General features: G+C 41.7%; 1 protein-coding gene across 6 annotated transcripts; it reads right to left on the reverse strand.

The window, feature by feature from the left end:
- Positions 1 to 4,625: 4,625 nt before the first annotated feature.
- LOC147461308 (uncharacterized) lies at positions 4,626 to 37,901 on the reverse strand. 6 transcript variants are annotated; one of them, XM_086500579.1, is made up of 16 exons: positions 37,403 to 37,898; positions 37,129 to 37,184; positions 9,609 to 9,700; positions 9,099 to 9,222; positions 8,930 to 9,001; positions 8,609 to 8,665; positions 8,459 to 8,521; positions 8,249 to 8,323; positions 7,410 to 7,499; positions 7,223 to 7,309; positions 6,829 to 6,966; positions 6,519 to 6,596; positions 5,727 to 5,786; positions 5,579 to 5,627; positions 5,104 to 5,225; positions 4,626 to 5,010 (listed from the first exon to the last, which is right to left on the reverse strand). In XM_086500579.1, exons 3-16 carry the CDS (start codon positions 9,695 to 9,697, stop codon positions 4,993 to 4,995), a joined length of 1,122 nt encoding a protein of 373 aa, XP_086356705.1. In that variant the 5' UTR covers positions 9,698 to 9,700; positions 37,129 to 37,184; positions 37,403 to 37,898; the 3' UTR covers positions 4,626 to 4,992. The 6 variants fall into 6 exon arrangements, with proteins under 6 accessions (XP_086356705.1, XP_086356697.1, XP_086356723.1 ...); XM_086500571.1 differs by having other exon boundaries at positions 8,459 to 8,665; positions 37,403 to 37,900; XM_086500597.1 differs by lacking the exon at positions 8,459 to 8,521 and having other exon boundaries at positions 37,403 to 37,899.
- Between the last annotated feature and the right edge of the window lie 34,188 nt (positions 37,902 to 72,089).

Raw genomic sequence — 72,089 nt, forward strand, 5'->3', positions numbered from 1 at the left:
AGGATTTAGTGCAAAATTGGTGCACATCGTTTGATCAACTCTGAACCTACAACAAGCTACACTTGAAGGATAACAAAGTTCTACGGCTTTCGATTGGTATCACTTGACACAAACTTGTGTTAAAGTCTCAAAGTAAGTATACATGTGTAATTTCTTCCGTATTATACAATTAAAATGAACATGTGGATTTATCAAATAGTGTTTAAATTTATTCCATGAAAGTTACCCTTGAAGTTATGGAGAGGCCTAGTGATTTTATCACTCATGTTGTATTTAAAAGCAAAGTTATGTTGTCAAGAGCTGAAATCAATGCACAAAATCCTTCCCTCGCAATGCCTTGATTAGAAACGGGCGAGTGCAAAACAACGCTTGGGAGGTTGAGACTATCATGGGCATTGGGCTTACACATGGAGATCGAGACTGTTACACAATAAGTTTTGGACAAATTCTCACAATAATTCCCACATTGTGACTTACCTCAACATCTTGAACTTATCTGAGGGAGGCACCACATACCTAGCTAGGTACAATTGGGGGCAGCCCTTGCCCCCAATCGTACCTAGCTAGGTATGCGGTGCCTCTCGAGCAGAAGCTCATGATGTTATGAATTGTGTGAAAAACATTGGAAAAGACTTTGTTTTCCTACACGAGAAAATTTCTAAATCTTCTTGTGAATTAGCTGACTAACGATGGCGCTGCCCATGGCAAGTGCAAGGCTCATGATCATCTCTAAAGACCAATATGGGTTGTGTTGCTATGTGTGTTTTGAGTGTATCAAACGATGATGGATGGTGGCAATGCAACAACCGTAATTAGTGCTAATGGACCATGGCGGAAGCAATGACTACTAGTGGCAAAGTTTGGTCAGAATTGCAAAAGACTGCAGGTAATTGGTGCAAATTTTGAGGGAAACAACGTGCACAAGCAGTCAATGCTATCATCAAAGGTTCACAATGGCTTGATCTCTCTCTCCTCTTCTCTCTTTGTCTCTATTGTGGTGTTGAGATTCGGCGTGTGTACTTCGTCAAAAGTTGCTCACCAACATTCATGTTGTTCTTCCCTGTAAAAGCAAGACTGCAGACAAGGAGAAACATTGGCTTTCTGTTTTGATTACTTGGTAAGCCTAATGTGCTTCCTTGGCTTCTTGAGCCCAGACTTGGCTGCTTGGCATGATCTAGGCCATTACCTTGGATCCAAATCGACGGCTACGAGCCTCGCTAAAACAACTTGCACTGCGATTAATAATAGCATATTGCTACTTTTTTGTTGAGCATGCCTGCATTGAAAAAGCGCTCTTGCTGTGCGACGATAAAAAGCTGTTATGAGGACTTTGTCTAAAGTTTGTGCACCTAAAGCATGTCTACTCCGATCTCCATCATCTCTTTTGCAATCCCTAGTGTCAACTGTCACGCTCGTTGCAAGCGCATGTAGCATGAGGGTGAGGTTGATGGCAAATGGCAGGTGAAAGCCCTATGCTAGTGCTAATGAAACAGTCCAGCTTTGCTTTGCTTTGCTTTGCAAATGATGGAAACCTAAGAGAGTTTTTAAGAGAGTTTTAAAAAAAGCTTGCATGTTCAACCTACCCAAGTGGCAACCAAGGACTGGCGTTAGATATACATTATCTAAAAATAAGGTGGAAAAATTCTCTTATTTTGTAGACATTAGCAAAGATAAAAAAAAGAACCAATTTTTGGGGCTATATATAATTTATTTTTCTTTCTAGATCATGTAGAGAATTCTAAAAATGTTAATACAATTGTCCCACGAATAAATAGTATAGAGATTAACTAATAGACATGGATATCAATTAGCGGGTATGTCGACACAATAAACTAGTGCTTTTCTTGTTAAAATGGCTACACTAACCTCTCAATATTTCTTAAGTATACCATGAAATTAGGGTTTGAACACAAAACCAAGAGATTAAACGGTGATGATTTAACCCACTACATAGAGTTTTTGTTTTACCAATCTTCAAGCTTGTAGGTAGTTCATCAAATTTGCACTCTAGATCATGTTTAAATCAATTGGCAACACATCTCCCAATTCCAACCATTCCTCTTTCAAATGGGAGCTTTTACCTTACCACAATGAAGCAATAGAAAAGTTAGCTTCTCTTAACGAGCTCCGAAGTCGTATATATACTTAAATCATACTTTCATACTCGTATGCGTTTGCTATATGTTAGTCGTATGGAAAAACTATGTTTCTTAGGTGTGTAAGTTGGAGATCCTTGGTTCTTGTATGAGTGCACTCTGTACAAACCTAAACAACCGCATCATAAGTATTTTGTGAAAAATCCAAAACACCCTTGAAATGCTGAAAATTCTCAAAAGCAAAAACAAAATTTAGGGGTATTTTGATAATTTCTCTCATGTAGCTAGTTCTTGTAGGTACAAAACAAAATAAGTGCATTACAAAAAAAGTGGTTTCTCTTTTATTGTTAGTTTCGATTTGAGTCTCACCGTTCTTTGCACATGGCATGACACTCTCTCTCTCTCTCTCTCTCTCTCTCTCTCTCTCTCTCTTTCAAAGATAAGCATAACAAGGACAATTTGTAAACCCTAACACTCTCTCTCTCTCTCTCTCTCTCTCTCTCTCTCTCTCTCTCTCTCTCTCAAAGATAAGCATAACAAGGACAATTTGTAAACCCTAAATTATTAATTATAATGTTTTGAAACGAATGTTTCTCCACCAAAAAGAAAAAGGAAATTTGAGAAGATGTAGTTTCCTTATGTTGACTCTTGTTTTATCATACACTTACCATCTTTAGAAAAAAAAAAACAATTCTCCCAAGACACAAACCGTTACAACAAACCACCTCATACCAACTTAGAAAAGAGATGAGTGGCTGTTCCCTTCTTCGACGGCCCCCCTTTGATCTCGGGCTTGTATTTTTGGATCAAAGGAGCGCCCTGCATTCCGATCGCCCATGGAATGAGCATGAAGTATTGTTTAGGGAAAATTACCAAAATACCCTTCAAATTTCCAAAATGCCCTTCAAATTTTCCTAAATTCGCAAAATACCCATGATTGTGAGATTAAATCTCTCCAAAGATAAAATAATTTGTAGCTTCTGATAAGAAGACTGGTTGTCTATCAATACAAGATACTAAAACTAGAATTTGAGTTGGTTATGTAGGCTTTGGAGATTAATTGCTTCATTATTTTTAGATATAACTACCCTTTTTGCGAGGTAATTTGTGACAAATTACATGCTAAGCACTCAAAAACGGATCTCAAAAGGAATAAGGAGTAAAACATCTCAACAATCCAACCAAAATAGATACAAGGGGATTTTTAAATTTTTTGAAATTTGAGGGGTATTTTGGGAATTTTCATAAATTAGAGGGGTATTTTCTAAGTTTCCTATTTCGTTGTTGCGGCTATGCTTGGGAAGGGGCTATGATAATTTAGGTTTTATTATTGGTTTGTAAAATGCCTAGTCTATGAACTCTTATGGGCTTGGTTGTCTCTTATGTTACTCTGTGTCATCCCTGGCTCATTTAAGGCAGGGAGGTGTTGTATTATTCTTTTTGTTATTATGTTAATCTATCTACCCTCTCATATTTGTGAGTATGGCTAAAAAAGAAAAGAAAAGAGGCAAGTGAAATGTTAAAGCTCTTTGCAAGAATGTGCAATCCCGGGGCAGTCACTTATCAAAAGACCCGTATATCACGTGCGTTCAAGAGGTAATTAATAATACCCCAATATATATACTATACTTACACTGTGAGCCTATTTAAAAAACCCCCACCCCCCTCTGTATGTATACATTTTTATACATTTTGACCTTTTAATAATCCTCTCCGGTTAACTCACGTGATATCATACACATTCTAAAAAGTGACCGCCCCAGGTGTGCAATAACTTGAAATTGGATTTAAATGTGAAAGAGAAATGTGGCTCACCTTTCTATTTGTTGTTGTCCTCTCAAGAAGGTTAACACAGTAGAAGAGATACACTAGTTGAGAGCATAGACGTTTAGGGTTTAGGGTTTAGGGTTTATAGGACTAAATGACATGGAGTCTTGAATGAAGGCCCAGCCATGGGATCCACAAAGGAGAACTCCATGCACAAGACCCTGTGCCATTTAGTCATGAGGTCCCAACTCCTTCGAAGGTGCTCTAGCACAAGCTAGGCCATTTAGCAGAACGATAGGGTCTTTGAGCATAGGGACACAAAGGATTCTAGAGAGGCTTTTTCACTCCTGATCACATCCTCACACTCAAGGTGATTATAGAGGAGGGTAGAGTACACAAAAAATGGATACATTGTTGCTTTGTGGACTTCAACAAAACCTTCGACACAGTTTCGAGAGCTAGGCTCATGTGTCAACTACATGACATGGATTCCCGTATGGAGCTTATATGGAGGATTAAGAAACTTTGAGAGAAAATGGTGGGTAAATCACACACATCAAAGGGTCTCTCAGGACATGTTTTCTCCACATTAGGGTGAAACATTGATGACCGATCTTCGCAACATTTGTCCCTTACGTTGATGACATTTTTGATTATTGCGAGAAAAGGAGACAGAGAACCCTTGGATACCCCTTCTATGTATGCAGATGATATTGTGCTTATTGCAAACTTGTCGCAAGGGCTATGCACATGACACTGGTCTTGCAATGAACCTTGGTAAAACCAAATCATGGTGTTTAATACTACAACTCAATGGGTGCAAGGGCATGAAGAGAGAGAGAGAGAGAGAGAGAGAGAGAGAGCGAGAGAGAACACAATAGCTTTATAAGGCTTTGTAAGGGAAGATACACTTTGTGATTTTGGTAAAGGTGTAGGTGGGCTAATCACATAACCTCAAGTGAGGCCTTTTTGAGGATGTAAAGACCATATCCAAACTAATAATCATGTGCATTATGGATCCTCGTTTGTTGATTCGACATCCGGAAGTCCTCAACCATGGTTCACACTCTTCAAACAAACTATGTATGGTTCTTCTTATCCATTGTCCAAATATGGAAATCCCATCTACTCATGGTCCATAAAGAAGCTACATCATCAAAACATAAGTAAGAAACTAATTAGCTTTGTCACTTAATTTAAAAATAGGAGTAAATCACTCTATTAATATAGGAATGCTTGCCTCTCTTGTTTGATTACACCGAGCTTTGATGTTGGAAATCAACTCCCTTGTGCTGATTTGCTCTGGGTTACTATGCAATAGATTGGTTCTAGATGGATTGATGACATGGGGGTTGTAAATATCTGCAATTTGTGCAAATAATTAGCTAAAGCATTAACAATAGTCACATTTGAAGCAAGCTAGTATTCTAATTAAGTACATGCACAATCACTGCATCGAATTCAATCACTATGTTCTTACTTTGTTCGATGCTATCAATGTCTTCTATTGTATGAGTAAATGGTATTTGTAAAGTATTCTCATTTAACCTTTTCAAAGGGTAGCTTCTTTCATCTAGCAACATGCAAGCCACAAGTAAGAGTAACTTAAGAAGTGTTTTAATACATCTAATAGTATTTTGGAGAGCTTTTTTCTCTATTCTAGAGTGTGACTTTTAAGATTTGTTTAGAGGAGACAAGCAATTATGAGTAGTCACATGGTTGTAGGCTAGAATAATCTGTTGGTCTCTTCCTTTCAATAAGACTCTGCACACAAAGCAAGCTCAAATCATGAAGTGCATTTTGAGGGAAGTAGTTTGTGTCTGTAGGTTTATGTTCCTAAAAAAATTGTTACTTTAGAGTTACCTTCAAGGGAATAGCTTGTTCGAGATATCGAGCTTGACTTTCAAGAGAGGTGAGCCTTATCTGCAAAGAAAGTAGTTATGAGGAGGAAAACAAATAAGTAGAAGTATGTCACAATGGATGTCCACTAATTGCAAAATTTGTGCACCTCGAATTTGTGCTTTTGTAAGTGAGGAGGGTGCACATACTATACTAGATTTGTCACCCTTCACTTTCCACCTTTCCAAGGCATGCATATCGCTACTTTTAAATCTTTCCAAATGAATAAAACACAACAATCTCACTGTAGTTTAATCAAATGGAAAGGCTTGTGCTTAAAAACTTGAAAGTACTGAGAGCAAATTCCCTTAGGCTATGGTCACTCAAGGCGAACTTATCCCCCATTTTAGCTATGTGATGTAAGCATTTTTGTCTTTTGCTTTTATGTGTGACTAGACACAATGTCAAAAGTCTTAGTTTTGTGCATAGTTTTGCGACTATGCCAAAAGAGGCTTAGTTACAAAAAGGAAGGCTTAGTTATTTGGTGAGCTTTATGCTCTCTTGTATTTATGTTATCAAGGCCCTTGCCTATTAACTAATTAATCTTTCCATTTCGGGTAAGCCTTTTGAAAGATATCATTTTCAACCCCTCCATTGTTTTGGCAACTCTTCCATTGCAATAGTGACCGTGGAGGCCCGATATGAAAAGACATGAATAAAAACAAACGAGTTTAGATAATGATGCATATGAATGTTTTTATGGAACTTGAAAGAAATTTAATCTCTTTGATGAGTTGAAATATGTGATAAATCAACCTGCATTCCACTAGCCATGTTTTCCACATCTTCCTTCAAGGTGAAAATCAATTTCTCCAATTTCTCTGCCACCTCCACCTGCAAACAACATCGTTAACATCAATTTTATGAATATGGTATGATGGATTTAATTCCTATCTCGACCATTTTTTCTAGATCCTTTAAGTAGCAAGCTGGCATGGAAGAACCGATGCAAGCTGTGATCTTATTGAACATGCTTCAAAAAGTCTAAAAAGGAGGCATAAATGTAATTGGGTAGTACTAGAGAATACAGATGAAATTAACAAAAAGAAGAATATAGGATGCTCACAATCTGTGTCCTGAGCTTATCATAGCAATGGCTCAAGGAGGGGTCTACATTGGAGGTATCAATATTCTTATGCGTGTGCCTCCTGGTGTTGCTCATCGGTAATTCGACACTCCTTGGAGGCGTATCTTCATCACTTGACTAAGCAAAAAAGGAAGCAAGTTGAGAAACCAGTACTTTTGTTTACTTATCTATCTTGTGAGAAAGTTTGCTGGTTTTGGTTTATTCCTAGATGAACATGCACGCCCATGAACGTGTGTGTGTGTGTGTGTGTGTGTGTGTGTGTGTGTGTGTGTGTGTGAGGTTTCCCACAAAAGTGTGTGTGAGAGAGATGATGTTTAGCCAAGGAGCTTTGTCTCCCTTTAACCCCAATGGGTAAAACTTTTCAATGTTGTACCTTGCTGTTCATCTTCACTTGAGTATTTGCATTGTCTTTCTGACTTTCCTCAATCTCGCTCACTTCTTCCGTCTGTTTTGCAAAATCCTGCAGAGGATGTCATCATCATGTAAAAAAGGAAAAAATTTGGTGCTATAAAAGTCTTCACATGTGCAATGCAGTTGGGTATTAGCTCGTCCAAACTCACCGGACCATGCTCCAATTCAGTTGTAATCTTATCAGAAGCTTGCCTATGGGCATGCAAAACCTTCTCTAAAGCCAATGATAAGGCCTCGTCCTGAGTAATAATTAAGATTGATTTAACAAGGGTGGCCTTTCATGCTTTAATTAAGTGCTTAGAAGATATGCATGTGGTAGTTGTTATTTTCAAAAAAATTCCAACAGAAATGTGCTTGAGTTGTGAATGCTTCATGAATGCATTAACATACATACATGTGCATGCATGCAAACATACATAAATATAACAGCCCACATATGGATACATGCCTACTTGGAACCATATGCTATCCATAATCTGTCCTTAACTAATCTTTATCTCTCTCTCTCGAACACACACACACAGGTAGAGCGGTAGAAATTTGACCTTTTTTTACACACATAATCCAAACATGGTTGAAAAGGCTCATAAGAGGGATTGTGTAAGTCTGTTTAAGCTGTGCTTCTTCTGGGATGGTTTTCTAAATAGAATGTGTAACTCATGAAGAGAACAAGCATAGTAGTGATGTTCATTTATGTTGGCAGCTTGTGAACTCTATACGAGAGCTTTTCACACGGCAGACAAGTACGGTTGCAACAAACTGCTCTCATTAAACTAGTAAGGTGCACCTCAAGGCGGTCACTTTTCAAAACGTGTACTAGATCAAAAGGGTTAACTGGGGAGCATTATATGTGTTTCAAAAATGTATACATTAGAGGGCGGTGAGTGTTTTTAAAAAGAGATCTTGGTGAGTGACAGCCCAGAGTCCTCAACTCAATAATAGAAAATTCAAATGCTAACATTAACACTATTAACCATCATCTCCTCACCACATGCAAAGTGTCCATGGTAGTAGCATCCACATTCTTGACAATGTTGCACATGGTTGCATCTCGCCGTACAATCTGCATAAAGCTCACTTGATATTAATTTTTGGACGTTATTTTAATAATTTTAGTTGCTGTATAGCTTCTTTTACTTTATTATTTTTAGTTACTATTTAATATTTTGCCTCAATGTAAACTACGGTGATTTTCAACCTTTCTTGCTTGCTGAGCTTGGCGGGCTTGCTTCACCAACTCACTGTGCTTTCTCTTGCAAACCTTGCATTTGAGCAAATTGGGTTCATGTTTATTTTTACCTTCTGTCCTTTGCTGTTTAAAGCAATGCAGCTTAAATTTATACTCAACCTGTATGACATCGTACACCAGTAAAATCTTCCTTTCTGCAAAGCCTCGGGAGAATATCTGTTTCAACATTTTAAAACAGTGAATCATCAGTTGAAACATGTGGCGTTTTCCTTGCACCAATCAAAAGCCGATGTACATGCATGCACACATTTTTTTGATTTTTTTTTGGTAAAAATATACACACATACATAATGGTTCTTTTTAAATAATTGTGTATATGTTACATGTGTATATACAAAAATCTTCTTTTCTTGGGTAACCCTACTAATATACAGATAACTACCATCACATTTACTTCTTCTGTGATTAAATTTAATAAACCTGTGCCACGGTGAGGGGGCATCGATAAGCGTACTCCTCCCTGAGGTATTTCAATGTGTACTCCACAAACCGCTACATTTTAAAAGAACAATTTCTGGTTAGCTTGAATTAAATGAAATCTTGCTTGCAGATTACTGAGATTGCAAAGTAAATAGGGAGCTTTGCATACAGAGTCACTTTTTGCAAATAATGCATAACCATTCTCTGATAAATATCGGGACACATGTCGTGAGTAGCCCAGTAACGCATAATGCAGAAGCGGCAAGATTGATGCGGTGTTTCCTTCCCTCAATCTAGCAACCGATCACAAAAACATAAAAATCATGAGTATTGTAGCTCATTTGAACTAAGGGTTCAATTTACCCGACATATTAAAGAAATGTTAAGTCAATACATGCTACCTCAATCAGACATTATTAGAAATAGGTTCAATCATCAAAACCTACTAAATCTTAAACAGTCAAGTGTGATCATCTTTTAACTCGTGCTATGTCATCGATCATAGCCAGCTAAGTTTTCACAAGAGAAGGTATAAGCCTATGGGATGTGGGTGCAAACAACATTACCAGACCCTATGTAAACCACCAAGAACATAATCATAGAGATATGTGCACCCTACATCCACAAATATAACCACACCTAATAGTAGATTCACAGCCCAGAGTTGTCACAGAATTACCCATTCATATCAACCGGATGAGGGTATCCAATTGTACGCAATTGAACACGGAGGCGCTCAAGATTGCCTTCCAAATCTCCTGTAGCCATAGCCTGAGCTCAAAATAAACAGCCACTTCCAAAGTTATTACAGGTTACAATTAATTTGCATGAATGTCCTCCCTCTAAAATGGAAAACAACTTCATAAATACACACCTCAAGGGCACAAGCACTACTCTCTCTCTCTCTCTCTCTCTCTCTCTCTCTCTCTCTCTCTCTCTCTCTCTCTCTCTCTCTCTCTCTCTGTGGCACAAAAAGTGGCTGTATACTGTGCACAAAGAGACCTCTGGAGATGCTCAAAGGCCTATCACCTAGAGGATGTACCAGATGGAGAGTGCTTACCCATCAAGGTGGCCTATATGAAGAATGCAAAACGAACCACTGTGGAGGTGTGTAATGCCATGTGATATGACCTTAGTCCAGACTGAAGAACTGAAGATCTCGCCCATGTCCAAAGAAAAGAGTATCGACACCTCTCCACTGCCCTGGAGGAGCCTGATGAAGTATCCCACTGGCTGCGAAGAGAATGCAGCAGCTCATTCCAAATAGCTGTGAAAGTGGTGGACGTAGGGGAAGAATGTGAGCACAACGAGCCTTCCACACGGTCCAGAGAGGGATGCTGCAGATTGTGGTAAAAACTCCATCCCTCTGGGAGAGGTCCAACTGATAACATACATATTCCTGGAATCATCTGTAGAGTGCCCCGTCTATATCCCAATGAAGCAAGCATGAAGACCAAATCTGTCGGAGAGCCCTGAAAAAAGGTGTGCCCCCCCCAGAAATCGCAAAAGCCATGCAACTACCCCCCACATCACAAACCCAACATGAATCATGAATCTCCACTTTGATCAGTTAACAACAAACTGCCCTCCACATGGACAAACCTAGAAACAGTGCCTCAAGGACTTATGCTGCAAAGTACATCTTTGGCAAGTGGGATCATGCAGTGAGCGCCTCCCATAAGAGCCCACCGCTGATAAAGAGCCACCTCACCCTCAGAAACCAATCAGATGTTATAGCCATGATGGCCAGTCTTTGCAATGCCAAACATGTGTCCCAAGCTGCACAATAATCGGGTCTCGCTTCTCAGAAAGAGGATGAAAAAACGGCCATCAACCCTGATGAGAAGGTAAAACAGTCTGTCCACCAATATAGCCACGCCCATTAGGAGGAATAGCCGCATCAATCTCTCTCATACGTGCACCAATCCCTTTGCGGATCCCATAGGTAGCACCAATGAACTCTGCAGCAACCAACAAACCATCCGACCAACAACGTAAAGATGCTGCCGGACGATCATCCCATCTACCCCAATCCACGTGCGTCCTCTCACCTATCTGACCGCCCTCTGAATCTGTTACATATGCATTCCAAATAAGTGGCTGCCTCTCTACCTTCTCCACACAAGGTTGGTGCCGAATCAAAGCAAAGTGCTAATCCATCCAAATGCTCAACAAGTAGGACATAAAGGGTGACAACTGAGACATAAGACAGGAGCATCTGTAATGCATTTGATGGTCGAGTGCCAAGCGCCATTGCGTTGTCACCACTATCCTTAGACCCAAAACGAAGAGAGGCTTGTGACAAAGCATGATATAGAAATAACTTCCAAGGCTCACCCCCAGGAAACAACCCACGTACTATAATCTTGGCAAGCAATTCCTTGCTCTGCATCTTTGGATCAATAATCTTCCTCTCTAGGCAAGATAACCGTGTCCCAATGACCTCATGGCCAAGTGTCAGTAGACCCATTTTGTACCACTCCATAGAAAGTTGTGCACTAGGCGGCGCAAACGTCAAAGTGAAGAGTCACGCAGGATGTAGTAAACCAGGCCATTGAGTAGGGTTACTGAGAGATAGAAGCTCACACACCAGGGGCCACACCCAAAGACAAATCACAATGTTCTTCCATCCAGAGATTGAGCAAAGACAAGACCCGCCAGAGAGGAGGGATATAGGGCACATCACTGGCAAAGGTATATCGAGTAATCAAGCAGCAGAGGTGGGGAGATCCAGGACGCCCAGGATGAGGGGATGCTCCCATCGATAGAGGAGGTTGCAGCAAAGGATCAGATCTATATTGGCGAGACATGGGACACACCCTGTGCAGACTCTGTATTTGTTCTCTGAGATACACACCCACTTTTTGTACATATACCTCTCAAGCTCTTGATATAATAGAGGATTCGAGCCGTACTCTCTCGACATCCAGAGTGCAGATGAGGATGGATTCTAGTAGTAGTATCTTTGTTCTAGTTCTTTTGTACCCAGACATGGTATTAGATTCACCATTTTGTAACAGATTTTTCTCATAGGTCATTTTGGCCTTTTGAAGACGTTAATATAACAATTCATTTCATTTCATTTCTCTCTCTCTCTCTCTCTCTCTCTCTCTCTCTCTCTCTCTCACACACACACACACACACACACACACACACACACACACACACACACACACACACACAAAGGCAAGTCTGTATTTTTGAGTACTGTGGGTTTTGACGATGCTTAGGTGAGCCTGTCCTCAAGGAGCCGTTGTCACAAAGTGATGACGTGGCTGCCCGCTCTGCAGAAACCCTAACCCTAACCCTTAAAAAAATCTGAAACCCTAACCCTAAAATCAGAAAACCCTAACTCTGTCCTAACCCTAACCCTTAACCTAACCCTAAATCTTGCTAACGTGGCAGTTGACGCGTGGCAGCTGTACGGATCTCTGTGATTTGCAGTGGATTTTCCAAGAAAAAGCACCAGCGGCGGCAGTTTCTGCTTTTGTTCTGCACAATGGGAAGAGAGAAAAACTTTATGCTTTATTTATTAAGCAATAGAGAGAGAGAGAGAGAGAGAGAGAGAGACTCTTTTGCTTTTTATTTTCAAAGGCTCAAGAGGGAGCTTGAGAGAGAAAGAGAGAGATTGAAATTGCTTTACTTTTGAAAAGCTTTGAGCTTTTGATTTTCAGCTTTTGGGGCTCTGCTTTTGGCATCCCTTGTACCTTTAAATTTGTGGGTAGGCCACTCACAACTCAAGGCATCTGGACGCAGAGTCTGAGTGTGAACGCCTGCCCGCACTCTTGTACTTTGAACTCAGATTAATACAAAAAGAAATACCGAAAGGGGCGCCAGTCTTTGGGGCCAATATCTCTAGGCACGGAACTCCGCCGGGCCAGTGTCGAATAAATTGTGAACTGTGAATTGTTTTGAAGTGGTTATTTGGTGCTGTCGTGGTAGATTCTTGACTTGGAGTGTCTAAGTCTGTTACAGTGGTATCAGAGCATGGCCGATTTCTCCTTACGGGAAATCCAATCCCAATTTTTTTTTCCGCGGCACCTATGGCTTCACGCAAGGATCAGTCGACTCCCTCTGCATCGGGAGATGCAGCAAGGGATCACAACGAAGATTAGAGGAGTATGGCCCGCCTCGGCCTACTCAGGCGGAGCGTCGAGAGATGGAGCGTCGTCAATTGATCGGCGATGCAACGAAGATGATGCTCAATTTTACGAACGACCCAAAATTTGCAAAATATATGAGCGAGACTTCTTTTCAGGAAGTGCATGCGCAGTGGCAGAAAACTACAACACCACCCCCAAAACCCACTCTCAAGAAACCTTCTGCTCACAAGAAATATTCAAAGAAGGAATTAGAAGAGGTGGTTGATGCACGGATTGCTCAGCTTTTTGACGTGCAAAACAAAGCTAAAAGGCATGGCAAAAAGCAGAAGAAAGGCAGTGACTTTCCGGGTTATTTGGGTTGTCAGTCGACATTTGAAAAGGCAAAGAAACAGAAGAAGCGTGTTCAATTTGAAGAAGTACCCAGTTCTTCTTCTTCTTCTTCTTCTAGCTCATTTGACTCGAGCGAAGAAGACCGCAAAGGCAAAAAGCGAAGCAAGAAACAACGCTTGGGAAAGGGCAAGAAAAAGGCAAAGAAGTCTAAATCTCACCCAGTGAGTGACAATTCTACAGAGGACTCGTCTACAGACAGTTCATACTCTGACGACAACAACTTTTATGCAAAGAAGAAGAATTTTTATAAAGCCAACCAATATGACTTTCTAGAAGATAAAAGCAAGAAGATCCGAAGTCTAAGGAAGGTGGACAGTCAATTAAATTTGACACGTTTTCGGGGTATAGAGATGCTTCGAAGGCTTTGTCTTTTGTACAACAGTTTGACATCGCTTTCGCAGGAGGACGCTCCTCAGAGCACTCTAAGATTCGGAGAGCTGCCTCTTTTAAGGGGAATTCTCGAACTTGGTGGTCCACGCTTCTTTTGAACAACACTGCACCAGTTAAATGGCTGAAATTTAAGAAGCTTTTTATTTCTTCTTGGCTGACTCAAGAGTATGAACGCGATATACGAGCGGCTTGGAACCATCTTCGGATGACCAAGAAAGATACACTGAACGCTTATTGCGAGAGATTCTGGAGCTCTTTTCTACCCGCCTCTTCATTCAAGAAGATCTCGTTCAGAGAACAGATTGACGGTTTACCTTGGGTCTACCTACAGAGATCTGAGATTGCCAATTCAGTGGTTTTAGATTTATTAAAGTCTTATATCTCGGATCAAAAGACTCAATGAAAAAAGTATCTACCTTTGGTGGAATTTGCCTACAATAACACCATACACTCTTCGACGGGGAAGGCGCCATTTGAGATTGTTGAAGGTGCTGCCACCCTTCCTAAGCACGAAAGATAAGATTTTTGAAGTGGATGAGTATACGCAGGACTTAGACACGGCTTTTGCCAAGGTCCGCGAGGCTTTGCAGAAATCTCAAGAATGACAAAAAAAGGCAGCGGATCGCCATCATCGCGATTTGAAATTGAAGGAGGATGATTGGATGCTCTTACCTTTTGAGAAGGCACGCCTGAGAAAGAAGAAGAGAAAGGAGAGGCTTTTTCCAAAGCATAGTATGCAATACTACAGACCTTTCCAGATCTCTGAAAAGATCAATGATGCATCCTTCCCACTGAAACTACCTGACTCTTGGAGGATGCACAATGCAATCCATGTGAGTCTCTTGAAACCTTTTAAAGGTGCTGTGCCTGATGATGGGAGCTTGATGAGCAACCCGAAGTGGAAGAAAACGAGGAGATCCTTGTTCTTGAACAGATTTGGCACATAAGGACACAAAGAATAAAGGTAAAATCCGAAGGCGGTTCTTGGTTAAATTCAAGAACTATCCTGCATTGGATGTGAAGTGGATGGAAGAGGAGGACCTAGCAGATACTCCTCAGATTGTGAAACTTTACCTTGAAGCTTTTGGTTTAGCATAGTCTACTCCAAATAGAACCCAGAATTCAGCTTGGCCGGAGATCTGGTGCAGTAGGATGCACAAGAGGGGAGTTACTCCGCTCCTTTGTCAACAGATGCCTTGATTTTTGTATACTAAAGTCCCTGATGTCTCTTTGAGCTTCAGGGATACTGAGAGCTGACAGTATTCTGTTGTATGACTTCATGAAATGGAATTCATGAATATGAAACTGATTTGTTCTTGACTTGTTTGTAATTGCAGGAATTGATAGACGAAATGACTGCAACATTTTGGTCCAATTGATCTCGAATAGACATGGTTGCAATAGGGGTTAGTCAATCGGCCATCTATGAGGTCCCAACTGGATCTAGATGCGATTGCTAGCTACATTGCCGATAAATCATGGTCTAAGATCCGAATGAATGTTGAATGTCATGTGATGTCCTGTGATGTGACTGTCGATTGGTACATGTGCTAGATGTGTGTTCCTAGTACATAGGTACTAACAGTCAGTGTTTGCTAAGACGGTTTATGGCCTCTATCTGTTTTGCAGGCGTAGTCGAGGGCGATTACAATGCTTTCAAGAGGGGGGTATGTCACAAAGTGATGACGTGGCTGCCCAAGAGGAAAGCCTGACTGCTGCTGGAAACCCTAACCCTAAAACCTGCAAACCCTAATTTTTGCCAAAAACCCTAACCCTAAAATCTGCCCTAACCCTAACCCTAACCCCAAAAAGCACCAAGACTGAAATCCCGTGAAATGCGTTGGCATGCTGACGTGGCATCGTATGGCAGGGCCCGAAATTTGCGCTGGCTGAATTTGCGGCAGCTTTTCAGTTGCTTTTGCTCTATGCAATTTCATGAGAAAGAGAGAGAGAATACTTTGCTTTTATTTTTATTCGAGCTCTAGAGAGAGCTTGTGTGAGAGGGATAAAATTTGCTTTTGATCTGAAGCTTTTGGGGCTCTGCTTTTGGTATCCCTTGTTATTTAAATACGTGGTGAGGTCTCACACTCTGCAGAGCATATGGACGCAGAGTCTGAGAGTGAAACCCTAACCACTCTCTTGTACTTTGAACTGATTAATACATAAAGAAATACCGAAAGGGGCGCCAGTCTTTGGGGCAATATCTCTAGGCCGGGACTCCGCCGGGCCAGTGCAAATCTATTGTGAACTGTGAACTGTTTGAAGTGGTTATTTGGTGCTGTTGTGATTGATTCTTGACTTGGAGTGTCCAAGTCTCTTACACCTAGGCATGGACAATCCCCGCGGGAAAGACCTTCTGCAGAATGATAACGTGGCAGGCCTGTCCAGAAAATACGGCAGAATTTGCGAAATGCTGACGTGGCAACAACTGTACGGAAATGCGCCATTTACGGTAGATTCTAGCTGCTTTTGGGGCTACGCAATTCTGGCTTTATTCTACGCAAGTAGTTGAGAGAGAGGGAGAAAGCAAGTTGCTTTATTTTTTCACTAAGCCTATGAGAGGGAAAATTAAAGTTGCTTTATTTTGAAAGCTTTTAAACTTAGAAGCTTTTGGGGCTTTTGATTTTTCAGCTTTTGGGCTTTGCTTTTGGCATCCCTTGCACTCTTTAAATATGTGGGTAGGCCTCTCACAACTCAGAGCATCTGGACGCAGAGTCTGAGTGTGAACGCCTGCCCGCTCTCTTGTACTTTGAACTCAAATTAATACAAACCCAAAGGGGCGCCAATCTTTGGGGCCAATATCTCTAGGCACGGAACTCCGCCGGGCCAGTGTCGAATCAATTGTGAACTGTGAACTGTTTTGAAGTATTTATTTGTGCTGTCGCGGTAGATTCTTGACTTGGAGTGTCCAAGTCCGTTACAGTGTATGATTTCTCAGATGATTAGGGCCAAGGCCTCAATACCACATGACATTTATAGGGCGGAGCTTGCTGCTCCTCCATTGGTAGTGGAGGCACTCACTCGATCTGTTTCATTTATGCATAGCACTTGGGCTCTCCCTAGAGACAAATATGCTCGATTAGCACTAGAGTCTTCGCGACAGCTGGCATTGCAAGGAGATAGATCATGTTGGTATGCAGAGATGGCATCTTGGTTTCAGTTACATGGCTTTAGTATGGATCGGCTACCCCCATTTCAGTACTCTCTAGATGCACTCTCCATCTCCCTCACTAGGGCAAAGATTACCAGGCTCATCAGACAGGACTTGATTTAGGTGGATACGAAGGGGACATGGATACAACCTACACATGAGCTAGGTACGAGTGGATACGAAGAGGACATGGATACAACCTACACATGAGCTAGGTACGAAGATGACTTTCTATAGAAAGCATTTTCTCCAACTCACGAAGGATGGTTTTGTGATCAGACCAGGATACATGGACACTCATCTATCCCACGGAATACGATATGCTATTGGTTAGATACGCACATCCTCACATCAGCTAGAGATTGAGACAGGCAGATTTAGAGGAGTACCCGCTAAGTCCACTGTCTATTCAGAGAGGGTTTTGGACCACTTTCTAGAGTCATGAGATACCAGGATCAGAGCTGCCTCGGATTATACTTACTGGAGATTCGCAAACACAGAGAGGAGGACCTCTTGAAGAGGGGCACAACGAGGAGATCCAGCAACAGCGGAAGATTACAGATTTCTTTCAGTCACAAACAGAGGAGTCTAAGCAACCCCAACAGCATAACAACACCAGAGGCACCAGAGGCATACTGCTTGATCGAGCAATAGAGTTGGGGCGGTCCCGTCGCCCACGGATGAGGGGGCCCTCTCGACATCGACACAGACTAAGACAGAGGATCCATACCATACTGGCGCGACTTAGGAGCCGTCTCGACAGAGTGCCTACCTTGGAGGACATTGAATCTCTATAGCCTTTTGGATACTGATGTATATGTATATGATGCCTCGACTGTCAAAGAGCTCCATTGTACCAGCTCATCCTTTGTATTCCCCTTGTATCAGCTTTCACCCCATCCCCCTACCCACTATTTTCTTTTCAGTTCTTTGTACTTTTTGTACCCAGACCTGGTATTAGATTCACCACATGTAACCTTTTGGTCTCATAGGTCATTTTGTCCATTTGAAGACGTTAATATAACATTTCATCTCTCTCTCTCTCTCTCTCTCTCTCTCTCTCTCTCTCTCTCTCTCTCTCTCTCTCTCTCTCTCTCTGTGTGTAACAGACTTGGACACTCCAAGTCAAGAATCAATCGCGACAGCACCAAATAACCACTTCAAAACAATTCACAGATCACAATAGATTTGCACTGGCCCGGCGGAGTTCCGTGCCTAGAGATATTGGCCCCAAGGACTGGCGCCCCTTTCGGTATTTCGTTATATATTAATCAATGTCAGTACAAAGAGCGGTTAGGGTTTCACTCTCAGACTTTGCATCCAGATGCCCTGAGAAGTGAGGCCCTCACCGCGTATAAAAAGATTACAAGGGATGCCCAAAAGCAAAGCCCCAAAAAGCTTCTCAGTCAAAAGCAGTTTCTCTCTCTCTATCTCAAGAGAGGGCAAAATAAGGCAGATCAAATCTCTCTCTCTCTCCAATTCCCTTGCGTAGCCAAAAAGCTGCCAAAAGCTGCAATTTGCGTCGCCCAGCCAGCTTTTTTCCACCTCCGCAATTTCCGAGATTCCATACCTACTGCCACATGGCACTTGGAGCCAAATTTTAGGGTTTCCAGCCACTTAGGATTTCAGCCAGCAGTTAGGGTTAGGGTTTCCAGAAATTAGGTTTTCTACAAAATTAGGGTTTCTGGCAAAAAATAGGGTTTGCAAGATTTTTAGGGTTTCTACTGTCAGTAGCCACGTCATCACTTTGTGACATACCCCCCTCTTGAAAGCATTGTAATCGACCGCGACTACGCCTGCAAAACCGACCAAAGCCATAAACCGTCTTAGCAGACACTGACTATTAGTACCTACGTACTAGGAACACACATCTAGCACATGTACCAAATCGACAATCACATCACACGACATCACAGGACATCGCATGACATTCAACATTCATTCGGATCTTAGACCATGATTTATCGGCAATGTAGCTAGCAATCACATCTAGGTCCAAACGGGACCTCATCGACGTCTGATTGACTAACACCCCTATTGCAACCATGTCTATTCGAGATTAATCAGACCAAAATGCTACAGTCATTTCGTCTATCAATTCCTGCACTCAAAAGAAGTCAAGAACAAATCAGTATCATTATCAGGAATTCCATTTCATAAAGTCATCCAACAGAATACTGTCAGCTCTCAGTATCCCTGAAGCTCAAAGAGACATCAGTGACTTTAGTATCAAAATCAAGGCATCTGTTGCCAAAGGAGTGGAGTAACTCCCCTCTTGTGCATCCCACTGCACCAAATCTCCGGCCAAGCTGAATGTCTGGGTTCCGTTTGGAGTAGACTATGCTAAACTAAAACATCGAGGTAAAGTTTCACAATCCGAGTATCTGCTAGGTCCTCCTCCTCCATCCACTTCGCATCAAATGCAAGATAGTTCTTGAACTTAACCAAGAACCACCTTCGGACTTTACCTTTATAAAGTCTTCGTATCCTTATGTGCTAAAATCTGTTCAAGAACAAGGATCTCCTCGTTTTCTTCCACTTCGGGTTGCTCATCAGGCTCCCCATCATCAGGCACATCACCCTTAAAAGGTTTCAAGAGACTCACATGGAATGCATTGTGAATCCTCCAAGTATCTGGCAGTTTCAATCGGAAGGAGACATCATTTATCTTTTCAGTTTTTTGGAAAGGTCCGTTGTATCGCATACTAAGCTTTGGAAAAAGCCTATCCTTTCCCTTTTTCTTTCGTAGGTGTGCCTTCTCAAAATGTAAGAGCACCCAATCATCCTCCTTCAATTTCATGTCGCGACGATGGCGATCTGCTGCCTTTTTCTGTCGTTCTTGAGACTTCTGCAAAGTCTCGCGAACCTTGGCAAAAGCTGTATCCAAATCTCGTGTATATTCGTCCGCTTCAAAGATCTTATCTTTCGTGCTTAGGAAGGGTGGAACCTTCGCAGCACCTTCAACAATCTCAAATGGCTCCTTTCCCGTCGAAGAGTGTATCGTGTTATTGTAGGCAAATTCCACCAAAGATAAGTACTTTTCCCATTGAGTCTTCTGATCAGAGATATAAGACTTCAATAAACCTAGAACCATTGAATTTGCAATCTCAGATTGCCCATCAGTCTGCGGGTGGAACGATGACGAGAACTGCAACCGCGTGCCAATGTTCTCCCAAATTGCCTTCCAAAACAAACTCGTAAATCTGGGGCCTCTGTCGGAGACAATCGTCTCAGGCATGCCATGTAATATGAAGATCTAGGCCACAAACAATCTCGCTAAGTGATCCGGCTTGATTGTTTTCTTCACTGGAATGAAATGAGCATGTTTGCTAAATCTGTCAATAACAGTCCAGATACCATTGTGACCACTCTGTGTTCTCGGGAGATCAAAAATGAAATCCATCGCAATACTTTCCCAGGGACGGGTGGGTATCGGTAAAGGCTGTAACAATCCCTGTGCCTTATGCTTGCTGTCAAACTTGACCTTCTGGCATACTAAGCAACTGCGCACAAACTCTTCCACATCCTTTTTGAGTCTCGGCCAAAAGAAGTATCTCTCTACCCCTTTCATGGTGGTAGCAATGCCGCAGTGACCCGTAAAAGGTGGACAGGGCATTCAGTCATAACCTTTTCCCTCAACGGCTGTGTAACGCACAACATAGTCTTTCTCATCAAGTAGCCTTCCCGAAGGGAGTATCCAGCTACCGTCTCCCCATCCCGTATCCGTGTGAAAATATCTGCAAAATCTGTGTCTGTGGCATACTGATCGACCATATCCTCGAAGCTCCTATAATGTATTGCGGAAATAGCCAGAACCAACGGCTTCCGAGACAAAGCATTTGCCACCACATTCTTCTGTCCCTGAACATAGACAATCTGGAAGTGAAACTGTGACAAGATGTTCGCCCACCGCATCTGCTTTTCCGAAAGCTGCTTCTGTGACAAGAAGTAGCGCATACTCTGATGGTCTGTAAAGATAGTAAAATCCGCTCCGAGTAGGTAATGACGCCATTGAGTAAGAGCATGGATAACCACCAAAAGCTCTTTCTCATATATCTGTGCTGTCATCTCCGGCCTAGAGAACAATCCGCTCTCGTAAGCAATGACATGGCCTTCTTGCATCAAGACCGCACCCAGACTACGACCACAAGCATCACAATATACTTCGAATGACTTCTGCAAGTCCGACAAAGTCAAAAATGGTCCCGTAGTCAATTTCTCTTTCAAGGTCCGAAAGGCAGTCACCTCTGTGGATCCCCACGAGAAAGGGACTCCTTTCTGTGTCAAGATATACAAAGGGAAAGCAACCTCTGCAAACTTCCGTATGAACTGCCTGTAGTACGAACACAGTCCCAAGAAGCTTCTAACTTCATGGACATTCTTCAAATTGGGCCAATCACGGATAGTCTCTATCTTGGCCTGGTCCATTTGCACTCCAGCTCCTGAGACAATGTGTCCTAAAAAGTGTCTCTCTGGTAGGAAAAATTCACTTTTCTTTGCATTAATCACTAACTTGTGATCTCGTAATGCCTAAAAGACCTGAAGCAGATGATCTTTGAGTTCTGCCTCATTCTTGGAGAAAACAATGATGTCGTCAAAGAAAGTGCCAACAAATAGTCTGTACTCTCGAAAAATCCTGTCCATCATCCGGTTAAATGTCGCAGGAGCATTGGTTAAGCCAAAAGGCATCACCAAAAACTCAAATAACCCAAAAGTAGTCCGAAAAGCTGTTTTGTAGATGTCTCCCGACGCGATTCGGATCTGATGATATCCACTCTTCAAGTCAATCCTGCTAAAGCACGAGGATCCCTGTAACCTGTCGAGTATATCATCGATCCTAGTAATCGAAAATCTGTTCTTGATGGTGATTTTGTTGAGAGCTCTATAATCGATGCACATCCTCCAAGATCCTTCTTTCTTCAAAACCAACAACACTGGAGAGCAATACGATGAAGTACTAGGCTGGACAAGACCCTTTTCCAAGAGGTTTTTCACTTGGTTCATAATCTCTTCATTTTGTGCTCGGCTCACACGGTAAGGTGGCCGGTTCGGTGGTGTGCTTCCAGTTATCAGATCAATGGTATGATCTTCAGGATGAGCAGGTGGTAACTCTCCTGGTAGGCCCTCTGAGAAGCAATTGGCGTGAGAGTGGAGAAAATCTTGGCGTTCTTTATCAAGTTTAGACATATTTGTCCTATCCTTATCGCTCAATTCTTTCATAAAGATCGAGTAAACAAACAGACTGGATTTCATTAATTGTGAAATGGCCGAAGCCGATACAATGGGGACAGACTTGCCCTTCAGTTTAATATCAAGTACAATTGTTTTGCCCTTTTCTATAGTCAAAGTCGCTTTTCTCGCCCGATAATCGACCACGGCGTTGTTCTTGTGGTACCAGGGAATCCCTAAGAGAACATCACAACCCTCCAAAGGCATTATGAAGAAGTCCTCATGCTCCGAATACCCCTGACAATGCAACCGAAGTTTGCCAATGACAGGTGTAATGGCTACGTCCCTGCCGAGTACCGCTAGAACTGCCTCTGCAAGTGGTCCAATCCGATCGAGAGTAATCTCGAGCCGTGCCGCCAATTCCGGTGAAATGAAGTTGGCCTTCGCTCCTCCATCAAAGAAAAGCAGGGCCTCTTGATCTTTCACTGTGCCCCAAGCTCGGCAAAGTTCTGTACTCTCATCCATGGTGTCGGGATCGGTACCCACACAATCTGGAACCACTCCTGTTTTCATCTTGCCTTATCGTCCACGTTCTTCAGCTACTCTTGAACTCTGTTCTTATCATTCTGTTCTTTCTGTGCCTTTTTAGGGCACTTCGCGGAGATCCACATCCAAAGCACTTCCCCTCTTTGATGAATCGAGCTCGCTCCTGAGAAGTAAGCTTGGGTCGTGCATCCTTTTTCTCTGGGTTGCTCTTTTTCTTTCTACTTTCATTCCCAGAAGTCTGTTCGGCTCGCTATGTCATGTTTTTATCTGTGGGGTAAGTCAGACATCTGCTCCAAGCAGTGATCTCGGATCTCTGTAGGTAGAACCGCTCAATCTGTTCTCTGAACGTGATCTTCTTGAATGAAGAGGCAGGTAGAAAAGAGCTCCAGAATCTTTCACAATAAACATTGATTGCATCTTTCTTGGTCATCCGAAGACGATTCCAAGCAGTTCGTATATCTTGTTCATATTCTTGCGTCAACCAAGAAGAAATAAAAATCTTTTTGAATTTCAGCCATTTAACTCGCGCAATCTTGTTTAAAAGAAGCGTGGACCACCAAGTACGAGCATTCCCCTTAAGGTAAGAGGTAGCTCTCCGAATCTTGGAGTGCTCTGAATAGCGTCCTCCCGCGAAAGCAATGTCAAACTGTTGTATAAAAGACAAAGCCTTCGAAGCATCTGAGTATCCTGAAAAAGTATCAAACTTGATCGAGTGGTCACCTTCCTTAAATTCTCGGACTTTCTTGCTTTTATCTTCGAGAAAGTCATATTGGTTGGCTTTGTAAAAATTCTTCTTGTTCGCATAGAAGTTTCCATCATCAGAATCTGAGCTGTCTGTAGACGAGTTCTCAGTAGAACTGTTAGGCTCTGGGCGAGATTTAGCCTTCTTTGCCTTTTTCTTGCCCTTTCCGAAGCTTTGTTTCTTGCTTGCTTTTTTCCTTTTCTGTCTTCTTCGCTCGAATCTGAAGAGCTAGAAGAACTGGAAGAAGAAGAAGAAGAAGAAGAAGAAGAAGAAGAAGAAGAAGAACTGGGTACTCCTTCAAATCGAACACGCTTCTTCTGTTTCTTTGACTTGTCAAAAGTCAACTGACGACTTCTGACGACCCAAATATCCCGGGAAGTCAGTGCTTTTCTTCTGCTTTTTGCCGTGCTTTTTGGCTTTCTTTTGCGCGTCAAAAAGCTGAGCAATCCGTGTATCAACCACCTCTTGTAATTCCTTCTCTGAACACTGTTTGTGATCAGAAGGTTTCTTGAGAGCAGGTTTCAGTGGTGGTGTAGTGGTTTTCTACCACTGTGCATCGCCGGTCAATTGACGACACTTCATCTCTCTTTGCTCCGCTTGAGTAGGGCGAGGCGGACCATACTCTCTGTCTGAATCTTCGTTGTGATCCCTGCCCGCATCTCCAGATGCAGAGGGAGTCGACTAATCCTTGCGTGAAGCCATAGGTGCCGCGGAAAAAAAAAAATTGGGGATCGGATTTCCCGTAAAGAGAAATCGGCCGTGCTCTGATACCACTGTAACAGACTTGGACACTCCAAGTCAAGAATCAATCGCGAAAGCACCATATAACCACTTCAAAACAATTCATAGATCACAATAGATTTGCACTTGCCCGACGGAGTTGAGATATTGGCCCAAAGACTGGCGCCCCTTTCGGTATTTCTTTATATATTAATCAATGTCAAAGTACAAAGAGCGGTTAGGGTTTCACTCTCAGACTCTGCGTCCAGACGCCTTGAGAAGTGAGGCCCTCACCGCGTATAAAAATATTACAAGGGATGCCCAAAAGCAGAGCCCCAAAAAGCTTTTCAGTCAAAAGCAGTTTCTCTCTCTCTATCTCAAGAGAGGGAAAATAAAGCAGATCAAATCTCTCTCTCTCTCCAATTCCCTTGCGTAGCCAAAAAGCTGCAATTTGCGTCACCCAGCCAGCTTTTTTCCAGCTCCGCAATTTCCAGGATTCCGTACCTGCTGCCACATGGCACTGGCGCCAGATTTTAGGGTTTCCAGCCACTTAGGGTTTCAGCCAGTAGTTAGGGTTAGGGTTTCCAGAAATTAGGGTTTGTAGGATTTTTAGGGTTTCTGTTGTCGGTAGCCACGTCATCACTTTGTGACTCTCTCTCTCTCTCTCTCTCTCTCTCTCTCTCTCTCTCTCTCTCTCTCTTCTCAAAGTCATAAGCAGAGGTGCTTTTGATTATAAACATGGAACTTGCTTCACTTATGCAGGAAAACACACAACGAGAAATTTGGAACAACAATGGGCAGTTCACTAAACCTTGAAGATGCAAACTACTAGACACCACCTAAAACAAAGCACACTTTCCGCAGGAAGGTGCGAGAAAGCATAGTGTCGCCAAATTTGTTAAGAGCAAGGAAGCTTTCTAAAACCACAGATGAACATGTATGAAAAAGTACACCTGATGATTAAGGCTGAATTGCGCCTCATGAGGGAGGAGATGGAAGAGAAATGTATGCGGCTATGGAAGCTCGCAAGAATGATATGAGGAATGCTCTGCAAAAAGACTAGGTGAATTATGCGATGAGATGTACACAAAATTAATAGAGGAAATGCATGCCATTTTGAGAGCAAAAAAAATTGTAATAGAATCTGTGGTGCAAAAGAGATTGGATGATGCACTTGTTACTTTTAAATTGTGGAAATCGAAAATGGAAAAGTGCATAAAGGAAAAAGATGCTTTGATTAAAGATCGCAAGGGAAAACTTAAGGTATGTGAGAGTAAGCCTGGTGCAAGTGAGACTGTTCAAAGCAATACAATGGGTCTGAAGAAATAAAAAAGTTGAAGTCACATGTGGAGAACGGATTGAAGGCCTGGACTAACGTTTTCAAACAATGTGAGGAAAACCCTAAATGGTTAGAAGTGGCTAGAAAGCAAAAAGCTAGCCCCTCACCTTCTTCTCCTAGTATCGTAAATGATACATTGGAGGAGCAGCAGAGAGAGAACATGCGAGCTTTGAATGTACGAATTGTGGGATGGAAAGAGGACAAGAGTCCAAAAGAGGACGCATTAGCTTTATGCATAAAAATGGAACCCAAGAAAATTCGCCCATATATGCATAGAGAGTAGGGAAGATGCATCGAAAGAGAGACTACTTATAATGAAGTTTTCTGATTTGGACAACAAGAAAGACTCTCATATTGATCCGCCTTGAAGGGGGAGAAAATATTTTTGGAAAGATCTCACTCATGCTTGAGTAACACATCGGAAAGAATGCAGGTCACGTATTCTCAAGGCTAGAAAGGCAGGAAAATAGGCAGTTTATAGAGATGAAAGAGTGATCATTGTGGAGAAACGGAGTGCATGACAATGCGACCTATGAGCCTATGCTAACGTTTGCATATGAAATTGTAATGGATCACTTGATCGCATGTAGATGCTTCTAAGGAGACTTTTAGAGGGCGAGATGTTCTATATTCAAAGATCATGAATGTAAGACAAGGGACTTGCCCTCAGTCCCATGGTATAGATGGGAATTAGTTGCAAGGAAAGAAGCTCATGGGGATCCTAGTAGGGGGTCGGGAGGAGTTGCCATGCTTTATAGGGAGAAGTTACATCCTATTATACAAATAGTACGGAGGGATGAACATGCATGCTATACGTGGATCAAAGTTCACATAAAAGATTGTCGTTCATTTTCCAACTCTACCCAAATAGGGAATCGCCTTGTGTGATTATGGATGATGATAATATGAAGTACTCGAAAGTTGGAGATATCATGTTGGTTGGGCACTTCAATGCAAGGACAGCTTGTCAGGTTGCCTCTTTTGATACATCAGCAGAGGATATTTGTATGTCATGAAAATCTTGGCATCGAGAGAGTTCCTAAGGACACATGTACATGCACAAAGTATGGTAAATGTCTTGTAGAGATGGGAACTACGCATGGGTTAGCCATACTCAATGTCATAGCTAAATGGCCACCATCAAGAGTATTTACATGTTAGCCACACTAGCATAGTGCCAGCACAATGGATTAAGTACTCGTTCCACTAGCTCTTATACCACATATGCAAGAACTATCCGTGTCTACGAGACCGATTGGATGTCTCGACCTCCTTTAGTCTCTGTGAGATCTATTGGAGGTCTCCACTAGTCTCTATATAGTGCCAACTCAGCCTCCTCTATTGTTGCAACCAATGTCTTGACCCCACGTTTCCAGTCAGTTGACTTTGAGTATGTTACATGATGTCATTGACAGACTACATACATGCAGATCACATTATCCCAATGGTCTAGTTACTGAGCATTTATGTCACGCCCGAGATACATTGGCACCTTTGTCGGCGCACATGTTTAACAGCGCCATATGCAAAGGCTTTCCTAAGATCCATATGAAAAGGCTATCCTGAGAGCTGAAGCACTTATATTTTTGTGCCGATATTGAAGGTTTAGGATCCTACGCTCCCCAATAACTCTACTCAAAAGAAGGGCAGACACTCTCCAAATGACACGTGAGGCAAGGCAGATCCACAAGCAGTGAGTTGGGGGACTCAACAATCAAAAGTATGCATCTGATACATGTGGGATCATGTCTCACGAAAGCAACCCAAATCCCTCTAGGTAATCCGTCATGAGCTAGCAGCTGCCAGCCATATGAAATGTGAGATCCATCTCACTACATGTAGATCCCAAAGTGTTGATGATTACTGTCTTAGATATGCATAAGAGAGACCCATATGCAACCAAATCCTCATCCGAGTAGTCTGCTCTCCTCTCTACTTCCTGATTGAAACGATGCGGCCAATCCTGATTACATACTCAAAGAATGACACTAGAGCTCGACCATGCTTTGCAGAAGGCCACTGCCACTCGCCAATGATCCCGGTAAAGCTTAGAAATCAGTCTCCCCTCGCATATCCCATCTTCAACCGACCTCATTCATTTGGAGGATTGTCCGAACGCACATACTATCATATCAAGTTTGAGATATGGTGGCCGAAGTACTTCAGATGAGCCCACTAGCCCTGCACGGGCCTGTTCCGACAATGGCGCCAACAGCATCAAAGAGTGGGAGGGGAGAGAGTCAAAGCCAACATAGTCCTGAGTCATATGAAAAGACAGATGCAGTGATAGGGCAAGGCTTAAAGACCTAGTGTTCCAAAGTAGCACAAAGGGGTTTGGTCATACTAGCCACCGGATGATCTCAGTCACACAGACCCCAAACCATCCCACATCAGGCTTTGCCTCTCTTTTGGATGTGCCATTATCCAAATGGCTTCCAACTTGTTTTCTTGGCCTTGGCCCATGCACACTCGAGATCAAGGTTGCATAGGTACGTACGTACCTTACCTTTCGTACGGTACAACCGTACGGTACGGTAAGGTACGGTACCGTACAGTGCTACAATTTAAAAAAATCTGAAAATGCAGCGTTCGTGTGCGGACCTGGAACGCGAGCCAATTTGGTGCCTTTTGGTGGTCTAGAATGCTAATAGGCTAATAGCCCAAGGCTGTATGCCTTATACTGACTGTGTCACAAAGTGATGACGTGGCGGACATTAGAAACCCTAATTTCCGGAAATCGCGGAGGCTTTATTAAAAATAAAAAAATTAAAAAAAATGATGAGCGACGCGAATTTTGACTCTCTAAAGAGAGAGAAAGGACTATCTGCTTTTGATTTTAAAAGCTTTTGGGGCTCTGCTTTTGGGCATCCCTTGTAACCTTTAAATTAGTGGTGAGGGCCTCACTTCGGAGGGCATCTGGACGCAGAGTCTGAGAGTGAAACCCTAGCCACTCTCTTGTACTTTGATTTAATTAATATAAAAAGAAATACTGAAAGGGGCGCCAGTCTTTGGGGCCAATATCTCTAGGCACGGAACTCCGCCGGGCCAATGCAAATCTATTGTGATCTGTGAATTGTTTTGAAGTGGTTATTTGGTGTTGTCGCGGTTGATTCTTGATTTGGAGTGTCCAAGTCTGTTACAATGGTATCAGAGCACGGCCGATTTCTCTTCTATAGGAAATCCGATCCCCGAAAATTTTTTTTCCGCGGCACCTATGGCTTCAGACAATGATCAGTCGACTCCCTCTGCATCTGGAGATGCGGGTTGGGATCACAACGAAGATTCAGACAGAGAGTATGGCCCTCCTCGACCTACTCAGGCGGAGCAAAGAGAGATGGAGCGTCGTCAATTGATTGGCGATGCAACAAAGATGATGCTCAATTTTGCCAAGGACCCGAAGATGGCAAAATATATGAACCAAATCTCTTTGGAAGAGGTACAGATGGAGTGGCAAAGAACCACAACACCACTCCCGAAACCCGCTCTCAAGAAATCTTCTGCCTCCAAGAAATATACGGAGAAGGAACTGGAGAACGTGGTTGATGCACGGATTGCTCAGCTTTTTGACGCGCAAAAGAAAGCCAAAAAGCACGGCAAAAAAGCAGAAGAAAAGCACTGACTTTCCAGGTTATTTGGGTCGTCGGTCGACTTTTGACAAGGCAAAGAAACAGAAGAAGCGTGTTCAATTTGAAGGAGTACCCAGTTCTTCTTCTTCTTCTTCTGATAGTTCTTCTAGCTCCTCGGATTCGAGCGAAGAAGACAGAAAAGGTAAAAAGCGAAGCAAGAAACAAAGCTTCGGAAAGGGCAAGAAAAAGGCAAAGAAGGCTACATCTCGCCAAGAGACTGACAGTTCTACTGAGGACTCGTCTACAACCAGCTCAGATTCCGATGACGGAAAGTTTTATGCGAACAAGAAGAATTTTTACAAAGCCAACCAGTATGACTTTCTCGAAGATGAAAGCAAGAAAGTCCGAGAGTTTAAGGAAGGTGGCCACTCAATCAAGTTTGATACTTTTCAGGATACTCAGATGCTTCGAAGGCTTTGTCTTTTATACAGCAGTTTGACATCGCTTTCGCGGGAGGACGCTATTCAGAGCACTCCAAGATTCGGAGAGCTACCTCTTACCTTAAGGGGAATGCTCGTACTTGGTGGTCCACGCTTCTTTTAACAAGAGTGCGCCAGTTAAATGGCTGAAATTTGAAAAGCTTTTTATTTCTTCTTGGTTGACGCAAGAATATGAACGAGATATACGAGCTGCTTGGAACCATCTTCGGATAACCAAGAAAGACACAATCAATGCTTATTGTGAAAGATTCTGGAACTCTTTTCTACCCGCCTCTTCATTCAAGAAGATCTCGTTCAGAGAACAGATTGAGCGGTTTACCTTGGGTCTACCTACAGAGATCCGAGATCACTGCTTGGAACAGAAGTCAGCTTCTATTCAGGAGTTGATGAGTCATGCGAAGCGGGGCTTTGCCATTCACTCTGGCAGTTTGACCTACCCCACAGATAAGGCCATGACACAACGAGCCGAACAGACTTCTAGGAATGAAAGTAGAAAGAAAAAGAGCAACCCAGAGAAAAAGGATGCACAACCCAAGCTTACTCCTGAGGAGAGAGCTCGCTTCATCAGAGAGGGGAAGTGCTTTGGATGCGGGGAACATGGACATATCTCCGCGAAGTGCCCTGATAAGGCACAGAAAGAACAGAATGATAAAGACGACGACAGGTCTGAGAGTTCGAGAGCAGCTGAGGAATGTGGCAGAAAAGGCAGATAGAAAAGCAGAACTGGTACCACATGGCGTGGGACCTGCACCGAATCTAATGAATGAAAGTACAAACTTTGCCGCTTTTGGGGCAAAGTGAAGGATCAGGAAGCTCTTTTGAAGGAGCCAAGGCCAACTTCTTTTCACTTGGAATTGGTGGCTCGATTTGGAACTACGCCCGACAGACTGACGCCACAGGCGGAGGTAGTTCGACTGGCATCCGGATGGGATGTTGCCATTACATCGAGCATTGGCAACCTTCGTTTGCAATGACAGGGGTGTTCAGGGCACGCGAGTGACGTTCTACTCAGGATCTCTTGGTACCACAAGAACTACGCCGTGGTTGACTACCGGGCCGAGAAAGCGACTTTGATAAATGAAGGGCTTAGAGATTGTACTTGATGAACTTCAGTTTCTTACTCATTCTTTTGGGAGAGAACTGAACGCTGGATAAAGGTTGAGTATGTTTTGACCTGATCAAAAGAACGCCAAGATTTTTCTCCACACTCATGCCGATTGCTTTTCAGAGGGCCTGAAGATCAAACCATTGATCTGATACTTGGAAGCACGCAACTGAATCGGCCACCTTACCGTGTGAGCCAAGTACAAAATGAAAAGATGATGAACCCTGTGAAAGACCTCTTGGAAAAGGGTCTTGTCCAGCCTAGTACTTCACCGTATTGCTCTCCAGTGTTGTTGGTTTTGAAGAAAGACGGATCTTGGAGAAGGTGCATCGATTATAGCACTCTCAACAAAATCACCATCAAGAACAGATTTCCGATTCCTAGGATCGATGATATACTTGACAGGTTACAGGGATCCTCGTGCTTTAGCAGGATTGACTTGAAGAGTGGATATCATCAGATCAGGATAGCACCGAGAGATGTCTACAAGACAGCTTTTCCGACGACTTTTGGGTTATTTGAGTTTTTGGTGATGCCTTTTGGCTTAACCAATGCTCCTGCGACATTTAACCGGATGATGGACAGGATTTTTCGAGAGTACAAGCTATTTGCTGACACTTTCTTTGACGACATCATTGTTTTCTCCAAGAATGAGGCAGAACACAGAGATCATCTGCTTCAAGTCTTTCAGGCATTACGAGATCACACGTTAGTGATTAATGCAAAGAAAAGTGAATTTTTCCTACCAGAGATCATAGTTACCCGGAACGCGGAACGGGAACGGTGACGGGGTCCCCGCGGAACGGGGAACGGCTAGGGGTCCGGAACGGGAACGGCACGGAACGGGAGGTTAAAAAACACCCAAATAGTGCATTTTTTAGCTCCTTGTGTTTAAATACAAGGAGTATTAGAGTGCTTTGACTCTAATACTCACAAAAAACTCGTTTTGAAGACCATTCAACCTTGCTATGACTAGATGAAGATGAGAGAGAGAGAGAGCTTGAGAGAGTGAGAGGGAGAGACTCGAGAGAGTGAGGGAGAGGGAGAGATTTGAGAGAGTGGGAGGGAGAGGAAGAGAGCTTGAAGGCTTGAAGCCTTGAGCCTTGAGAGAGTGAGTCTTGAGAGGGAGAGATCTTGAGAGTGTGAGAGGGAGAGAGCTTGACCCTTGAGGATTAGCTTGTGGAGAGAAAGGGGGAGGGGGGTGCATTTTATGAGTCCTTGAGGCCTTGCACACTTCAAAAAGAAGCCCAAACATTTACTTCAATTTTTCCAATTTTTGCCAAATTTGTTTGTAGCCGTTGGCCGTTCCAGGGGCATTCCGGAACATTCCGGGGGCGTTCCGGAACGTTCCGGAACGGCCATTCCGGTTTGCACTGGCCACCTAGAACGTCAAACGTTCTGTGACGTTTCGGAACGTTCGGGAAGGGAATTGCCCCCCGGAACGCCGGAACGGGGGCTAGGGGGCGTTCCCCGGTAACTCTGCCAGAGATACACTTTTTGGGACACATTGTGTCAACAGCAGGAGTGCAAATGGACCCGGCCAAGATAGAGACTATCCGTGATTGGCCCGATTTGAGGAATGTCCATGAAGTTAGAAGCTTCTTGGGACTGTGTTCGTACTACAGGCGGTTCATTCGAAAGTTTGCAGAGGTTGCTTCCCCTTTGCATACCTTGACACAGAAAGGAGTACCTTTTTCGTGGGGACCCACAGAGGTGACTGCCTTTCGGACATTGAAAGAGAAATTGACTACAGGATCAGATTTGACTTTGCCGGACTTGCAGAAGTCATTTGAAGTATTTTGTGATGCTTGTGGTCGTAGTCTGGGTGCGGTCTTGATGCAAGAAGGCCATGTCATAGCTTACAAGAGCCGTTTGTTCTCTAGGCCGGAGATGACAGCACAGATCTATGAGAAAGAGCTTTTGGCGGTTATCCATGCTCTTACTCAGTGGCGGCATTACCTACTCGGAGCGGATTTTACTGTCTTTACAGACCATCAGAGTTTGCGCTACTTCTTGTCACAGAAGCAGCTTTCGGAAAAGCAGATGCGGTGGACGAACATCTTGTCATAGTTCCACTTCCAGATTGTCCATGTGCAGGGACAGAAGAATGTGGTGGCAGATGCTTTGTCTCGGAAACCGTTGGTTCTGGCTATTTCCGCAATACATCATAGGAGCTTCGAGGATATGGTCGATCGGTATGCCACAGATATAGATTTTGTAGATATTTTCACACGGATACGGGATGGGGAGACAATAGCTGGATACTCCCTTCGGGAAGGCTACTTGATGAGAAAGACTATGTCGTGCGTTACACAGCCGTTAAGGGATAAGGTTATGACTGAATGCCACTGTCCACCTTTTACGGGTCACCGCGGCATTGCTACCACCATGAAAGGGGTAGAGAGATATTTCTTTTGGCCGAGACTCAAGAAAGATGTGGAAGAGTTTGTGCGCAGTTGCTTGGTATGCCAGAAGGTCAAGTTTGACAGGCATAAAGCACAGGGATTGTTATAGCCTTTACCCATACCCACCCGCCCCTGGGAAAGTATAGCGATGGATTTCATTTTTGATCTCCCGAGAACACAGAGTGGTCACGATGGTATCTGGACTGTTATTGACAGATTTAGCAAACAGGCTCATTTCATTCCAGTGAAGAAAACAGTCAAGCCGGATCACTTAGCGAGACTGTTTGTGGCCCAGATTTTCAGATTACATGGCATGCCTGGGACAATTGTCTCCGACGGAGACCCCAGATTTACGAGTTTGTTTTGGAAGGCAATTTGGGAGAACATTGGCACGCGGTTGCAGTTCTCGTCATCGTTCCACTTGCACACTGACGGGCAATTTGAGATTGCCAATTCACTGATTTTAGATTTATTGAAGTCTTGTATCTCGGATCAGAAGACTCAATGGGAAAAGAACTTACCTTTGGTGGAATTTGCCTACAATAACACGATACACTCTTTGACGGGGAAGACGCCATGTGAGATTGTTGAAAGTGCTACGAAGATTCCATCCTTCCTGAGCACGAAAGATTAGATATTTGAAGCGGATGAATATTCGCGAGATTTGGCTACGGCTTTTGCCAAGGTTCGCGAAACTTTGCAGGAGTCTCAAGAACGACAGAAAAAGGCAGCGGATCGCCATCGTCGCGACTTGAAACTGAAGGAGGATGATTGGGTGCTCTTACTTTTGAGAAGGCACGCCTACGAAAGAAAAAGGGAAAGGAGAGGCTTTTTCCAAAGCTTAGTATGCGATACTACGGACCTTTCCAAATCACTGACAAGATAAATGATGTCTCCTTCCGATTGAACCTGCCAGATACTTGGAGGATTCATAATGCATTGCATGTGAGTCTCTTGAACCCTGTTAAGGGTGATGTGCCTGATGATGGGGAGCCTAATGAGCAACCCGAAGTGGAAGAAAACGAGGAGATCCTTGTTCCTGAACAGATTTTGGTACATAACGATACGAAGAAAGGTAAAGTCCGAAGGCGGTTCTTGGTTTAGTTCAAGAACTTTCCTGCATTTGATGCGAAGTGGATGGAGGAGGAGGACCTAGCAGATACTCCTCGGATTGTGAAACTTTACCTCGATGTTTTGGTTTAGCATAGTCTACTCCAAACGGAACCCAGAATTCAGCTTGGCCGAAGATCTGGTGCAGTGGGATGCACAAGAGGGGAGTCACTCCACTCCTTTGTCAACAGATGCCTCGATTTTGATACTAAAGTCACTGATGTCTCTTTGAGCTTCAGGGATACTGAGAGCTGACAGTATTCTGCTGGATGACTTTATGAAATGGAATTCCTGATTATGATACTGATTTGTTCTTGACTTCTTGTGAGTGCAGGAACTGATAGACGAAATGACTGCAGCATTTTGGTCTACTTGATCTCGAATAGACATGGTTGCAATAGGGGTTAGTCAATCGGACATCGATGAGGTCCCGATTGGACCTAGATGTGATTGCTAGCTACATTGCCGATAAATCATGGTCTAAGATCCGAATGAATGTTGAATGTCATGTGATGTCCTGTGATGTCTGGTGATGTCCTGTGATGTCGTGTGATGTGACTGTCGATTTTGTACATGTGCTAGATGCGTGTTCCTAGTACGTAGGTACTAACAGTCAGTGTCTGCTAAGACGGTTTATGGCTTTTGTCGGTTTTGCAGGCGTAATCGCGGTCGATTACAATGCTTTCAAGAGGGGGGTATGTCACAAAGTGATGACGTGGCGGACAGCAAAAACCCTAATTTCTGCCAGAAACCCTAAAATTCCTGCAAACCCTAATTTCTGCCAAAAACCCTAATTTCCGGAAATCACGGAAGCTATAAAATAATAATAATAATAATAAATAAATAAATTTGAAATGATGAGCGACGCGAATTTTGCTTTTTTTTATATAAAAAAAGAAAAGACTCTCTAAAGAGAGAGAAAGGACTATCTGCTTTTGATTTTAAAAGCTTTTGGGGCTCTGCTTTTGGGCATCCCTTGTAACCTTTAAATTAGTGGTGAGGGCCTCACTTCGGAGGGCATCTGGACGCAGAGTCTGAGAGTGAAACCCTAGCCACTCTCTTGTACTTTGATTTGATTAATATAAAAAGAAATACCGAAAGGGGCGCCAGTCTTTGGGGCCAATATCTCTAGGCACGGAACTCCGCCGGGCCAATGCAAATCTATTGTGATCTGTGAATTGTTTTGAAGTGGTTATTTGGTGTTGTCGCTGTTGATTCTTGACTTGGAGTATCCAAGTCTGTTACAGACTGCACGTAACTTTCCAGTGGGCAACAGAGACTGCAGAGACTGCAAAGAAGTTCACAGACAGGACTGAGGAGTTCGCAATGTCCTTGATGATGGGGGCATGCTCTCTACCGACGATTCATCTTCAACATTTGACACAGACTTTTGAGTCTATAGGCATGCCGTCTAATAGCCTATGTGCATGCTTTGGAGAGCGACAGACTTTTATTGTGTTTCATTAATTTGTTTCAATTTGTATGGCATATACAATGCCGGCTTGTGGCTGATGCCATAGACATTATGCTTGTAGTTGAGTTTGGATGGTTGTACCTGTGTTTCATTGTTTTGTTTTAGTTTGTATGGGGTTTACAGTGCCGGCTTTTGGCTAACACCAGAGATAGTATGCTTGTAGTTGAACTTGATTTATCACTGAGGCTTGAGGCATTTGAGTTTTATGTCCAATTGTCAATATATTCATTTTCAGCATTGTAATTTGTAATGTAAATTTGTTTTTGAGTCTATGGGTTTTTCACTAAAAAATGAGTTTTTCACAAATGGTACGTACCTATTACATACCTGAAAGGTGGTTCAGTACGGAAGTACATTCCGTACGTACCTAAAACATGCCGTACACTACGTATCTTTCAACCTTGCTCCAGATGCACCGCCTAGAAATGGACGCCTACAAATTGACATGTTCTTCTGACAGCTATCAGCAAGAGAGAATCCTATTTTCCAAGATTTTACAGCTACCCCCACCCGGCCCCTATGATGGGTTTTATGTTTCAAATGCCAGAGTATCATCCCTAGATAGACAGCTTCTTGGCTCACAAGACTACATCAAACTCTCTTGGCAATCCGCGTTGTTGGTGCAAAGATCACTACTATCCCTTTGATAAGTGGGAGTCTCCATCAACAATTTCAGTATGGCTTGTGAGGAGGATTGCATCCTACTTTGGTGTAAGACATGGAACACTTATGTTCGAAATTTGAATAAAGGCAAGGATTTACTCTCATCCTCTAGTTTCAATCCATGGAGCATTTGGGGACTCTGGTGCTTCGAGGATACTTGAAGCCTACAGAGATGGGCAGCTTTGTGAAAATTGGTATCAAATAATAGAGGTCCATGAAGGGATCACATGCAAAACAGGTTGGTGGGCACATGGAGTAATGATCAGAAGTCGTTGAAAAGAAGAGCTGACAAGGAGAGAAACAGAGGGGAAGCATAAATCTGCATACTTCTTCTTGAAAAAGTCAAAACAGCACAAGCCACAAATACGCCTACTTTATTATGTGCATGCCCCTTGCATTGAACAGTTGAACTTGTCCCTCTGTATTCAATTACCGTCAAAACAAGGGGACACGCACGATGAATATATGCATTGCACAATCACCCCAAACAAAGCCCATTGATGATGCAAAGTAAGCTCTTCATAGCCTACAATGAAACCCAAAAGCATCCTCTGCACAATGATTTTGGACGGTGAAGCTCTGCATAGTTCTGCATCGAGACCCAAAACCATTATCAAGTGCTTATCGCATCTTTCTAAGAGGCACTAAATTGATTCTCTAAGGGAAGGTCCAAGTTACAACGTTGTGAGTTTAGAGTGCACAGACTCTCCATGGACTGCATGTTAGGAGGTGAAAATTTCTACTGCGAACTGGGCAAAACCATGAACAAAAAGACGTATGAACCAGAGCCGTTCGTTCAGAAGATTTATGAGTAGAAGAGCAATACCTGCACTTATATTCTGCAGCCAGGTTCCAGCCTTCTCCACGTCGAGCTCATCACACCTCAAAAATCGCAGACGAAGTGGCAAGAAAATGAGAGCTTTGAACGTTGATTTTCAAATTTGAAGCCATATAGTGGAAATAAACTTTTAAAAGAAAAAACTTGGAATTTCGGAAAACCTACTAGGAAAATTTTATTGACTGGCTACTACTGGCTCCCCTTTTAAAAAAACCATTTGTTTCTAAGATTCCTCCCATCATTTCTCTAAGGTTTTTCTTACCTTTAACACCTGCAGCTTCCGTGAAGAACCATCGTCCACACCCGCCAGTGCCATGCCCTTCCATCCTGTCATCCCCCCTGCCCCTCTCCGCTCTGTCCGTCACTCCTTCCTCGGCCCACCTCTTCTCCCTTAGCGAAAACCCTCCTCTTCTCGTTTGGCAGCATGTAGAGCCTTACAAAAAACCCTCAGTAATGCATATTGCTTCCATCACCAATGTCAGCAAACCCTCCATATCTTGAGTGCACCTGCCTGCTGCTATACTTGGATGCGAGAGCAAACCCTTCGGGGACCTCTGCAGTTGACATCGCATACTACTAGACTTGGATGCAAGAGCCACAGAGAGAGATTTCTCTGAGCGTAGCAATGAGAGAGAGAGAGAGAGAGAGATGCGAAACTGGGAATAAAAAAGCATGGCCTCCACACACACAGAGCTCCCAGGCAGACAACCAATTGCGCGAGGAGAGAGAGAGAGAGAGAGAGAGAGAGAGAGTGCTTTCATGCAGACTGGCACTTTGAACTAACATCTTCATCGTCGTTGTTCAAGAGAATTTTCCAAGATTCTCCTTTAATTTCCTTTTAAAAAATTGTATCGCCTACTAGGAAATTTTTTTAATGTATATTGACTACATTTAAAGAATTTTTCTAACTTTTGTAGTTTTCCTCACCGTCAAGGTCGTTGGTTGTGGGCTAGCAATCTCAGCCGTGCATCCCTGGACCTTCAGCAACAGAATGCAAAATGTCAAAAGTCGGAATTTAATCAAGCATGTGATACGTCAGCATGCGGAATGGTAATCGTCGTTTGCAATGATCGAGCGCCAACTCAGCATGAGGAATCAGTGTGCAACTGTGCATGAGCAGTCAGGCCCCACTCTCCACGACCATTGACGGTCGGGACTGGTCATCCACTAACCATTCCCTTCAGAAAGTGCTCCACCATGGCTCTCGGTATATGTCGGTCGCTATGTGGTTGCTTACACCTTAATGGAGAAGAATATGTGCCAACAACCGACCGTTCCTTACACCTTAACGGAGAAGAATATGCGCCAACAACCGACATGTAGTGATTTTAAATCCAAAAAAACACAGATCGACTTTATACTCAACAATTGGTGTACACTTCAATTGTGCAAACCCAAACAATATGAGACAACAACCAATATCCAATGATTTTTGAATCCCAAAGAACACAAATTGACTATATACTCAATGGTCAGTGTACACTTCAATTGTGCAACCCAAACAATATGAGACAACAACCAATATCCACCGATTTTTGAATCCCAAATAGCACAAATTTACTATATACTCAATGGTCCATGCACACTTTGATTGTGCAAACCCAATCAAAAGATTAATCCCAAATTGGATTGATATTCTCTAAACCCAAACGCAAATAGTTCAATACAACCATGTCAGCTTGCAACATAAGAAATTTGTCAAGAAATGGTTTATACTCCCTCCAGACCTTAGCAATGCTCGAATGATCACCATACATGGTCAATGGATAATTGTAAACACGTGAGCTCGCTTGTATGCGATTAGGGAATAGTTGGTCTTGTATAATAGTTCTTGGTTGTTGTCCTAAGTTAGTGGTACTAATTGTGTATCGTAATTGGAGATTAAATGGAAGCTTGAAGAGGACATGGATGTGCAATTTGTGAAGATTAAGTGTTTGCTCATTAAGGTTATATACTTTGAGTGCTTTTTAGCTATATATAACATTCAGGCTAAGTTCTAATGCCGTGGCTCAAGAGGAGTATGGCTTACTATGTAACTTTTTTGGTTTTTGATACATTTAGCATCACAATTTGTGAGTTTGGGAAAAAAAAACATTTAGGCTAAGTTCGGTGAAAAAAAAAAAGATGAGAGGAGGCTATGTCAAGGGTATTTTTGCACACAAAGGACTCCCTAGACCAGAAAGTAGGTTCCCTCATGTGCAAGATAGCCCTTCACAAAAAAAAACCATAACTTGTGCTCCATTTATTAGAATTGCACAATCCAAAACTCGCACAAAAGCAATCTTTGATCTCTATGCATCTATGGCATCACTTTTACATTTTGACCATGCCCAATATGATTTGCAGTAGCATCTTTGCTCGCCAATCATTCTCCCCAGTTTCGGAGAAGAAAATAGAGAAGTTATTTTTTATGCATGAACCATGCATGAAACTCTATAAGTAAAACTCTTCTAAAGAGAAGCATACATGTGTTTTAAAGATCTTTATATGCATTGGTGATTCTTATACAGGATGAAGATGATGCTTCTTCAATGAGATGACTCAAGTTTTCTCCCTGCAACATTCTCGATGGGGCTCTCTCCTTATCCACTAGTTTTTGCAAATGCTCATAGATAATCTCTCTCTCTCTCTCTCTCTCTCTCTCTCTCTCTCTCTCTCTCTCTCTCTCTCTCTCTCTCTCTCTCTCTATTGTTGTAACAGTTTTGAAATTTATAAATAGGCTCACATGGATTCATTGAGGGACCCATGTGGGGGGAAGATGCATTTGCCCCAGTGCTCGTGTCACTCTTCTCTTCTATTGTCTCCATGTTTGGGTTTGATCACATTTTAAGCATGATTTTATGAGTCTCTTTTTCAAATATGTGTGATATTGGTATGCTACTTCTTCCAAGTTTTGTTACAAAACTTGTAGAAAACTTCGCTTCTCTTTATGGAAAAAGCTTCTTCTAATGTCGAGAGCACTAGAAGGTGTGAGCGAGAGTAAAAAACAAAAAAAACTCGATTTTCTTCCACCCTTTCTTCCTTCCTCCCAAAGCTCCTCTTCATCTTCTTCCTCATTAGCCTTCACTTTCACATCCCAATGAGAATGAATGAGAGAGAGGGGGAGTGTCCCGTGTTTCCCTCTTCTTCTTCTTCTTTTCCTACAAAAATGGTCCTTGTCAGCCTTCGCCTTTACCTCCATGGCTGAGAAAAGATGAGAGAGAGAGAGAGAGAGAGAGAGAGAGAGAGAGAGAGAGTATTCTCTATCTCCTTCCTGCTTTTCTTCCCCTTCCAAGTGAACCCAAAAACTATCCAAGCTCCTCGCCCAAACAAATCCCAAATAACCCTTTCTTCTCATTTTGGCTCATTCAGCCAAAAATTGCATCAAAAAGATTTTCTTGTTTTCTATTTTTGGAAGTCCAACTCACCTTCATGCAACTCCACTTGCAAAGGGTTGTCATGCCACCATAACGACCCAATTTGCCCCCCATCTCAATCTGTGAATCATCCTTTGCCTAAAGGTCGACTGCAAGGGCTACCCATGTGTGAATCAATTCCCAAGGACCATTGTGCCAATAGCCCGCTATAACAATGTTTATTGCCAAGGATGATTGCAACACAACCCACATGGCCGATCACCCATGCTCTCATAGGCCGCTCGTGGAGAAGATCGGGGGGGGGGGGGGGCTTCCCCTTATGATGCTTGTAGAATCCATTTGGTTATATATATATATATATATATATATATATATATATTGCTCAACATGCTCTTGAATTTGTATGTGGGTTTTGTGGCTTGCCACATGGCACTCCCAAATTAACCCCTCTATTTTGAGCTCCAAGGCCACAAAGCTACAATAGAAATTAAGAGTTTTTTGGTCTGAAAAGCTTAATCCTAGACCCAATTGAGTCCTTGAGGAACCCATCAGGTTTTCAATCTCGTCACCCACAACCTAAACACTAGATTTGATCTGTAAAACTCCACTAGATTTATCAATATTTGCATGATTATGGCACACATCCATAGTTTTATGAAGCCATAAAACCTTTATAAGAAGAGCAAATTTGGCCATATCAGAGCTGTTCCAAATCCATTGGAGTTGGATAACATCCACCTCAATGCAAGAATCAAATCCCATTCATTTAGCATTGTTTCCAACATGAATTACTTTGGAACCATCATTTCTAACCGCATCTGTCACAGAAACACACAAAGCACTGATTGCATTGACCATACAAATTTGCTCATATCAAGGTTGTTCCAGATCTCATTGGAAATGGAAACATTCGACTCAATCTAGAATCAAATCCCATTCATTTAGCATTGTTTCCAGCATAAATTACTTTGGAACCATCATTTCTAACCGCATCTGGCACACACACACACACGCGCGTGCAAAGCAATTATATACCATACAAAAATGCATAAATTCTATTTGATCTATGATTTTGTATGCCCATAAAATGGCACGATAGCATTTTCCAAGAGAAATCTTACACGAGCAAGATTTCACCCTCCACATGTTCATGTATGCAAATGCTACCAATAATTTCCAAATTTGCCTATTTCCTTAGAGTTGGCATACTCCTTTTTACCTCTACCTTCCATAAAGGTGTTGTGTTCATGTAAGAAGAACCTTACTATTTTTAATGCAATGCATCAAATTTGTTGATGAGAGGTGGTGTTCTACTCTCATTGTGTGAACTACTCCAAACGCCACCCTCATTGTGTGAAACTACTCCAAGATAACCCACTTTTTTATGCATGCTCCTACATGGGAGAATTTAAGAATATCTAATTGGTAGGAAGGGACGAGAGGAAAGAATATAGAGGGTGTGGCCATTTTTGGCATGCCTATGCCAAAGGATTTAGTGTTTGGTTGTGTTTATTTAGCCTGTCCAAGAAAGGATTGTGTGTGTGTGTGTGTGTGTGTGTGTGTGTGTGTAGTTTGGGGGGGGAGGGGGATTTTTGGCTAAGTCCCATATGATGATGAGTTTTTTATTTGAAGTGTTTTCTTAACGCAAAAATAATGATCCTTTTGATATGAATTTGAGTCTTTTCTTTGGGTTTTCTAAAAAGAATCATGATAGTAAGATATGATATTTTTCACATTCTACAATCATTTTCTCTTGGCTCAAATTAATGATTATATTTAGTGGCTATATAGATTTGATTATCTTAAAAGATGCTATCTTAAAACCCTATTCGCGCTGTTGCAAACCTATTTTTGCTTGGGAAAATCGGCTTGCCCTCCTGTTTTGCCAGCAAGGAGGCTCTCAAGAATTGGTGTTGGGCAAGGAGTTGTTGAGTAGTGGCAAGGTGGTGCTTCTCTTGGGATAAAGGCGGCATGTGCCTTGCCTCAAGACAGACGTCCACTATTCATTGCCCACTTACCTCACTAACCCATTCATTTATTCTTTATATACATAGAATAATAGAGTGATTGTTTCTTCTTGCCACTCTGCTCCACCCCACAATGTGTTCTCTCTCTCTCTCTCTCTCTCTCTCTCTCTCTCTCTCTCTCTCTCTCTCTCTCTCTCTCACACATGAATGGCATTCGCACATCCCTTCAACTAGTATCAGAGTGCATGGCGATGATAGGGAGCATGGTGACACCGAGAGCTTCGATGCGATAGCTTGCTCGCTCTCGGCGAGAGATCAAGAAATCTTGGAAGCTTTGTGAGAACTCAATGGGAGATTGTGAGTTGAGCTGAGATATTTGGCTCTTATTTAGCTTAGGCTAACTGTATATAGGAAATTTAAGGTTTTTTGTTTTGCGTAGTGTACAAGGATAATGCACTTTTGAAAGCACAACATGTACTCAAAGTTGGGTGCATAAATTCTGAGGTTGAAGATGCGATTTCAGCTTGTGCAAAGCTTTGGTAGATTTTGGTAACAAAGCATAGAGGTGTTTACATATGGTATACCCTGGCAGTGGTCTTGTGGGAGACACAATTTTTTGAGTGCACACTCACTCTGAAGCAGAGTCTTTCGCATTGGCACTAAAGGTGGAGCTTCTTTCACATGTTTTGGCATATATATTGTCTTCGGACTCATCTACTTGGCATGCATTTCTGTTCATCGACATGGAAATACTTGTGCTCTCCTCTGAGGCTTCAAAGATATTTTGGAAGCTATTCTAATATGGTCTTGATGTATGGCCTTCGGGGTTTTTGAGAGACTTCATTCTCTAATCTTTGTGCATAGCCTTGTTGCAGGACATTTTGGCATTGATTCAATGCTTTGGTTCATGGTCATTGGTGGCAATTTGCATATGGTTTTGGCGCTTGTTTATTCGTGGACACTCCGTTGATGTATGTTAAGTGTGGATTGCCAATGTATGTGACATTGTGGAGCCATTTTTGGAATTTCTACTCATTGGCGTTGAGTAGTTTTTACTAGTTTATGGTATTGAGTCTTTTTTCAAAGATTGTTGTAGTTGAGGTTTACTCCCACTCTGCCATACTTTTGGTTGATAGATTTTTGGTCATTTTGTAGTGTTCGAGATCACCTCCCACTTTGTCATCTTGGATGTGATCCTATGGTTGAGATTGGGTTGAGTTTATGCTCCTCATGCATGGGAAACTTTGTCCGTTTTGCCCCAGATTCTCACCATACTTTTTGAGTATCTACAACTTACTCTCGGATGGTTTAGTGGTCGAGCATGACTCCCACTTTGACAATATTCAATTTTTTCATCTCGCACTTTGACAGGATTTGTTAGTTTTGGACACAGATTGGTGTTCTCGTACACACTCTTGCAGGAGTGAGGTTTGTGTATTCTCGTAGTGGCTACAACTTACATGTAATCACATGTTCTATAGGTCATAGGTACATGTTACTCGTAGTTGTCAGATTGTGCATAAAATTCTTGTGGGATGCATATTGAGCATCGCATTTGCTCTCTATTTATGCATATGGTTATGCATTTTATGTTGTGGTTATCCTAGTTTTGAGCCTTTTCTACTCGTTGTTCCTGCATTATCGTGTGGCTCTTGTATATGCACAAACTTTTCTTGATTTTGAAATGGCTACTGTACATTGCTCAGGTATAGCTACATTTTGCATATGCAGGCATTAGATTGATACGTTGATCATGATTATGATTGTGTAGTGTGGCCGAGTGATCTTCCACTTGTTGCCATTTTGGCACGGTTTATGGTTGAGATTTCGATTGAGATTTTTCTTAGTTTACAAGGAAGAATCTATTGCTTTTCTACTAGGATTTCTCGCCATAGTTTGGGTTTCATTCACCATACATTTTTGTTGTATATGAACTATTTATTGATATGACATCCATCATGTGTGACAGTTCAGATTCGGCAACGACGAGTCATGAGGGAGGAAGGTTTTATAGTTGTTGAGATATGTGATGTTGGCATTGTGGTCACACATGGCACATTAGACACCATTGTTTCAGATGTATGAGGAAGCAATAGAGATGTATGTGAGATGCAGAGACGGTTTTGACATATGCTAAAGTGGTGGCTTCATATGCCAATGACGACGATGTCATGTTTACCTCTAGCATTCCTCTTGCTTACATGTCTTCAAGAGGTGGCACTTATTTCGGTGGATGACGATGCAATTTTCCACGTCACACCACATCTTGAGTGGTTTATCACTTTCTCTAATGGGAGCTTTGGTCATGTATACTTGGCCAATGGTTTAGCGTTTGACATTGCAGGTGCAAGAGATGTTTTCTTGTCATTACCTAGTGGTGCATCCTATATGCTACGACATGTGCGATATGTTCCTCAGTTGAGATAGAGTTTGATCTTAGTGAGACAATTAGCAGATTATGGGTGTTAGATACTGCTTAGAGAGCAGTCTTTCAGATGCATTGCAGATTATTAGTGATTGCCAGGGGAGTCCATAGTGGCTTGATATACCCTATGCATGTATCTGAGGTACAATACAACATAGTCTCGATCTTGTTGTTGGCATCATGCATTAAGCGAGAGACGAGACGTGTCTCCTTCACGAGTGAGCTCTACCATGCTCATGAGACAAAGCATGTAGATGTGTAAGATATATCAGCAGACTCTATAAAGAAAGAGGTAAAGCGACAGTGCTCTAGTGAGACACAATAGGTGTCATCAGAGTCTGTGGTGTAGACAGAGGTAGAGTAGGTCCCTAGAGATACATATAGAGATGACATACATGGAGTTTTTTAATATGCTCATGCTAGATGTTGATGAGTTGATGCCAAGACGCATAGTTCTACCTATGGATGAGAGGATGTATCCATCTCAGTTTTGACGATGACACATACATATGTGATGAGTAGTCCTGTTGGTGAAGAGTTTGCATATAGCATTGAGAAGGCTAGCACCGCCAAGTTTGTGCAGATTTTGTCAGTGTTTGGGTGTCTCATGTATGACCTACTAGTATCAAGACCCCACCTATCAGCTGCTGTGAGAGAATTTGTAGCAGGGATTGTAAGTCGTACAATGAATAATGCTAGCATGACGCTTTGTGGAGCTATGCAGACCATACAAAGATGTCTGCAAGATTTGCATGCATGCTCTAGTATGGATACACACGCTCGCCTATCACTAGAGCCAATACAATTGCATGTAGATAAAGTGAGTGAGCAAGTGGGCATAGGTTGAGAGAGTGTCTCACCTATTTTCTTGTACATACTAGTAGTTTAGCTAGTAGGATCCAGTTATCACCTTTAAGTGGGAGTTTGTTGGGTAAAGGCAGCATGTGTCTTGCTCCAGGACAAACATCCCACTTTCCGTCACCCATTGACCTGACTAAACCACTCACTTATTCTTTATAAGAATAAGGAGTGAGTGCTACTTCTTGCCACTCTGCTCCACACCGCACTGTGCTCTCTCTCTCTCTCTCTCTCTCTCTCTCTCTCTCTCTCTCTCTCTCTCTCTCTCTCTCTCTCTCTCTCTCTCTCTCTCTCTCTCTCTCTCTCTCTCTCTCTCCGCCTCTCCGCACACACATGGTATTCGCGCATCGCTTCAGCGTCATTAGGGCTACAAGGCACAAAGCCTACAAATAGGGCCTCTTGGCTCTTTCAAGGCTCCTCTTTGCTGCAACATCATCCATTTCATGTAATCGTGTAGAGCGGCACTCCTGCACCCTCTACATGGAGGGGAAACTTGATGCCAAGATCCTTGTGTTCCCAGTGATGAATACCCCATAACTTGTCGTGGGTCGCCATGGTCTTGTTTCAAGTTTTGATTGGGTTGGTGTTGTTTGGTGGGATGCCCTTTGGATATTGCTCCATGGATTGTTGGTGTTGACTGATACGATAGCAGTTGAGGTTTCAAGATACACTTTCTTATTGTGAGGGCATGTGGAGGTGGGGTGGCAGACACACCTTGCATAGTGATTCCCGTGCTTGTGTTGTTGCAGATATATTTTCCCCTATTAGGTTGGACCCTGTAAAGCTAGACTTGGTTTGCATTGTGGAAGGGATTTTCTTCTCTATAAGAGTGGCTACTATAAAACCATCCTCTATGATCCTTTTGTGCCCTTGGCATAGATTGTGCATAGGCTTGTTTTAGTTGTTTTTTGGGTAATTTATGTAAGTCACAGTATGTGAGTATTGCAACAAGAAAAAAAGAGTTGATTATCTTTTGAGAAGAAAGTGATAGACATTTCTATTAAGATCTTATTCATTTTCTTTTGAGATCAAGTTGTTTAGAAAATTGCTTCTTTCATTTTTTCATGAGTTGCCTTTTCTTTTGGGGTGTGTGTGTGTGTGTGTGTGTGTAGGTAGCTTTCAATGAAAGGAGCTAAAGACATCAACTTAATACAAGTATAGTACATAGATTCTTCAAAAAATGGATACTTCCATTAAGGTTGGTGGTTACAATAGAGTGCTTTTAGAGGGACTTGTGTGTAGAATATAGAAAGATCCACAAATGATACCTACATGTTAGTACTTCATTCATAGACTGCAGGTGTCTTGTAAGTGGGGCACTTGTTATCGATGTCCACTATATGCTAAACACAAATAAGAGAGAAAAGTACTCGTGTCTTTTCTTAAACCTGAGTGTGGAGATTTGTGTAAAATTGGTTGGCATTGTAAGGCCCAATGAGGAAGTCCTGCAAGCTAAGAGCCTCAGGATCAAAGACCACCACCTTCATTTATAATTGAAGGTGCTCCATGCAAGAGAATATAGACAGGATTTGCAGGCAATTAGAATTGTGGCTATGAGGGAGTGGAAGTAGGGGGAGGGGTGGGGTAATTGGTGCACCTGCAAGAGGTTTTTCTTCTTGCTCCCACCATGTATTATTTAGTTCAGATAGTGGGATAGTGGACTCATGTAGGGCAATACTTTTATTTTACCCCTTTTGCATAATAGTAGCCCACATCACTTGGTACCCTTATAGATTTGCCAAAAATCCTTAATGATAGGAATTTTACAATTATGGGAAGGTTCCTACATAAATCTCAAGTGGAGCAAAATTGTGGGGTGTGTGTCATTAGGGAATTTGGGAGGTCCTTCTAAGAAAATACAATGTTTTGCCTTCTCTCTCTAGAAAATTGGTGCGGTAAAAGAAAAGGTTTCCTCATCAACCATTCAAAAAGTGTACTTCGAAGTGGATTTTTTTAACAGATTCATAACGGCCATAATGATTGATGGAATGTCCCTTTTTAGTTATATTGAATGCACCTCATCATATAAGAGGGAATGTCTTTTCCATACGATGTATGCAGTAGGTAGTCTAGGGAGTAATGGTGCTATACTCTTTCATTTCTTGATTTTCTTGACTGTGTATTCATGGCTTCTTCATCCACCCCCTCAAACCTTCTCACTAAATGTCATAAATATCATTTACACGTTGATTTGAATCCTAATTATGAGCCTTTATGCAAGCGAAGTAAAACAAACACAATAGTAACATGCATGGAGTAGAGGGAGCAAAACACATAGATTTATGGACAAATGGCTCACTCTATCCTTTGAATCCTATGACCAATGCCTCCCCTGTATTTGCAAATCCCACTATTTTATTGACCTTTGCAGGTGATGGACAGAATGGTTTACTTGGCTATTGCAAAGCTCTAACTGGGAAAGCAAAAATTAAAAAAAGCATGGTTCACCATCAAGCAAATGGGATTATACGTCTTTCTACTTTGCATTGTGAGGACCAAAAAACCCTCTTGCAGTGCACACAAGAAATACAAGTATTGCAAGAAAAAGTGTGGAACTTACAAAGGAAAGATACAAGCTTAGGTGATCGTGTGTGAAAGAAGAGACTACAGAATCTTGAAACCTTGAAGGTTGGCTCTAGAGATCTCAAGAAAAGAATCCAAGCATTGAGGCCAGGATTGTGAACCTTTTAGTTTATTTCAACTATACATTGTTTTTTCTTATGTCTGTTATATTTTCTATGTAGACATGCTATATATCCAGACAAAGAAAACATAGATCCAAAGGCCAATGTAGGAAAGCAGTTGAAGCCTTTGATAACAAGTGGTCTCGCAAAGGATATAATGCATGACAAAAAGTATAAGGTTTTGCAGCGGGATGTTTTTGACCATTTTATTACAAAGAGTGTAGTGCCTGCCAATGAAATACATACACACTTGAATCTCTTGGCGTGATTAAGAGAGGGTACTCAGCTATTCAGCAGTCTATCACCTCCACTTTTGTGAAGAATGGAATAAAGTATAAACTTCTACCAACAGTAGCAAGTGTTTGGAAAGAGAGAGTTCAACTCAACTATGCACAGATAGATTTCATTGGATGTCCATTTCATATTGATGGTATTTATAGATCTCAAGGAACAACTATAACCTATGATGAGTACAACAATATCTTCATGGACCTCACTTTGTTGCAAACTAGAATGGTTGAGCTCTACAATGTAACATTTGAAGAGCGTAACAGGTGGCGTTTTGTATTTTTTCTTGAAGCTAGATGAGTGTGAGATTCTCAAAGACAAGAAGTTAGAACGAGTCAGAATAACATTGATGAATAGGGCTCTTTCAAAATGCCCCACTGATGATCCTTCATACTTTTGTGTTCAATCAGAAACAAACATATGGTGGCTTGGTGCTTTTCAGGTATTCCATTTCCATCTTTTCTTCAGCTTTGATGAGCCCTCTTGAGATTTAATTTTAGATTTAGTTTCATGTATCATGCGAATTTAATCTTGAAGGTAAAGAAAGAAGACCACGACATTTTATATTGGGTGTTCCATCAAACCCCTATCCTTGATATCATTGATAAACAAATGAATCAAGGAAAGGTGTTGGTTGTCAATGGGAGGGGAGACTTTCGGGTCCAACGGCATCTTGCAAGTGACCTTAAAACAGTGAAGTGTATGTATAATTGAGGAATGGGTGCTATGGTACAGGCTCCATGCTTGTATTGCATGGAGCCTGTGATGATGGACCCAAAATGGTGGAGAAAGGCTCCTCCTTGCCACAATGAGGATGGATATTCCACTTGTCAATGTCCACATTTGTACAATGCATGCTCTTTGCAGAATTGTGGAGAAGTTAGTGTATCTGTACATTGGGTTTGCTTGGAAAATCAAGAACTCAAAATCTAGCGGGATGAGAAAAGGCCAACCAATGATAAAGATGTACCTTGCAAACCATCTATTGGTGGGGTCAAGGCACGTCCGTTTTTACCAAAACCAACAGGCGTCAAAGATAATAAGCTAACCAAATGTGAAAGGATATATCAATCCACTTATGTCAACAAAATTGAGTTTTAGCAATGCAAAAATCTCCATATGGCAGTGAAGGACCAAGAACCCACAACTCGCAATGCTAAGGGTGAAGTGTGGCATTCCATCGATGTGCTATTTCAGATGTGTGACAAAGATGAATGGACACAAAATGATCTAAACAAGTTAAAGGAGAACCTTCAGCTACTAAAGAAAGCATTTAGGACAGCATGGACTGAAACTCCGATTACTCATTACATGGTATTGTTAAAGCACACTTTTAAATGATAAGGGCTAAAACGTTGTTTAAAATTCCTGACAACTTGTTTTATTTGCAACACATCGTTTTCAATCACTTACCATACTTCATCCAAAAGTATGGAAACCCACGCATATGGAACACCCAAGGCTTGGAAAAGTCTCATTACATGGCCAAGAATGCATATTTCAGACACACACAATATGGTGGCTCTTGAGATAAGGCAAACAATTTGAAAGAGTTGATTCAGTGGTTTTATCGCAGAATCCTTCATCGACTACAACAAAAACATGTATTGGACTGTTCGGCAACATCACAAGCAATTAGGCATTTGCAACAAAGGAAAATGAAACGAGTAGAGGCATTCAACAACTCTTGTGCTCGTGAAGGCTAGAGAAAGTGGAGAGAGACAATGCAATATGTTAACCATAGGTTGATCAAGAGATTTTGATTTTAGGTCACAACATGTACAAGAGATGCCTAATGATATAATAGATACAGTACAAGGCACAAGTCTCTCAACTTGATGACAGATAGTGGATATCTTTTGGCACATTACCCTTGTATCGAATCATTAAATATTTGCCATAATCTAAGATTTCATTTGCGTTTTGTTTCCCCAAAGTGAGTGCCATTGCTGTGTATATGTAATAATAAGTTGCACGACCACCAGTGTACCCCAGACAATATCCAAAACATTCTATAGCAAAAACTTTGTCGACAAGGATAACTACATTTGCATTTTGTGGTAGCATTGGTCCACCTAGGAAGCGTGAGAACGTCTTGAGGAAAAATGTTGCAGTACTTCCCTCTTGGGACATTCCATTGTGAAAGACTAGTATGGGTGCCTCATAGAGTCTGGCAAGGTATTGTCCTAGTGCTGCATCCCTTCCACAATACTCTCTTGTTTGACGGTGAAGGAAGTCATCTTTTTTAGTGATCCATGACTGTATCCAAAAGGATGAGCTAGAGAAAGACAATGACATCTTTTTTTTTTTTTTTTTTTGGGGGGGGGGGGGGGGGGGGGGCGCTTACCATGTAGCTCTTATCTTGCATATATAAGTCATCCTTCCATAGGTCCATTGACCTCGTGGACCCTTGTGCGGGACACGTAAACTAGTCCTCTACTTCCTGAGTACTGGTTGATGGCTGGAGGTTGTTTCTGATAGGTTGGAAGGTAACCTCATCTGAGAGTCCCTCTCTATACTTTTCTGCCTTGTCAAAGCAGAGTTTGAGGCACTCCATTTGGTTGCTAGAGGTTTCCATCGCCTTGTTGTCACTGCTATCATCAAATACAAATCCACTCCTCTCCTCTTGAAATTTGGAGAGCGTGGCAAGTGCAAAGTCCTCCCTTAAACAAAAATATACTTTGAATTTCATGGAGGAAAATGTATGATCTTTCACCAAATTTGAACTCTGACAATCCAGGAAGCATCAATGTGGCTTGCTTCTCATTAAATCCAAAGATATCTAAAAATAGTTTGATGTTAGATGTTTTAACTGTAAGTATTTTTCTTCGTTGCACGCCTTTGCCTCAAGATTAATATCCTTCTCAATCTCGAGAACCTCATTGGACCCCATGTCCTCATCATTTTGTTCATTGGGTGGTAGATCCTCCTCATCCATTACCTCTGAAGGATCTTTCAATGACTAACAAATAGAGAATTTAAGAATAGAAGGAACCCAAAGGATTCTTTGATTAGCGTGCAATCTCATTCGTGCATAGTACACCATGAGGGTCTATAGATGATAGGCAGCTGATGGCACTTCCTGTATGACTGTGTTGTGGAATCACAATCTTTTAAGTGCAACACCACCATGCTAGTAAGAACCACCCTGCCCTTGTGGATCTCAAGCTCAAACTGGTCTCTTTCAGACTTGAAAAAATTGTTGTGCTGAGCTATAAGGTCATCCAAAATGAATGGGGCATTGAAGATAAAAGAGACCTTGTCGAACATTTCAGTGGCTCCTGCAGATACTGCAAAATCAAATAGTCTTTCATCCACACATGCAGTATTTTCAACCCCACCCACCCCCTCCTTACATTTTTTAGTTGGCCCATAGGTAGAAGAAAGATCAATGTTTCTCTTTTTGGTGCTAGTCACTTGAAGCTTTTGGCTTACAGGCACTTCTTCCTGTTCTGAAGCTTCTCAGTTATTGGGGGGTTCCTCTGTCCCCATAACATCATCTCTAAGCAATGTATCTTTGGCCTGAGCAAAGTCCACATATCTCCTTAAAGAGCCTCTCAGCAACTCAGGTGGTCTCTCTTCTACTTCCTGTTCACCTAAGACAATTTTTGGATCGACCCTCTGCCTCTTCATTCTGTGAGATCTTTATCCTAAGAAAAACATAATACATGCAATAATAGGTAAGTATTGGGACACACCAACATTTAACTTTTTTATTGAATATTATAACACATTTCTCCTACGTTGCAAGCTGTTGGTCTCTCTCTCTCTCTCTCTCTCTCTCTCTCTCTCTCTCTCTCTCTGTGACAGATTGGTCTCATAGGTCATGTTGGCATTTTACAGAGGTTACTTAGAGTAGCCAACTCCTCTTCCCTGTTTTGCTACCCCTTATATGCTCCATAGCACGGGAAGAACAATCGACAAATCGATACTACATATATGCGTGCCATAGGACATCAAATAAAGTTTCTTTTCTCTCTCTCTCTCTCTCTCTCTCTCTCTCTCTCTCTCTCTCTTTGTGACAGATAGGTCTCATAGGTCATGTTGGCATTTTGAAGATGTTAGTAGAGCATCTCCTCTTATTTGAGTGCCTACCCCCCTACATACCCAATTAGCGCTCTACGACACACGAATGACAATCAACAAACCAATAACCCCCGTCCGCACGCCATAAGACAAGTAAAAGTACTCTCTCTCTCTCTCTCTCTCTCTCTCTCTCTCTCTCTCTCTCTCAAAATGTACATTAAACCGTGCCTATAAGAAATAAACAATAGTAGGCATTACCTTTTCTCGGGCTTGGCATGGCAACCTTCAAGAGATGCTATTTCTGCGTACATGTTTCTTTCTTTCTCTCTCTCTCTCTCTCTCTCTCTCTCTCTCTCTCTCTCTCTCTCTCTTCAACTCCTCATCGGCTAGATCTTTAAGGTCTCTTGGGATAGTTTCCTACGACGGTAAAACTCTCTTCTTCTCATGTGTGTGTGTGTGTGTGCACGCTAATAAAAAGAGAAAAATGGTATAACCTTTCTATCACCCAAGTGTGGTAGATTGGTTATGCCATTTCCCTCTTGAATAACAGGTCTTGAGTTCAACTCCTCATCGGCTAGATCTTTAAGGTCTCTTGGGATAGTTTGCTACGACATTAAAACTCTCTTCTTCTTCTTCTCTCTTCCTTCCTTATCATTCTCTCTCTCTCTCTCTCTCTCTCTCTCATAATCTAATCGTTCATAGTACGTTGTCGGCACGAAAAATAACTACATATTTTACATGTGTCAAATGGCTAAAATTAACTAGTGGGCATTTATTGCACCGTATAATTTTGATTGAGAGGTCACTTTCACACTTACTGGGTTGTAGAGAGAGAGAGAGAGAGAGAGAGAGAGAGAGAGAGAGAGAGAGAGAGAGAGAGAGAGAGAGAGAGAGAGAGAGAGAGAGAGAGAGAGACTCACAAGTAAATGACAAGAATAAAAACGACTGCAAGAAAGGCAGGCAAGGACCAGGTTTGGCTGCTAAAGTAGGAGGAAGATCTGCTAGTAAAAAGAAGAGACCGGGAAAGCCCATGAAAATCTTGAAAGCTCCAAGGATGAATAGGCTACAAAGACACATCAAAATGTTCAAGGAAATCAAGAAGGCTTAGAAATGTGTTGAGCTTCTAGTACCAAAGCTTCCATTCCAAAGACTAGTCAGGTCAATATGTGAGGAAGCGTGTTTTGGGACCATGAGGTGGAAACATGTTGCACTGCTGGCACTACAAGAGGCATCAGAAGATTTTTTGCTAAAATATTTCAATGAGATAACTATTGTTGCAGCACATGCACACAGGGTAACGACTATGGACAAGGATAGTGAAACTCTGAAAAGAGTAAGGTGGAGATACGATAAGCTGCTCCAGCCCAATGAATTTATAGACAATAAAATGAAGGAAATTATTTTTATTCCTCCGTCAAAGCCAGAGGTGGTGAAGATTGTATAAGTCATCCACGATGTGAATACCAGGACAAGGGCTGAGCAAGAAAATCGGTGAGGATGTCAACACTGGACAAGACAACCTTGACAACAAGAAAACCCGGTATGGACCTTTGCTAGGCATTGACATGATTGTTCCGGTAATAACCAATGTAAAAGAATATGAAAGTCAACCTAGTGTCTAACTAATTATTTGTTTTACAAAATGTTTGCAAAGACTAATTATTTTGGACGTCAACAAATTGTTGTTGTTTTGGGAGCCGTATGATCCCCACGTAGAACTTATCAACCTGCACACCTTCAGGATAGGCGATTACAGAGCCATTGTGCGTCCGAGAACCAAGGAATTTATACAGGTTCTATTTCCAAGGTTCCGGGTTGCAATATGGTCCTCTATGTTGCAAAGAAACCTCAATCCCCTTGTAAGTATGGTTTGCACCGTAGTGAGAAACGAACGTTCGCAATTTGATTTTTTGTATTTGTAGAAGGAGTGTGTTTACAATAACGGCCACTACCACCCAACCAAACCAAATGTATTCCTATTCTATAAACCTTTTTTTTCAAATCCCTGTCCCATATGATGATATCAACACTTTGTTGAGAGATGACACACCCCATAAGGGCTTGCTAAATCCACGGGCACCACTCTCTCCACACCCTCATTTGAAGGTCATGAGCACGACTTTTATCTAGTGGACATTTTGATCCCTTATCTACAGAATTTGTATTTCAGCCCATTGACTGTTTCAAAATTTGTACTTACAAATACTCTCCGAAATGCTAGCTATCTATATTGATATGATTCTTTGTACTTCTCAATGTGGTGCCATGGAAATGTGTGTGTGTGTGTGTGTGTGTGTGTGTGTGTGTGAGAGAGAGAGAGAGAGAGAGAGAGAGAGAGAGAGAGAGAGAGAGAGAGAGAGAGATTATATATCAAACTCTACATATGTTGTTCAAAATATACAGTAATCACACTTCTAGCTAACAAAGGGACGGAGGTAGTGAGACAGACCTCATCTTACAATTGTTTCAAAATTTGTACTTACAAATATTCTCCAAAATGCTAGCTATCTACATTAATATGATTCTTTGTACTTCTCAATGTGGTGCCATGGAAATGTGTGTGTGTGTGTGTGTGTGTGTGTGTGTGTGAGAGAGAGAGAGAGAGAGAGATTATACATCAAACTCTATATATGTTGTTTAAAATATACAGTAATCACACTTCCAGCTTACAAAGGGACAAAGATAGTGAGACAGACCTCATCTTACAATTGAAATAAACATATAACCAAATGGTGGGAATCATCTCACAATTGAAACAAAAGATTTAAATTGCAAGAAACATTGCAATGGAAGTCATGAATATAGATTCATTTAAGTTACATTGGCACGATTTGGAGTCGTCGCCAGTTAGTTCTCTATAAACAATCTCTTTTTCCCTTCATTGCATTACTTTGCATCCACCGATTAAGAAATAGAACTGCGAGGGCTTGTTCTCCACGGTCTCGTCCATGATGTCGTGCCGAAGTTGCAGAAGGTTGCATTGCTCTCTTATTGTGACCACTATCACAAGGTTAATCTCTTTGTCAAATACCTTGACATCTATGACACCATTGTTCTCTAGGCCTACTGACTCTTGATCAATAGGAATAAACTTAGAGTTGCCTGCAACAAATTGAGAGCGCTGGTACCAGAAGGAGATGACAAGGGATTGTGTGTCCATCATGTACTTGGCCACCAAAGTGTCCAGTGAAACCTTGCAATGTATGCCATCCACCTCTTTAACATACCACCCTCTAACAAGAAGCTTGTCACATAAGCAAGCATCTAGAGATTTACATACCAGCATTGTCTTTGCAACATGTATGTGGCAGGTGTGAAATAGTTCCACAACTAAACTTATAGGAAAAAAAATAGCAATCTTTACCAATTTAGTGGGCAGTGAATTTTGGACCTCTGCACATCCCTAAACAACTTGCTTTTGAGAACTTCACACACTGTGGTGTCGCGGACTGCCCAGTCAATACAGCTCCAATTGGTAGGAAGAGGGAGTTTAACAAGAGTACCTTTTTGATTTTTTTGGTTGAGCTGGTAGAAATTCTCGTAGAAGAAAATTCCCTCATCTGCAAGACTCTTGCTCGTTCTTCCATCATATTGTAAACACCAATGTCAGCGTGGATTACAGAGATGAGACCTATAATACACTCCACTGGCTCCCATTCCTCGTATGATGAAGGATAGACATCTGCAATTGCAACAACAAAATGTAATAGACCACCTAGTCTAACTACTGAAACAAATGTAGAACTTATAAGAACTTGATCTACCTCTGTTAATATTGTTCTACCTCTTCAAAAAGAAAAAAGAAATTAAGAGAACAACAAGGTATGAAAGAAAGAATAAAGATGGAAGGCTATGAACACACTTACAGTTGCATCGAGGATGATAAGCCAATGAGACATCTCCGCCATTAGCAATCACATCGGAGTGACTATAGACATACTGTACCAAAACCTCCTAAATAGTTTTCTTGGCCACCTCCACTTTGAAATCTAGCACTCGTGCTTTCCATGCTGAACAAAATAGATTTTCTATTGAGGATCTTTTCCTCCTTCTTGGTTGCATAAGAATCCAAGAACTTTTGTATATTGTCTGTTGTTGCCATTGACTATCTATACTGATGGAGTTTGAGATAGAGATAGAGCTTATGATGCTACTTGGCCTCCTTGGGAGACTAATGGAGAGGTTGGTTGGGGAGTAAGCACAACAATCCCTGAGCTATTAGGACGGGAAGAAGAAGAAGAAGAAGAAGAAGAAACCATGGCTCTCTTTGAGTGGTAGAAGAAAGCATGAACTTGCTTCCAATGGAGGGAAATTCAATTTTTGAACGCTTGGTTAATGGAGCAAGAGCTTTTGGTGGCGGGAGTATGATACATTATCGTAGCTGTCTTTCAGTACCATAACTACATTCAGACCCTGGGCCCACATATAGATACCTTAAATGCCGTAAAAATAAGGTTTTACCTCATGTTTCTTCTCTTTCTTTTGTATTTTTTGATTTATTTCTTTCTATTTCTATGTTACATTGGCTTGTTGTTCATTGGATGCGGCTCCTTTTTTCTCTCCTCAATTAGGCCCTCCAAATGACCTCCCAAATTCCCTAATGGTGTGTGTGTGTGTGTGTGTGTGTGAGAGAGAGAGAGAGAGAGAGAGAGAGAGAGAGAGAGAGAGAGAGAGAGAGAAGTTGTTGCTTTGACTTTATTTTTCCAAGTTTTTATAATTAAAAAATATAATTTTTTTCTTTCTTAATGTAAAAGGTAGACCATTTCATTTTTTAATTAATTTGTTTAGCTTTGAAGATAAAATACAATAGCTTTAAGTGGTGATGTTCTAATAATTGTTTGTTTTTTTCATGTCAACCCTTGCATTTATGGAAAAAATCCAATAATATAGCTTTCACGTGTTCTTCAACACCTCTCTGCTAGGTAGGCTCTCTCTCTCTCTCTCTCTCTCTCTCACTCACACACACACACACACACACACACAGAGAGAGAGAGAGAGAGAGAGAGAGAGAAGTTATTGCTTTGACTTTATTTCCAAGTTTTTATAATTTGTATATTATTTTTTTCTTTCTTAATGTAAAAGGTAGACCATTTCAATTTTTAATTAATTTGTTTAGCTTTGAAGATAAAATACAATAACTTTAAGTTGTGATGTTTTAATAATTGTTTGTTTTTTTCATGTCAACCCTTGCATTTAGGGAAAAAAATCAATAATAAAGGTTTCACGTGTTCTTCAACACCTCTCTGCTAGGTAGGCTCTCTCTCTCTCTCTCTCACACACACACACACACACACACACACACACACACACACACACACACACACACACACACACACACACACACACACACACACACACACACACACACACACACACACACACACACACACACACTAAAGTACTGGTCTGTGCTTGCTTTAGTTCAAATATCTCCCCCCACTTCGGTTATATTCACCCCCTATTGGGACTATAGAGATTTTTTGCTCTGCCATACTTTCCTTGTAATGGGACTAGGCCCTTGCCTAATCGAAGCGTGAAAAAATTTGGTATGCTTATAAGGGATAGGCGGCCCTGTATACTCTCTTCCACTCTCTGAGTATGGACTTCCCAGGCAATGGCAATCGCGGGCCGAACATGGGATTTGCATAGTAAGGGACGGCCAGGCGCATTCATCCCCACCTCTCTGGAAACGTGCACACCTACGTATTTAAACAGAGGTGAGGGCACACCTTGGCCCTCACTTAGCCTTGAATTAGGTTTTTTTCTCTCTCTGCTCTATATCGGTACTGTCTGAACTTGTTGAAGTGATGGAGCTTGCTGCTCAAACATCTCAGGTGCCTTGTTTTACCTGCTTTAGCGTTTTTCAGTTATGCATGGTTGGCTCCGAGTGAGAGCTGGTTGGTGTAAATACTGTTATATGACCTTGAAATACTGTGCCGGACATGTTCAGCTTGTACCTTGAGACCTCGTATGCATAAAAAAAAGGGGGGAGGATGAGTCGCTGTAGAAAACGTGGGCGGATTGTTGTTAAAAACTGGTTGTTGTACTAGCTCTTCTTCAAGCCATGGCAGGTTTATAGCTACTAGTTGTTATGGCTCTATTTTCAGCCGCTGTAGGTTGAGCACTACTAGTTGTAAATTGGCGCCTGTAAATAACCGGTTGTAATATTGGGGCTAACCATAAGGTGGTCATACTTAAACCACTAAGGGTTGCTTGGTACATTCATTTAAAAATGATCTTCTTTAAAACAAACCATTGTGCATGACTGGCTGGGGTCTTGAGACCTCATGATTGGTAATTGTTTCTGTTAAAAACACTAGCATGGAATGAGGTTCCTCTTGCAAATTGGTATGGGCTCTGTGCTTGCAGCTAAGGGTTGTTGATTTTACTCATAACCACATGGCAGTTTGCCCCTACAGGGGTTGCTCTGAACTGGCCGATAAGGGCCGTGTGTTAAAAAAAAAAACAGTGTTGAGCCATTCCATAGTTGGCTTGGGTCCTGACCTTGCTTTGCATATGGTAAAAGACCTTTGTCGAACACTGGCAAAGATTGAAAGTTTCTAGCAGGCTCTGTGCGAGGAGCTAAGGGTTATTATTTTTTTCAATAAAAGGTTATCTTACCTAGCTAATAAAATGTCGATACTAATGTGGTGACTTATGGGTTGCCCTGGTCATAACCTTTCTTTTGGATAGTCAATATTCAAAGGGGGAGGGAGCTTGACTGGTAGGATTCGGAAACTGTTGGTTTTTTTTGATAAAGTTGGTTGCCACTTTTGGGCTTATCACCGTTGGGATTTCATAGCAAATAAGGGGATGGAGTGGTTTTTAAAGTAACCATGACAGTTGAAACTTTAAGCATCATACTCTAATCGGGCTAGATACTACAATCTGTGATAACTTGGCATTCTGAAGGTAAGTATACAGCTGATACTTTTGGCTTTGGGAAAAAGCTATGGTTGGTAATCCATGAGTCTACTTAGTATAGATGGAGTTTTTTTTATACTCTGTTGATTGGTTATACTGGCATTTTTTGTTGCAAAAAGGGAGATGATACATTAACCTCTTTTTTGATACCATTGGGAATCTTAAATATTTTAAGTTATTCTTGACCTCTCGGTGTGTAAAAGAACACCAATGACACCTTGAAATTGTTTCTCAGGAAGGTAAGTATATGGTTACTACTGCAAAGCATAGCTACCAAGCTATGGTGTAAAAAATAGATCTCACTATGATTAAATTAATATATGGATTCTTGGTGGGCTTCACAGCTCAATAAAAAAGGTAGAAGGTAACACTCATCTTTTGATGTAATAAGTAAAAGACTGCTTTCATACAAGTTCTAATGAATAACCTAGCTTGTCTAAAGTAAATAAAATCAGTAAGATGGACATGGATAACAACTGATAGGGTCCATTGATACCTGTAAAACACATCCAAGGCTAACTGAATTGTTGTTTTGTTTGGATGGATGTAGGTAAGGACTCTATCCTATCTTAGAGGGTTTTAATATCTTTGGAAAGCAACCTCACTTAATGAAGCAGTCACTGAAGAACGGGGAAGTTCTTTTACTACTGGTCTAACTGAAAGAGGATCTCTTTCCTACAATCATTGTACCTAAATAATTCTGATATTGAGTTATTTTTGTACTTATCTGTCCATTGTTCCTTGGCCAACTGTCTTTTGAATGTAAAAATTCAATTATGTCTTATTAGTTAAGATTTAAACAGCTACACACACATCCTATACATAATGTTTTTTCCTTTCTAAGGGAAATCGGGATGCTTGCCTAGGAAATTGTCTTAGGAATGGAGCTCTAATTTGGACCCACATTCTGTAAATCCTTTATTGGTAGACTGGTGTTAGGTGGCCCCTTTTAGACTCTGTTTCTGGTTCCCTGCTCACGGCTACCATAGTCTATGACTTTGCCGGTTGAAGGTTTGCAAGACCAAGTATACATTACAATTAATTTAGACACTTTGCTAATTTTATGTCACCTCTTTTTCATGATTTCTCATGCTATAGAATGACAACTCGCATGAGTACTAATCACAACCTTGAGAATCATGCAAAGATTCTCAATCAGATTAAGCTTTACCTTAAAGATCATAAACCAAAGAATGCCTTGGCTACTAGAACTAGGCCTTTCCTTGCTAGGAAGGCCAAATTATGTATCACATACTTTGGCAAGAAAATGTAAACCTGACCTCAGTGTTTTTGTAGACTCTTGCTCTCTCTCAAGGATTGGAACTAACCTCGGAGCCCCTCTCTGTGGCCTCCTCTCTTGTCCTAAGATGTATTAGCAGTGAGTAGCGTTAAATGGTAACTTTGCATTTGAACTACATTTCTACTCAAATGTATATATTTTTTATCAAAGTTTTAACCTAGTATTCATTCTCTCTTTCCGTAATAGCCTTTTTCCATACAAACACCTTACCCTTCTTAGATCTTTATGCATTTACATCATATTTCTCTCTTCATGCTAAATGTAAATAGTAAACTTAATTCTACTCTCCTAGTTTTTTTAATGTATATTCTTTTAACTAATTACCTTTACTAATTTAAATAGCTATCTACATCCCATAATTTGTAAATAAATAATTTATGGGCACTTATCTTACCCATCTTCTCTCAAGGGTAGGGTTAACCTTGCAGGCCTTCCCTCCCCCACCACTATGTGACCCAAGTCTTGGATCATTTACTTGTGTTGGTCAACAAATCTTAAATATAATGTATATCCCCAATAAATCAAACTTTATTGGAGCCTACCTCATTTGTTTAAGGTGGATTCCCTTTTGAAAAAGCATGCTACACCTTGGATGCATGCTAAAGGGCCCCCTACAAGGAGACTTGGTTCAAAAGGTGTTTTGGATGCATCTTGAATGCCTAAGCTCGTGGGTATACTTGAGGAACACTCCAAAATCAGCTTAAACACTTTGAGAAGGTCAACTTTGCCTTTTACAGCACCCAATTCTGAGTTACAGGCTGAAAGTTATGGCGAAAACAAGGTGCTGCGGACACTGTTACTGCAGGTCAAAGTTATGGTGAAAACAAGGTGCTGCGGACACTGTTACTGCAGGTCAAAGTTACAATCAGGTAAACCACAAAGGTGAAAAGTTTTCTTGACTTCTCCAACATTCTAAAATACCAATGGGGAGTTAAAAACCACTTGCATGTGGAGGGGTCGGCTCAAGATGCTTCCAGAGACACAACAAACAGGATTGGGACACTCTGCAGGGGCCACTGGAGGGACATCATGGTGGGGCCCACATACATTATCAACCCTTATGGAGCCTCCACGACCTAAAAGGCTATTTTTAATGAAAAAATAAGTCCCTTATTTGCATAATTGAAGGAATGGTCAAAAGGGAACCTAACTATGGTTAATTACCTACCCTAGTCAAGTTGAACCTAACCCAAGGTCTTGTACAACTATAAAAAGGCCCTTTGGCAAGCACAAAAATACACACACCTACTCCATTGCTGCAAATAAGCTCCTCTAAGGTTAGGGAAGCCCTAATCTCTCTCCCCTCTTGTCTCCCTATCCATTTCCTAAGCTCGCTATCATAAGCGTTGCCATAGAGAGAGCATCAATATGCTATTGCTACCATTCTCTTGCAAATATTTCTCTTACCATAATCATCCCTAAATAAGGTTTGTAGATTCTATATGAGAGCAAGGATATCAAGTTCAATGATCTATCTCATGGTTTGATCAACAAATCTTGCAATTGGGGTGTCGTCGTCACACTTTTGCTCTAAACGCATGCAAAATTGGTAAGCATATCTTGGCAGCTTCTCATATTTTGTGCTCATTGGGTTGCTTGTTTGTTGAGAAAGTTTTTGTGCACCATGGTGTCTATTTGCTTGGCTTCTCTCCTTATGTCGTGTGTAAGTAAGTCTTGGGGCTGCATAGATGGAGAAGAGCTCTCTATGCATGCCGCCTTATGTGTGTAAGTAGTCTCTTCTTTTGGGAAAGGAAAGGAGTTGTCAAGTATTTGTGCGTTATGGTGTTTTGAGTTTTGAGGTTTTGTGCTTGCTTTTCTTAGAAGTATATGAGCACTAATATGGTGAAGGTCAATCTTTGCATGTGAGTTTGTGCAGTGTTCAAAGGGATTGCTTAAGGAGTGTGTTGAATGGTTGAAGGGCATTTTGTGTTGAAGCACATAAGGAAGGTGTGAGTGTGTGTGTTGTATATGGTTTGTTTTGGTTTCCTTATTTCTCCATAAAAGAGGGTGGTGCCCCTAAGAAATATGCGTGTGTAGGGTCTCACGGAGTGGTTGTCTGGTGGGAGCCTTGAGTTCAGCCCCATCTCCAAAAATCCACTCTCATAAAAGTGGTGCCCCCACTGAGGAACTTTCCTAATTGCCTTCTATTCTCCTCATGAACAATAGAGTTGCACCATATGATTTTCATTTTTCACAACGCATCATAATTAACATTTGTGTAGATCGCAAATTTTTTTACCAACAACGCATTGTTTTTATGTTTGGAGCAGAAAGACTTGGTGAAATCTTGGCATCTCCAAATCCCATCATTCTTCCATTCATTAATTATGATGATTCATTTGATGTCCATGTTTTTATTTTGTTTTGAGGCAGGGACAAGAGGCGCTTAGATAGCGATCCACTAAAAAAAAAGAAACTTTCTTCAAGAGAAAGAAAAAGGAGAACACATTGTCACATGAACCAACCTGGAGCTGCTTCTCCTTTTACACCCATAGCTCGTCAATCTGTGCACATCATAATTGCTACAAAATTTAGATTTCAAGCAACCATTAGGAGAATTTTTGGACCCACTCGCCTTAATGAAATTAATGCCTCAATCAACCCTTTTATTTTGCCTATGATAAATTATGAACTAACACTTGATGTATATATTTTCATTTTGATGTGATCACTCATCGTAGTCAAAACTTTGTGGTACACAAGCCTCCTTGTATTGTAAAAATGTCAAGCACTTTTCCTACCTTTCATTCTAAAAATGGTGAGGATGCACAAGAATTTCTGGATAATTTGGAGATGGCACACCTCATCTCTGGGAGAGATCAAGAAGAGGTAAAGCTGCGTGCTTTTCCACTCGTTCTCAAAGGGGAGGCTAAGGCATGGTACGAGGCCTTGCAACCTCAAAACAAAACCAATTGGGAGAGGCTACGTGCAATTTTTCTTGCCAAATTTGGGCAAGGAGATACTCTAGAGGGTCTTTGGAATTGTCTACTTCAACATAAACAGGTATTCCTTGAAGACTATCCATCTTATGAGGCCGTTTTCCTTAACCTATGGGATAGATGGGAGGCTACCTTACAAAACCAAGGTGGTGCACCAAACTTTCTAAAGAAAGATATGTTCATGGCTGGCTTGTATCCAATTTTGAAGACCAAGGTAGAGTTAAAATTCCCATCAACATTTGAGGAAGCACGTGAGGTGGCCATGGTCAAATTCAAGAAGTTAAATTTTCAAGCACATAGAACAAGGGACCTAAATGAAGTCATTGAGAGGGATTCTTCACCAAGCATGGGAGCACAAGTTAGGGGATCTCTTGCCCAAACTTCACAAATAGGGGAAGGATCACAACAAGAGATCTTGCAAAGATTAACTCAACAAATAGAGAGTCTCACCTTGAATCTAGTGTAGGGCCTACCCCAACAAGGACAACCAAGAGAAGGGAATCACAATCAACGACGTCAAGCACAAGAGTTGAGATGCTGGAATTGCAATGAAGTTGGTCATGGCATGTATAATTGCCCTCACCCTCGAAGGCTTCTAGGGGACATATACCCTCCTAGACCCCCTCCGCTCATGGTGCAGCAAGAGCATGCTCAAGCCCCGCAAATTCTTCGTCGACCACCACCACCTCCAGTGGCAAACATCCCTCCTGTCCCACAAGTGGAGGAAGAGAGAGGAGTAAACGTCATAAAGCTGGAAGAGGAGATAGAGGTGAGCCCTATACATTTTGATGTTATGCCAGCAGAAAAGCGCACAAGAGTACACAACAAGGATGAAGGCACAAGGAATGAAGAGTCAGAACCTGCAAGGAAGGAGAGGAAGAAAAAGTCAAAGAAGGAGGAAGGAGGCAAGAAGCAGAGGTCAAGGCGAAGGGAGATCGGCATCAACGATTTTCCATTAGGAAAGAATATGGAACCCTACAAAATCTTAGAAGATCTGCAAACTCAAAAGCCCAATATTTCTTGGCCTCAACTCCTACATCTATCATCCAAGGTGAGAAAGCACTGGTCCAAACTTGTAAGCACAAGACTCCCAAGAAAGAAAGAAAAGGTGACAGTAAAGGCATTGACTTCAAAGCCACAACAAGATGTGGAACCTATTGTAGATGTTTATGTAAGGGGTAGGAAGGTATCCAACGTGTATGTTGATGGTGGAGCACAAATGTGTGTGATCACGGAAAGAGCCATGAATAGACTAGGGCTTGAAATCACTAAATCCTCTAATTGTCAAGCTAGGCTGGCCAACAATGCAAGTGTGAAGTGCCTAGGGATCATCGAGAATGTAAAAGTTTCTGTATGTAATATAGATGCATGTGAGGACATGTATGTTATGCCAGCCAAGGGGGAGGGCTATCCCATCATCCTAGGGAGGCCTTGGCTCATTGCTGTGAATGCAGATCAAAAATGGGGACGAGGACAATTGAATCTCAAAAAGGGGCAACATGTAGTATACGATTGGCATGAAGGAAAGCAGCTCGACATCAACTATGAGACCATGACTGATGAAGAAAGTGAAGAGAGTTTTGGCTCAAGCGACGAGGAAAGTTCAACCACTACATCCAATAGCGAAGAAGAATCATCTTTGGAGGTAATGGGAATCATCTTCAACACATCAAAAACTCCATCAATAGAGGTTGACCCAACAAAGGAGCAAACAAAGGATGACAAAGGTGACCACAAGCACTTTGAAGACTTTGAGAGGATGCTTGCAAAAGATCTTACCCCTGAGGAGAAGCGGTCCTACATCGATATGCTCAAGAGGTATCCCAATTTGTTTATCACAGATTACTCACAAATTAGAGGTGTGGATGTTATAGAGCATGGCATAGAATTAAAACCAGGTACTAAACCTGTGGCTCAAAAGCTAAGGCGCCTAGGAAAAATACAACAAGAGGCACTTTTGACGAGGTTAACCGACTCCTCAAAGCTGGTTTCATTTACCCTGTGTCTAACTCTGAGTGGGTGTCCCCAATTGTAGTAACCCCTAAAAAGAACGGAAAATGGAGGGTCTGTGTTGACTACAAACCGCTCAATGCTGCAACAAAGAGGGATCATTTTTCTCTTCCTTTCCAAGATGAAATATTAAACGAAGTAGCCGGCTATGAATGTTACACAGTGTGTGATGGGTATTTAGGGTATTTTCAAATCAGAATAGCAGAAGAAGATCAGTTAAAAACCACTTTCATCACACCTTGGGGTTGCTTTGCCTATAGAGTGATGCCATTTGGGCTCACAAATGCTCCTAGTACCTTTATAAGGTTTACAACTCTTGTCTTTCAGCCCTTCTTTGGAAAGTCAATTAGGGTTTTTATGGATGACTTCTGTATCTATAGTAGCCAAAGACTTCATTGCCAAAAAGTTGAGGAGGGGCTTAGGAGGCTTCATCAATTTGGGGGACAGCTTAACCCTGAGAAGTGTCACATTGCAGAGTCACAAGTGGTATTGCTAGGTCATGTGGTTTCTTTGCAAGGGATTCAAGTGGATCCATCAAAAGTAAATGCTCTCTTGTCACTACAACCACCAACGACAACCAAGGAGCTCATGACTTTCAACCACAAAGTAAGGTACATGTCTCGTTTCATTCACCTTCTAGCGGAAGCTATCGCACCTTTGCACAAACTAGCAAACAAACCCACATTTGAATGGAGAGAGGAACACGAATTATGCTTTACTGAAGTAAAGGGTATTCTCAACTCTCTTCCAGCAATAATGCCACCAAATCCAAAGGATACATATTACATCACGCCAAGTGTAGGAATGGAGTCCATCGGTGTAGTTCTCATGCAAAAAGACCCAAAAACATGCTACATGAGGCCAGTATACTTTGCAAGCAAAGTCATGACCGCTGCAGAGAAGGGCTACACCAATATGGAGAAGGTGGTATTCACAATTATGTTTGCGGTAAGAAAGTTCTGATCATATCTCTTACCTGCACCATTTGTCATTCTCACCATGGAAAACAATTTACCATATGTTGTGCAACACATGAGCCTCTCATCTAGGATAGCCAAATGGGTTCTAGAACTTCAAGAATTCGAATACACTTTTCTTGTGGAAGATAGCACAAGGGCAGGTCTTGCAGACATTCTCACATACAAAGTGAGAGAAAGGAAAGAGTCACCAAAGACAGGAGACAAAGCTACACCACAAAATAATGAGGAGGAGATGGACAATGCACACATTTTGTGCTTTGATGGAGCTTACCGACGACAACACGATCAGGCAGCAGGGGCGGTTCTTATTTTAAGTCCACAAAGGGAAGTTCTTGTTAAGAAAGGTATCACCTTGGAAAATGTTCATTCTAATAATGAAGCTGAGTATGTCACCTTAAAGTTGGGGCTTGAAGAATGCAGAAAACTTGGCATCGAAAGACTTATAATAAGAGGTGATTCCTTACTAGTTATTAGGCAAATCCAAGGGATATGGAAGTGCAAGAACCCTACTCTAGTGGAGTGGCTTAGACAGGTGAAGGCTTTGATAAAGAACTTTGAAGCTACACAGGTACAACATGTTGTGAGAACCCTCAACAAGGAAGCAGATTATCTCGCCAATGAGAAACTTCAGATCATGGTGGGAGGTGTGAAGCTCTACGAACCAAAGTACCAAGGCCAAGAGGAATTGAAGGACATCATATTTTTCCTCCAAACTGGTGAGTGCCCTAAACACTTGGATAAAGTGCAAAGGCATAGGTTGGTAAAAAAGGCAACTCCTTACCAACTCATAGGAGATGATCTGTATCATAAAGGGAAAGATTTGGTGCTAAGAAGGGTGCCCTCTGTTCAAGAAATAGAGAGAATCCTCTTTTCATGCCATGATGATGTCTGTGGGGGTCATTTTTCTCATGATATTACAAATAGGAAGATTTTGCAAGCAGGGTTTGTTTGGCCAAGTCTACACCGTGATGTCCAGCATTGGTGTAAGTCATGCAAAGGTTGTCAGATTGCTGGAAATCGACGACTCACTTACGAACCTCGAGTTCCAATAATTTCGTATGGTCCTTTTGAGAAGTGGGGTGTGGATGCAATATGCCCCTTACCTCGCACATCTACCGGGAAGGTCTTTATCATTGTGGGAGTAGATTACATGACACGATGGGCAGAGGCAGCAAGTACAACACGAATTACAGCCGAGGAGGTATCAAAATTTATCTTTGATTACATATGCAGTAGATTCGGCACACCATTAGAGATTTTGTCAGATCGTGGTCCAGGGTTTAGAGCAGAGCTCCTAGATAATCTTTTGGCAAAGTTAAAAGTCAAACATTTGCATTCTACACCTTATTACCCTCAATGCAATGGGTTGGTTGAAAAGGTGAATGGAATGATATGTAAGATCATTTCTAAGCAGGTTGCAGATCGACCAAACGACTGGGATCGTCATTTGACCGTAGCTCTATGGGCATACAGAACATCTTTCAAGGTATCCACTCAATTCACTCCTTTTCATTTGGTATATGGACAGGAGGCACTCCTTCCTATTGAGGTGGAGATTGCAAGCCTACGCATTCTCTCACGGGGAGCAAAGAGGCCAAAAGAAGCTTTGCAGGAAAGAGTTTTAGATCTTCAACGACTTGAGCTTGATAGAGAAGAGTCCATCGACTATTACATTGCCCAAGCCACAAGCCAAAGGGACAAAATCAACAAGAAGCTCAAGGGGAAAGGATTGAAGGAAGGTATGTTGGTTCTTCGCTATGATAACCGACTTGATATTCGACTTGACAAAAAGTTTTTGCAAAGATGGGAGGGACCTTTCATGATAAAAACAACGTTTGGGAATGGTAGTTACAGATTAGCAGATTTATCAGGAAAACTCCACAAGACCAGAGTCAATGGATGGAGATTAAAGCCCTACTTCAACGTATCAATCCGTTGATAGGAAGTCATCTACCTATATCGTCTAAGCTCCAAATTGGCATGGCTTCCTTTGGCTTGGCAAATGCTCCACCTATTTTTAAAGCTTTGATGTGCAAAGAAGAACCAACCTTGGAATCTCAACATACCCAAGGCAACCCTCCCATCTCCGATTTATGGGATTGAGGTAATGAAAAGCAGGTCTAATGGAGTAAAAGAGTGTATATCACTCCTCCTTTTTTTAGAAAAAAAGAAAAGAAGAAAAAAAAGAAAGAAAAGAAAAAAAAAGAAAAAAAGAAAGAAAAGAAAAAATAGAAAAAAAAGAAAAAAGAAAGAAAAGAAAAAAAAAAGAAGAAAGAAAAAAAAAACTCTTTTGTTTCATCTAGGAGCATGAATGATCCTAGATGAAGGGGGAGGGCTAATATGAGTAGCGTTAAATGGTAACCTTGCATTTGCACTACATTTCTACTCAAATGTATATATTTTTTATCAAAGTTTTAACCTAGTATTCATTCTCTCTTTCTGTAATAGCCTTTTTCCATACAAACACCTTACCCTTCTTAGATCTTTATGCATTTACATCATATTTCTCTCTTCATGCTAAATGTAAATAGTAAACTTAATTCTACTCTCCTAGTTTTTTTACTGTATATTCTTTTAACTAATTACCTTTACTAATTTAAATAGCTATCTACATCCCATAATTTGTAAATAAATAATTTATGGGCACTTATCTTACCCATCTTCTCTCAAGGGTAGGATTAACCTTGTAGGCCTTCCCTCCCCCACCACTATGTGACCCAAGTCTTGGTTCATTTACTTGTGTTGGTCAACAAATCTTAAATATAATGTATATCTCCAATAAATCAAACTTTATTGGAGCCTACCTCATTTGTTTGAGGTGGATTCCCTTTTGGAAAAGTATGCTACACCTTGGATGCATGCTAAAGGGCCCTCTACAAGGAGACTTGGTTCGAAAGGTGTTTTGGATGCATCTTGAATGCCTTAGCTCGTGGGTATACTTGAGGAACACTCCAAAATCAGCTTAAACACTTTGAGAAGGTCAACTTTGCCTTTTACAGCACCCAATTCTGAGTTACACGCTGAAAGTTATGGTGAAAACAAGGTGCTGCGGACACTATTACTGCAGGTCGAAGTTACAATCAGGTAAACCACAAAAGTGAAAAGTTTTCTTGACTTCTCCAACATTCTAAAATACCAATGGGGAGTTAAAAACCACTTGCATGTGGAGGGGTCGGCTCAAGATGCTTCCAGAGACACAACAAACAGGATGGGGACACTTTGCAGGGGCCACTAGAGGGACATCATGGTGGGGCCCACATACATTATCAACCCTTATGGAGCCTCCACGACCTAGAAGGCTATTTTTAATGAAAAAATAAGTCCCTTATTTGCATAATTGAAGGAATGGTCAAAAGGGAACCTAACTATGGTTAATTACCTACCCTAGTCAAGTTTAACCTAACCCAAGGTCTTGTACAACTATAAAAAGGCCCTTTGGCAAGCACAAAAATACACACACCTACTCCATTGCTGCAAATAAGCTCCTCTAAGGTTAGGGAAGCCCTAATCTCTCTCCCCTCTTGTCTCCCTATCCATTTCCTAAGCTCGCTATCATAAGCGTTGCCATAGAGAGAGCATCAATATGCTATTGCTACCATTCTCTTGCAAATATTTCTCTTACCATAATCATCCCTAAATAAGGTTTGTAGATTCTATATGAGAGCAAGGATATCAAGTTCAATGATCTATTTCATGGTTTGATCAACAAATCGTTGCAATTGGGGTGTCATCGTCACACTTTTGCTCTAAACGCATGCAAAATTGGTAAGCATATCTTGGCAGCTTCTCATATTTTGTGCTCATTGGGTTGCTTGTTTGTTGAGAAATTTTTTGTGCACCATGGTGTCTATTTGCTTGGCTTCTCTCCTTATGTCGTGTGTAAGTAAGTCTTGGGGCTGCATAGATGGAGAAGAGCTCTCTATGCATGCCGCCTTATGTGTGTAAGTAGTCTCTTCTTTTGGGAAAGGAAAGGAGTTGTCAAGTATTTGTGTGTTATGGTGTTTTGAGTTTTGAGGTTTTGTGCTTGCTTTTCATAGAAGTATATGAGCACTAATATGGTGAAGGTCAATCTTTGCATGTGAGTTTGTGCAGTGTTCAAAGGGATTGCTTAAGGAGTGTGTTGAATGGTTGAAGGGCATTTTGTGTTGAAGCACATAAGGAAGGTGTGTGTGTGTGTGTGTGTGTTGTATAAGGTTTGTTTTGGTTTCCTTCTTTCTCCATAAAAGAGGGTGGTGCCCCTAAGAAATATGCGTGTGTAGGGTCTCACGGAGTGGTTGTCTGGTGGGAGCCTTGAGTTCAGCCCCATCTCCAAAAATCCGCTCTCAGCAGCTTGGATGCTTCACAGCTTATTTATGATTCGGCACTTGCCTCTGATAAAAAACTATCTGTGTCTTGCATATGTTGTCATTTAATGACTGGGTTAAAATTCTGGCTACATTGGACAAAGATTCTTTAGAAGGAGTTAACTTGTTGTCCCAATACATTACCCAACTGCCTGTCCTAGCTTCACAACATGAGCAAGAGCTTGCCCTGTTCTCCTCCTCTGGCACTGAGCTGTCTAACTTCCTTAGAAAATTATGTGGGCTGAACCCCTCGTTTGTCTACACACCAAATACACCCTCCATCCCTCAAACTGGGGGCATCTTTTGTAGAGACATTGCAACACTGGAAGCAGTAAAAGAATTTCAAAATAATTTGTGCTCCCTCAATGATGTTAACCTCCTTGAGATGGTACCAAAAATCTCTAAAGTTTTTCCTGTCTTACCAGAAAGACAAATCAAAATTGAGTCCCTCGAAGTTGACCATCAACTATGGCTTTTGTCAAACAAAGCCTTCCTAGCTCCTATTCTTAGTGAAACCTGGGTGTACCTTGCTAACCTTCCTGCCTCAACAGTGGAAGACTGCAAACTCAAGATTCTTAAAGGTGGACAATTCTTGGACAAAGGGGAGTTGATTAAAGCACCTTTCAACCTTCATCTCATCGACCACTCCAAATGCCCTTCAAATGCAAGATTATATATACGCACTAAGGGGAACATGGAATTTGCTAAAAGTAACCCGGATTTCTACATCGAGTCCATCTGGAATATCTTCCGCCCATACGTGAAATGTGCTTGTAGATTTCTTGATCCCAAAGCTTCCTGTGATTCAAGCATAATGTGGTTTGATCATATAATATGGTACATCCTCAA

This window comes from Adiantum capillus-veneris, chromosome 3 (assembly GCF_014529385.1).
Source record: "Adiantum capillus-veneris isolate H3 chromosome 3, ASM1452938v2, whole genome shotgun sequence".
NCBI lineage: Eukaryota > Viridiplantae > Streptophyta > Polypodiopsida > Polypodiales > Pteridaceae > Adiantum > Adiantum capillus-veneris.

Excerpts from the sequence above, each read along its gene's own strand:
- LOC147461308 (XM_086500571.1), bottom strand. The coding sequence starts at position 9,697 with ATGGCTACAGGAGATTTGGAAGGCAATCTTGAGCGCCTCCGTGTTCAA. Across the intron at positions 5,787-6,518 it reads ACATGGCTAGTGGAATGCAG|ATAAGGCTCACCTCTCTTGA; the intron begins GTTGATTTATCA and ends CTTTCTTTGCAG. Across the intron at positions 5,628-5,726 it reads AACAAGCTATTCCCTTGAAG|AGTCTTATTGAAAGGAAGAG; the intron begins GTAACTCTAAAG and ends CTTTGTGTGCAG.